The sequence below is a fragment of the Arvicola amphibius genome, chromosome 6 (assembly GCF_903992535.2).
Source record: "Arvicola amphibius chromosome 6, mArvAmp1.2, whole genome shotgun sequence".
In the NCBI taxonomy this organism is placed as follows: domain Eukaryota; kingdom Metazoa; phylum Chordata; class Mammalia; order Rodentia; family Cricetidae; genus Arvicola; species Arvicola amphibius.
This window is the reverse complement of record NC_052052.2, coordinates 22130107-22201311: the sequence shown is the minus strand read 5'-3', so window position 1 is coordinate 22201311 and position 71205 is coordinate 22130107. Positions and strand designations below refer to the sequence as shown.

The window sequence follows — 71205 nt, the reverse complement described above, 5'->3', positions numbered from 1 at the left end:
TGGATGGATGGATGGATGGATAGTAGGTTCAAGCATAGATGAATGGAAGAACAGATGGGTGAATGAGAAGTGGATGGATGGTTGATAATGAGTATATGGATAGTGGATATGGATGCATGGTAGGTAGGTGGATGCATGGATGAGAGAGGGATAAATGATAGATGAATAATGGGTGGATGATGGTTGGCTGACTTGTAGGATGGATGGATAAATGGATGGTAGATGAATGAATAAATATATATGAATATTTATAATTCTAAAGAATTAGACCACAGAACAAGCAGAACACACCAGGTCTTGCATCTAAACACAGTTTTATATTTTCACCAAAGCCAGGTCATATTTATACTTTGAAAAGTAAAAATCAATGTTCCCACTCCCAATTTGCAGAGAGATCCAATGAGTAGCACACTATTCTGAAGGCCGAGCCTTTCCCACTTCCATGGGAGGTGTCTGCAGCCCACACCTTCCATGGGCTGTACGGGGGAGAATTCTCTTCAGTTCAAGGATGCTGGAAGGTTCATTCAGATGATGGAGTTAGGTTGTGACACAACCCTGGCAGGTCGGGAAAGGCTTGGCAGCGACTGTGGGTCCCAGAAATCATCATCAGGTGAAAGTTTGGAAAGCACACAGGAAGTGGTGGCTTTGCCCCTGGGGACATTCCCCTCCCCCCATGCATGCGCACCACAAAAGGTGGTCCCACCAAAGCACTCCTAGGTACCCTTTTGCTGATGTCCTCCCTCAGGAGACACAGTCTTTTTTGAGGTTAAGGTGCCTAGCCCTGAAGGGGATACCCCTGTGCCCACACAAGTCCCACTGTTCCTTTCTCCCTCATTCCCCCACCACACCGTGGGGATATTGTTGTCTAGGGAGATAGAGAGCCAGAAGGGATGCCAAGTCAGCCACCCAGGACATCCAGCTGGTGCTTCAAGCCTACTCAAGGACAACTTTCAATGTGTAATAGGGTCTCACTAGTGCATAAGAGGCCAGGCCTCTGTTTTTCCCCAAGGGCCTACTCCACCACCCTCTAACCTTAAGTTTTCCTCATTGAGCATAGCATACCAGATGTGTCTCTATTCTGGCCATGTCCTGGTCTAAGGTGCTGTCTTCAGTAGGCTCCTGTAGAAAAGTTGCTACAGTTCAAGAGGTTCATAGGACTCCCCCTCCCTCTTCGATGGTGAGTCCTGAGCTGGGTAGAGCAGGGTCCCTGGGGCAGGGGCTCTGACAACGGGGGAGCTATTACAAGCCGCTAGAGCCAGCAGGTTTTGGGCCATGACACCAAGGACTAGATGGGTTCATAGGCTGCTTGATTCTACTCCCACTGAGGCATCCATAAGGTGTCGCTGCCCAGGCAACCTGTGACTTAACCTCAGGAGAGGCTGAGACCCAGTCAACCCCACAGGCTCATGGCAAAGTGAGGTGAGCCCCACTACTAGGGTTATGTGAAGAGCAGAGTGTTTCCTAGGCCCGGGGCTCCTAAGTTCAGCTACCGGCTCACATTGCCAGGCCAAGGGTCTGGAGGAATCACCCCACATCTACTCCCCCCACACCTTTCCCCTTGGTCACCTGAGCTGGGGGCCCATGGCATCATAGACAGTTATGATCGGGAAGCCATTGAAGGTGGAACTCATGGAGGTCTTGTATGCACCCATGTCAGGGAAAATCAGCCAGTCGCCCACATCCAACTCCGGCAGCTGGAACTCCTCCAAGGGGAGCTTGTCAAAGGAATCACATGTGGGGCCATAGAGGGTGCAGGGGAAGAGGCGGGGCTCTGAGGGGAGCTCCTGCAGGGAGAAGGAGATGGGGTCAGAGAAGGAAGGGTCTCACTAGGATGTTAGACGTGGTTCCAGGAGACGTGGTCATCCAGTAAGGACAGCACCATTCAACCACAGTGAACGTGACAGAGTGGCTGTTCTGTGCCAGCCTTTAGGACACACTCAAAGGCCCTTCCTGGAGCTCACATTGCATGAGGGCCATGTCTCGGTTCACCAGCTCACAAACACATCATGTGTACGTGTTAAGGACCCGAAGATGGGGTCTCAGAGTGCACTGCACACTGGAGCCACCTGGAGAGTTTTAATGATGAATGGATGCTGGATCTAACCTGGAGGTTTAAATCTATTTTTATATATGAGATCATGGGCAGGCGGTGGGGACATTGACAGCTTGACAGGGGCCTCTAATGTGAAGGGAGCTTGGGAACCAGTACTCTTCAAGTCTCCTGTTCCTCCAACATTCCAGAGCGCGCGCGCACATACACACACACACACACAGAAGCATCCAGAGCTGATCAGACCCACGCAGCCTCCACAGACACATGTGCCTGTACAGGCATGAATCACCAGGTGTGCACCAGGAAACACATATGGATGTGTACATGCCGTGCCTCACACCCATGCCCAACATGACAACCCGCAGAGCGTGGGTGACCTGAGACCCTGCCTCTGGGGTCAGCAACTGGAGTTGATGGTCTCAGGACACAAAGTCCCCTTACCTTCACCACAATGGGTATCCTGGGGACAGGTTCCCTGTGGAAGATTCGGAAGGCACCATAACAGCCCTCATTGAGATAGTATGCCATCTTCCTGTGGCCTCCTGGGAACAGGGAGTAGACAGGATGGAGTGTGTTTGGTTAGGTCTCCCTGATGAGTCCCAGCCCCCTTGGGAGAAGCAGCTGTCCAGTGAGGCAGAATTCCTAAGGGTCTTCCCCAACCCACCTTCTGTCATGTCTAGGTGCATGGCACCAGGCCCCACTGCCCTCTGCTCCCCGCATAGGAACACTGAACAGCAGTAACTGGCGTGGGATGATCTGTTTTAAACTCCTCATGTGTGGAGTACATGGATGCTCTTGCCTATACTTATTGGGTACCATAACCCCTGCATTACAGTTGGAGAATCTGAGTCTTGACAGAAGTCCACAGGAGTAGGCAATGCCCTCGGATTATCCCCAGACACAGGTTCAAGCACTTGGAGTAGGTCCCCGAGTGCCTACTGTGTGAGGCAGGACAGGAACAGTGGCTGTTTGATGTTCCAAATCAGGGCGTGCCAGTGGGTGCATTTCCTTCCTTTCAGGGATGCCTTTGTTCGCTGCCCTTCCCTCCCTCCCTTCCCGTCCCTCCCTTTCTTCTTCCTTCTCTCTCTCCCTCCCTCCCTCCCTTCCTCCTTCCCTCTCTGCCTCCTTTCCTCCCTCCCTCCTTCCCCTCCTTCCTCTCTTCCTTCCTTCCTTCCTTCCTTCCTTCCTCCCTTCCTCCTTCTTTCCTTCCCTTCTTTCTCTCTTATTTACATGGTGTTGGTGGACTGAACCCAGGGCCTTGCTCTTGCTAGGCAAGTGTTCCACCACTGAACTATATCTGCAGATCTTGGCTTTTGAGATGGGATCTTACCATGTTGCTCAACAAGGCACTGAAGTTGTGATCTTTTTGCCTCGGCCTCCCGAGTGCGGGGATTGCAGGCATATGCCACTGCACCCTGCTTTATCTTAGGCTTGTGTTTGTTTGAGATAAATTCTCCTAGCCCACACTGGCCTGTGTAGTGTAGACTTGTCTTGAACTCATGATCTGCCTCCTCATCCTGAGTGCTGGCATTACAGGTGGGTACCAGCTTGATACTCTGGCATCTGGGCTCTGCAGACACAGAAGAGTCTGACCTTCCCTGACTAGCTAATTCCTAGAGGCAGTAATTATCTCCCAAAATGGGCTCCCTCATGTACAACTACTAGTCCAGAGCCCAAGCAGCCAGCTGCTTCCTTTTTTATTTTTAGATTTATTTCATGTGTATGAATGGTTTGCCTGCGTGTTTGTCAGTACACCACATTCATGCAATACCCATGGAGGCCATTGAAGTTACTGAAGTTACAGATGGTTGTGAGCCACCATATGGGTACCGAGAATTGGACACAGGTCCTCTAAACTGCTGAACTACCTCTCCTGCCCTGCTGATTCATTTCTTGAGCTATCCCTGTTCCAGCCACTTTCTCCTGGTGTTTGCCACGCTAGGCTCAGAGACCAGTGCCATCCTTAGACTTTGGAGCCTGCTAAGATCACCAAAATCAGGCAGAACAAAGTCCATCCTCGTCGTTCCCTCTGTCACAAATCACAATGGAAGCAGAGTGGAGCGACTCCCATCTATAACCCCAGCACTCAGGAAACTGGGGTAGGAGGGCTGCTTTAAGTTCCAGGCCAGCCTGGACTACAAACTGAGACCCTATCTAAAAATAATAAAAGTAATTGTAGGATATAGTTCAGTTGGTAGAGTTGGACTAGTACACACAAAGTCCTGTGTTCGATGCCAGCACCACAGAAAACCGGTCATTGTGTGTAGTTGGCTGTTTTTTATTTGTTTGTTTGTTTACTCCTTTACTCTTTGGGGGCTTGCCACCCAGCTCCCAAATAAATGCTTATTCTTACTTATAAATACCCAGCCTTAGCTTGGCTTATTTCTTGCCAGCTTTTCTTAAATTATCCCATCTACTGTTTGCCTCTGGGCTTTTACCTTTCTCTATTCTATATACTTTTCTTTACTTCTTACACCATGGCTGGCTGTGTAGCTGGGTGGCTGGCCCCTGACGTCCCCCTCTTCTTTTTTTCTTGCTCCTTGACCCTCCCTTCCGAGATTTCTCTTCCTTTTTATTCTCTCTGCCTGCCAGCCCCCACCTATCCCTCTCCTGCCTGGCTATTGGCTGCTCAGTTCTTTATTAGACCAATCAGGTGTTTTAGGCAGGCAAAGTAACACAGCTTCACAGAGTTAAACAAATGCAACATAAAAGAATGAAACACATCTTTGCATCGCTAAACAAATGTTCCACAGCATAAACAAATGTAACACATCTTCAACTACTATTCCACAACAACAGTGAAGTATACCTGCAAACTCAGAACTAGGGAAGTAGAGGCAGGTATCTCAGCTGCATAGATGTTAGGGAAACCAAGAATGTTAATCATTTAGGGGTGTCTCCTCAATGGAGGAAATAAGATACCTGCATTCCATCCAGAAAGCTTGGAGTGGGGATTGTTAATGACCTGGTGACCTTCTGTATCTGTAGAGGCAGACTTTACCCAGGCAGACCTCACCCAAACCCCCAAATGTCTATCCCAGACTGTCCCTCCCTAGACCTTGACTGTTGGCTCTCAGTCAATAGAATCCATCCTGAGGGGAGAGGTCACACGTACTTTGTAGCCTGATGACCTCTATGCTATCGGTCAGAGACTACCCTAGATTCTAGGTCTTTTGGCTATAGAACCCCCATCATGGTCACGTGTGCTCTATACAGGAGTTTCTATGTAGTCACACCCTCAGCTTTATCGTGCACCTGGGATTATGATGATGGCTGCTTGGAAACCTTTCTTCCAAATACATTCTTTTGTGTTTAAATACGCCCATAAACTGCCCACCATTAGACTCCCTGAAGCTCGATCCAGGCTGACGTCATCAATCTGAATGGCGTTTTCATTCTCACCTCTTCAAGGATGGCTTCTCTGCCTGCCTTGACACCTGCAGAGACCCCCTCACATGGCAGGAGCCAGGTCAGCCTAGACTACACAAGACCCTATGTCCACAAACATCACAGTGAATATGCTGGCCTACGCTCCCTTCTCACCTACTCCAATCTGTGTGGATCATTCGTGCAGGGACTCTTGTCTCTGGGAAAGTGTGTGTAAAAATTTATCCGAGACAGCTGTCTCCATGGAAGCATGCCTTGCCATAGTTCCTTAGGACAAATCCTGGCTGTGCTGTAAAACCTTGTAAAACCTTGGCCAACTCTGACAGCACCAACGGCTGCAGATGGCTCCCTCCCTCAGAACACGCCGCCTCTATTGATACGCTATTGATCACTCAAATAAGCAAGTGCCAGCTTTCCTCCTAGCTCCTTCAAACTCTTTTCTATGACTCCCAGATCCTGCAGACACGAGGGCCTACCAAGCCTGTTCTTTACAGCCATCTTAGCCTGTCTTCACATTCTTGCCCCTGAACCTGCACGCAGAATCCCAGTCAGACTCTGTCAACACCTGGGCGATCGGCAGCCATTTGGAAGCTGACTCTGAGTACGGATTTTCTCACCTCTGATTTTTTCACCTCTGATTTCCCTTCTTTCTCTTCCCTATCTCCTTAACCCCAATTCCAGTGATACCCAGATCAATTCTGGATTGAGTTCCTCCAGATGCTAGAGATGAAGGGTACCAGCCCTGGAGGAAGGCATAGGCTGGTTTATCTACGGACTAGTTGTGCTACCTTGGACAGGTCACTGCGCCTCTGAGTCTCCATGCCTACACATGTGCACTGGGGGTGACCCAAAGCTGCCTCGCGAGATCGGTGAGCAGACCTGAGGTAAAATATGTATTTCAGCTGTCACTGACTTCTGCAGATTGTCAGCTCTTGCTTGTGTTTATGTAATGAATAACAAAGCCCCCAAATCCTTGTAATTGGCTGTGGTGAAATGGGTGAGGACAGGTGCGCTCCACCCCTACCTCCTCAGATGAGGAGCTTCATCAAAGGCGGCTAAGGGAGGGCATCAGAGAGACGGTAAATATTTACCCAAGGGTATCACTCAGTCCCGAGGATCAAAGAGGGCTAGTTCAGTGGAGGCCGACCTGGGACTATTCTCAATTTTGCCATGAAAACATCTCTGGGAACATGGCCACCCTAGACCCTCCCACACTCAGAGGCAAAATAGCTGAAGAACTCCCCTGGGAGACACGGTGACGCGTGTCAAAAGGTACTGTCACCGGAGGATGTCAGCCTTAGGGACCTGTCCCATCACAGCAGTCAGCCCCGCTTTATCTGCTGAGGGAACTTGTGCTAAGGTTCTCTGTTACTGATAGAAACTGTCACCTCCTGCACCCAAGGGCTTGCTCGCGGTTGACTAGGTTTAGTAATGGTGTGTAGGGCCCTGGAGACCCAACCTTGCAATTGCTCCCTCAGGGCAGCAGACTTACCCACTACCTAGAAGGGCACCTTGGTCTTTGTCCTTCACCTTCCCCTCTTCTGGGGCACAGTAAACAGTACCCAGACAGGGCCAATCCAGTATGCAACTCTGATCTCAATTGCTATAATTAGGCACCCAGGGTATACCCCAGACCCATGGTCCAACCCCCCCCCCCGAGTCCCGGGACATCTGGACAGTGGCTACACCTGGCACCCACCTGGCTCCAGGGAGGCTTTCTTGGCTATGATGTTCACGGCAGCTGTGCATACAGACTCCGCATAGAAGCGGCCAGGCTCTGCGATGACCTGGACACCAGTCCCCTCCGGGAAGTACTGGGCCCTGGCAGCATTGATCACTCTAGCCATCTGTGGAGACAGATCCAGTGTCTGTTGTATCCTGAGTCTATGCAACTGCCATGACCAGCCCCCTTTCCTCTGTCCCTACAATAGCCTTTCAGATAGCAAGCTCACCTCCTCTTACTCAAGAAGAAACAGGTAGAAGGGGAGCCGAGAGAGGCCAGAGCACACAGCTAGTGTGCAGGCCCTGGCACCCTGAGGATATGACCTTGCAAATAATAGACACGTGGTCCCTGAAGCTAAGGGACCATGAGTGTCTACCAGAGTCAGGGTCAGCTGCTAAAGGACACAGAGGGGCTGTAGGGATTGTTCGGGGGGGTGGGGGGATATAACGCCTACTTCATGAGAGGCCGGGGATGAAAAAGAAAAGGGCAGGAAGAGGGGGAAGAAGAAGCAGGAAGAAGAGGGATGGAAGTGGGAGGGAGACAAGGGGGGAGGAGGAGGAAGAAAGGAGGAGGAAGAAGAGAAGAAGAAAGAGGTGGAAAAGAGCATTGTTGGATGTGACTCCTGATCCTGGACCAGAGCTGTGAGACAACAAAAAAAGCACAGCAAGCAGGTGCACACACTCAGGTGCACACACTCCGACACACTCAGGTGCATACACTCCAACACACTCATGTTCTCACATTCAGAAACACTCAAGTGGACGTGCTCAGACACGCTCAGGTGCACATGCTCAGACACACTCACAGCCACACATGTAATCAGGTGAAGGTATCTGTCAGAATCAAGCCACAGTGTCCGCAAACAGACTCCCAGTTATGGGAGGTTCTATGTACAAACACACAGGCATGCGCACACACTTGTCCCCCCACCCCAAGCTGCTATACTCAGACTGCCACTCATACCTGGATGCCATCCAGCTCACCTCCTCAAAATTAGCTTCAGAGCCCTCAGTTACAGGGAAGCCTCCTCCGAGATCCAGGAGGCTCATGGAGTGACCCACGGTGCGGCCCATCTCAAATACACCATGGCAGTCAGCGATGGCCTGCCTGTAGCTCTGGGGTGTCTGGCAGTCGTTACCCACATGGAAGCTAAACGTGGCCGATGGCGTGGAAGACACAGATTCAAGTCAGTGTGAGGGCAGATGCACTGAAGAACACTCACCCAGGGACTGCAAGACCAGTGCCAGCCTGTGCCAAAATGACACTGGCCCACTTGGCACCCATAGATGTATGTGGTCTTGGTCATACTGGGTGTCCTCCTGGACATACATGTCCCATACTCACCCAGTCAGGGATAACGACAAAGTAACGTTTTCTTCCCCAGCCACCCACTCCCAGTGCCTTTGTTGAAGGGGCTCTCCTTCTCTCACCTAGAACCCCACAACCCACTGCCCCCTACAGGCAAACTGAGAAACCAATTCAGGTTAGAGGGGATGAGGTGAGTGAGAATTTTCTCACCAGATGCAAAGCCTGGCTGGTCAGATGCCAAAACCTACTGAGTTCAATTCCTGATCCCCACATGGTGAGAGAAGAAAACTGACCTTTGACCTCCACGTGTGCACCATGGCATGAGCACACACACACAAATATAAAAAATAATTGCTCAAGGACAGGCTCCGAAGCTACATTAGAAACCCTGTCCCCAAAAAAACAAAAGAAAAAAATAGTATCTCATATAGCACAAGCTAGCCTCCAACTCGTTATATAACCAAGGATGACCTTGAACTTGTGACCCTCCAGCCTCCATCTCTAGAGGGCTTGGATTGCAGGGTGCTTACCACCCTGGTTTTATGCGGTGCATACCAGGCAAGAGGGCTACCATTTGAGCTATGTCCCTAGCCCCGCTCCCCCACCCCCCGTTTTTGAGTCTGGGTTTCCAGTTGTCCAGCCTGCTCTTGATCTTGTCCCTGTCCTGCCTCTGCCTCCTGGAGTGCTGGGATTACAGCTGTGTCCCCACACCCAGGACTCAGAATCCCTTAAAGAGGAAAATGAATGCATGTCTCCTGGAGGGATGAAATGTACAAAATTTCCACCTGAGACTCGATCTCTAAAGTGATTAGACCCCAAGGGAAGAAAGGGAATCAGCGACAGCAATCCTGACTCCATTTAAAATTCCAATTTTTCTCATCATGGAGATTTTTGCATTTGTTTTGATTTTTTTAAATACTGTTTGAAAATGTTATATATCTGGAGTGTTAAGTTTCTGATGTTTACTTCAATTTGTCTCCTAGGCTATTTGTGCCTCACATCCTCTAGGCCTAGAAAACACACAAAGCTGAGGTGTCCCCGAGAGTCCTTGGCTGCCTAGGGACAGCAATAGAATTCAAGACAGAAAAGGCCAGTGCTCACATACGTGGCTCCCACCACAGCCAACCCCAGCTCTCTGGCAGCCTGAAGCAAGTGTGCGCAGGCCTCCAGCTGAGCTCCAAACTTGGCATTCAGTGGGAAGGTGTTTTGACTGTTCCGGGTCTGTATCCGGAGGACCAACCTGGAAGAGGAAGGAGAGGGGGCATGGGTGCACAGGAACCCCGAGGTACTCCAAACTTCCCACCCACCCCGGCCTAGCTGCTCACGACGACCCAGCATGGAGACCAAGGAGTGAACACATGCTTTTTACAGAATTTTTCCAGGCAAGAACAAGTGGGATAGAATCACACAGTTAAGCTTTCTAAAGAATCTGAGGTATAGGCTGGGTGGTGGTGGTTCATGCCTTTAATCCTAGCTCTTGGGAAAAAGAGGTAGGCAGGTCTTTGAGTTTGATACCAGCCTGGTCTACAGATAAGTTCCAGGACAGTCAGGACTACACGGAGAAACCCTGTCTTGAAAACCTAAACAGAGATGTCACATGCTTTCTTAAGATCACACAGCATAGGGGTGATAAGTCTGAAATGTGAGCCTTAGTATGACCCTAATATAAATACTTTTTCTATGACGTCATGGATGCCGGACCTTCTCATGCTGAGCTCGATCCAGTGCCAGAGCAGAGTCAAGGTCTATTTGGAACTAATGTGATCCCAAGAAAGCATTGGGCCTCCGGGCTGAACCCTTGTACCTGTAGTCCCAGAGGTTTCGAAACCCAGATCCATCTGTCGGAGTCCCTTGGCCCACTGTTTCCAGCTGTACGTCTGCCATCTTACCTGGCCCCAGGATGGTGCTGGGCCACCTTAGCCAGCTCCTCCTCACTGTCGAAGGTCAGAAGCTGCACCCCATGGCGGGCTGCATACTGGATGTGGGAGATGGCCTTACAGGGGTTGGCGAAGATGATTCGTGAGGGGTCTATGCCCAAGCCCAGCACTTTCTCCAGCTCTCCCTGGCATGGGTGAAGGTCAGAGTTGAGGCTGCCCTGCAGTCCCTGCCTTCCCTGACTCTCTGGGGAGAAAGCCTTAGCGTGAACTAGTGGGGATACCTTCCAGTGAACTCCTTCTGGGACCAGGTCCTTCACTGGGAGAGTGTCAGGTCCCAAAGAAACCTGGGACAAGTTTCACTCCATACCTGTGGCTCATCCCAGCTCATCTCTCCCTGCCCCCTACCCTGAACCTCCTCCCACCCAGGGTCTGGACTTTGCTTCCCTTCCCCCAACTTCTGATTCCTATGTGACTCAGGCATTTTGTCTATTTGCTCTCTTGATTCCCATATGCCCTCCTCTCCTCCCCTCTCCTCTCCTCTCCTCTTGTCCTCTCCCCTCCCTTGCCCTCTCATTCCCTCTCATTCCCTCTCCTCTCCTCTCTCCCCTCCCCTCTCCTCTCCTCTTCTCCCCTTTCCTCCCTTCCCCTCTCCTGTCCTCTCATTTTCTCTTCTTTTCCTCTCTACTTCCCCTCCCCTTCCCCTCATGCACAGGTTTATTCTGGGGTCATGTTCAGACTGAACTCCTCCAGACCCTCTGACTGTTCTCTTCCTCGTGTCTACAATAAAACCTCCTCAACCATACCTAGGAGGCATCATGTCCTCATTATCATTCAGTGTTGGCCCCATTTGAAAGGGGGGAGAAACTGAGGCTCAGAAGGGCGACTGGCTATGCTAGGAAGGGACCCGGTTCCCTAGTTCAGGCTATGTGGTCTTGTCACATAGCCCCGTGCAAGGCTGACCACAGCATCCAAGGGACCGGGGCTACTGCTCGGTTGGTAGAGAGCTTGCCTGCCAGGCACAGAGCCCTCCGTCCAACCAGCACCAGGTAAACCGGGTGGTCTGTGCCTGTAACCTCAGCACTGGGAAGGTAGAGATGGAAGACCAGAGGTTCAAATAAAACCCACCAATGCAACAGCAAAGTCTTGAGCCTTCCACATGCCACTCACCATCTTGGAGGCCAGAGTCCCCATTCCTGATCCCCTGACCATCAGGCAGTATGTCTCTGGAAAGTGACAGCCCCGTGGGGAAGTGATTGGCAAGCAGGTACAGGCTTACCTGACTGGCACAACTAAAGCCAGTGCCCAGGGCAGCCAGGATGGACAGCACCCAGGGGCTGCTGTTGCACTTCGCTGCATAGAAGGGCTGGACTTGGGGCAGGGCCTGGAGGAAGGTCTGGTGGCGGGCGGCCAGCACATCCAAGTCAGCCACCATGAAGGGGTCTTGGCGGCCCTGTTAGGGCAAGAACAAGAGAGCGAGGAGGGGAGAAGGTTATGTCCTGGAGTCCTCCCCACTCTATGACAGAACCATTACTGATCCTCTACTTTTCTTCCCCTTTCCTTCCATTTCACTGTGTGGGGGAGAGTTTGTTTGTTTATTTTTTTGAGACAGGGTTTCTCTATGTAGCCTTGGGTCTCCTGGAACTTGGTCTTTAGACCAGGCTGGCTTTGAACTCACCACTGCCTGGTGTTGTTTCTCCCTTCTTAAGGGCCAAGGAAAACAAAGGCTCAGTTAGAAAATCAATGGCTTGAGGTTACACAGCAAGAATATGACAAAGAGAGGATTTGATTTTTTGGTTTGGTTTGGTTTGGTTTGATTTTGGCTTTTCGAGACCAGGTTTCTCTGTAGCTTTGGAGTCTGTCCTGGAACTAGCTCTTGTAAACTAGGCTGGCCCTGAACAATTTGATTTTTTTAATTAATATTTTTTGAGACAGGGTCCCTCTATGTAGCCCTGGCTGTCCCGGAACCTGTTGTGTTGACCAGGCTGGCCTCGAACTTAGAGATCCACCTTCTGAGTTCTGGGATTTAAGAAGTACACACCATGTCTGGCAAAGAAAGGATTTGAACTCTGGTCCTTATATCTCTTTTAAAAAGGTGCAGGGAGGGGCTGGAGAGATGGCTCAGCCATTAAGAGCACTGGCTCTTCTTCCAAAAGACCCAGGTTCAAATCCCAGCATCCACATGGCAGCTCACAACTGTCTGTAACTCCAGTTCCAGGGGATCTGACACCTTTACACCAATGCACATAAAATAAAGTGAAATAAATTTTTTTTTTTAAAAAAAAGGTGAGGGAGGCAGCTATCTGTAGAGCAAAGCCAGAGATAGAATAGAATGGCTTCAGCCCCAAACAATGGTGTGGTTGAGGGTAAACCCAAGTGCCGAAGGAACAGAAAGAACAGCAGAGCTTGCTCAGGCCCCCAGCATAGGCCCTGGGAAAGCCTAGTCTGATGGCCTCCAAGCTGTAAGAACATTCTTGAGTACCATCATGGAAGGGGTGGGACTCACCCTCCCTCCTTACCGCAGTGGTGAGTTCCTGGATCTTCCTTAGGACCAGCTGCCGGGCAGATTCTCCTGGCCCCAGAATAATGGGCTCTGATGGCCACAGGCATCCTGTGGCTCCCAGCTGCTTCCTCGGGCCCCCAGGGCTGGTGCTCATTCCTGAGACAACAGCTGAGGTGTTCTCTGGGCACAGTTCTGACATCCTAGAAAGGACAGCTGTGTGGACCCAGCCTTTTCCTTCCTCAACTCCTGCTGTCCCTTCCCCAGCCTCAATGGCCAAATCCTTTAAACTTGGGTCCCATTCGGCCCCACGAACTCCACCAAACCCTGTGATGGTTTACTGATGGCATGTGACCTGAGGCACAGATGCAGGTGACAAGCAAGGCACAGAGACCATTCCCTTGGAAGGGAAACATAGGTCTCTCCTCCAGGCTCCTTCCCACATGCACCCCATTCAAGATGAGAAACTGAGACCAGTCAAGCAGTCCAACTGTGTATCATAGAATATCAGAAGTGAAGCCTGTGACCACTCCCACGGGGAGAAGGGAACTCGCCTCAGGTTGAGTGGTCCCCTGGGTCCCCTGAAACAACCAGAGAGCCTTCAGACTAAAGTGGAGTCACTGGCATCCCGAGAGCATCCGGTCCATAAAAGGGACTGTGTCCATGACCCTTCCATGCAGGACTCACCTTGCAGCCATTATGACCTGCTTCCTCAAGTACAGCGCAGATCCCTGGGGTAACGCCAAAGTACCTGTGGGGAAATCTGGTCCCAACAAGATCCCAGGGTGCAGGAAGCTTACCTTCAGGCCAAACCTCTAAAGAGAGATCACACCTTCCAAGGTGTTCGGGGATGGGGACACCTGTCGAAAGCAAGCACTGGCCACCTCTAGAAGCTGGAGAGCCAGCCAGGCAGTGGTGGCACAAGCCTTTAATCCCCGCACTCGGGAGGCAGAGGCAAGTGGATCGAGACCAGCCTGGCCTAGAAGAGCTAGTTCCAGGACAGGCTCCAAAGCTACAGAGAAACCCTGTCTTGAAAAACAAAACAAAAAGAAGAAGCTGGAGACCCCCGCTCTTCTCTAGAAGTGTCCAGATCACTCCATAGAGGGGGTGCGTCTGGGAGTAGAATCAAGTCTCCAAAACTTATCAGGGGACCCTAGCGCTGCGCTTCGCTCCCAAGGCACGTCTTCTCTCTGTCGCCAATTTAACTGGGCAGCGAGCCTGTCTGTGTTACTTTATCTTGCCCCACCCCACCTTACCCTCCCTTTCTGAGAAAATGTCTAAGGCCTCACTTTCTGAGAAAATGTCACAGGTCTCCCTGTGACCTGATGACCCTCCCAAGATGGAACTACCATCTTGGGGTAGGGCCAACTCTAGGGTGTCAGCTGTCACTTTCTGAAGGCTGTCACCCCAACCTTCAAGCTACAACCCAAGTAAGTCAAACATCATTTCAGTAAATAATGACTAGGATCCTATTTATTCTACCCTCCCTTTCTGGGTAGAGTGGGTACACCAGGGGCTAGTTACAGTAGAGATGAGATCAGTCTTCACCCGGAAATAAGCCTACTCAGTAGTCCCTTCCTACAGCTCACTTCTTGCATGCAGCCCCTTTGTGGTCCTCCCTCCCTAAGGAAGCAGATGGCAAAGCTGCCTTCTCACTCTAAAAATGTGGCCATGGGTACATCAGTTAATTGTTCTGAGCTTCAGTTGCTTCGTCTGGAAAATTAATCTTAGACTCTAAGAAGCATTGGATGGTGACAGGTTCCTAACAGCAGCTGGCCGGCAGGATCCGTCGACCACTAGACAGGGTCAGGGTGCTCCTGTGGGCTGAGGAGAGGGACCTGGTGATCCTCCAGTTGAGAGCCTCCAATCCTTTACTCTCCCATCAGGGGCCAAAGCTCCCAGGCTCCTAGGGACTCAGCAGTACAAGCAAGGGCAGCAAGAGGAGCCTGGAGGAGGGTAGTGGATCAACAGAAGATCCCTTAGCTACCAGGGCCTCCTGATTCCACTGTCAAACCATGGAGGAGCTGAATAGGACCTCCCACTTGTGGTTCCAAACAGGAAGGTGAAAAGGCACTCGTTTTCATAGCAATAATATCCTCTCCTACCAGACGACTCTGGAAAAGCCTATCTCTAGCTCTGCACCTCCCCAGCTAGACCCTGGGGAGCTGCCTTTGTCCCCAAAGAATCAGTTTCATCCTCTAAACCACAAGAAGGTGCTGAGAATGGGTTGGGAGGGCATGGGGTGGGATGGGATGAAATGGGATGGGAAGGGGTGGGACGGGGTGGAGTGGAATGGGATGGGATGGGGTGGGGTGGGATGGGGTGGGATGGGGTGGGATGGGGTGGGAAGGGGTGGGATAGGATGAGATGGGATGGGAAGGGGGGGACAGGGTGGAGTGGAATGGGATGGGATGGGGTGGGGAGGGGTGGGATGGGGTGGGAAGGGGTGGGAAGGGGTGGGAAGGGTGGGATGGGTGGAAGGGTGGGATGGGGTGGGAAGGGGTGGGATGGGGTGGGAAGGGGTGAGATGGGGTGAGATGGGGTAGGAAGGGGTGGGATGGGTGAGATGGGGTGGGATGGGGTGAAATGAGGTGGGATAGGATGGGGGTGGTATGATAGCTAATGTTAATTTCTGGGGTCTAGGATCACTGAAGAGACAAGTATTGGGGCCATCCGTGAGTTACTTTCTAGATTAGATTAATCGAGGTGCGTAGATGCCACCTGACTGTGGGTGGCCCCATCCCAAGGGCTGGCACCCTAGACTGAATAAAAAGGAGAAAGTGAGCTGAGCACCAGGGTCCCCCCTCCCTGCTTCCTGACGGTGGGTGCAATGTGACCAGTTGCCTCACACTCCTGCAGCCATGATGAACTGCACCCCCAGACTGTGCACCAAAGCAGACCTCCTTTCCTTATGCTGTCTTTGCCCGGTATTCTGTCATAGCAATGGGAAAAGTAGCCAATACAGACAGGATGGGACAGGATGACATTGAATGACATGAGATGACAGGATGTGACAGGTGGCAGAAGGTCTCCCGTGAGAGTGAGACCTGGTCCTACTGACAACCAGACAACGATGTTGACGGCAGCAGTGACAATGGCTTTTAAGAATGACCAGCACATGTTTTCTTTGTTGGAGCTTTTAATTTTTTAGGTTTTATTTTACTTTGTTGGGGTGGCTCCTGGAATCCAGGGTCTTCCACCTGCTAAGCAAACACTTGAGCTACACTTTCAGCCCCAAACTTTGATTTTTGATTAACATATAAACAATTATTTATGCAATGTCATTTTGTTTTTGTTTTGTTCATTTGTTTCCGATTTATCGAGACAGGGTTTCTCTGTAGCTTTGGAGCCTGTCCTGGAACTCACTCTATAGATCAGGCTGGCCACGAACTCACAGAGATCCTCCTGCCTCTGCCTCCCAAGTGCTGGAATTAAAGGCGTGCGCCACCAGCACCTGACCTGCCTGACTTTAGATGGGTTCTGAAGATCTGAACTCTTATCCCCATGCTTGTGCGGTGAGTGCTTTACCTAATGAGCTGTCTCCCCAGCCGCTTAAAACACATTTAAAGCAGCTCATCAATCTAAGAAGACAGAAGAAATAGTCACAATGATAATCAATGGAGGAGAGAAATGAAAGATAAAGGCACAGCTTACCAACTGCTCTGTCTGGGCGACCCACAGAGTCTCCATAGGAACACAGCGAGGCGGGGGCTACCTGGAGCCAGCTACATAGCAGACTGGACTGAGAGCATCAGCAAAGAGCCATATGTCCAAGATCCTTAGCACCACACTAGCTCAGTGCCAGGATGGAGAGTCAGCAAGAGGCTCCTCGTAGGTTCCCTGCACAACACTCCGTGACACTGCCAGCAGGAGGACAGCCATTGCCCGGCTCTGCCTGGAGAATCTGTGGAGTCCTCAGAGAGACAGGAATGGATGGAGCTGAGCTAATCCAGATCCTTGGATTGTCTCTCTTTGGCCTGGAATTTGTCGATTAAGCTAGGCTGACTGACCACTGAGCGCCATGGGTCTCCTTTCTCCATATTCCCAGCACTGAGATTACAAACACGAACCACTCTCCCCGACCCCATGGAACTGTCATTCTTTAGAGTAAGACTGGAAATCATAGGAGCACTTCGAGAACCGAGCTGATGATACCTGCAAGCTAAATGCACAGGTTCCCTGCTGTTTAAGACCTCTCCTTCCGCCTTTAATCCCAGCCCTGGGAGCAGAGGTGGGCAGATCTCTGTGAGTTCAAGGCCAGCCTGGTCTATAGAACAGGACAGCCAAGGCTACACAGAGAAAACCTGTCTCCGAAAAAAGGAAACAAAAATTTTTTAAAAAAGGAACTCTACTTTGGACCAGATGTCTGTTAGAAATAAGTGTATGTGTCTATCAAAAACATGCACCAAATGTTCATTCATAGGAGGGACATTTATAATATCCTCAAAGAAATGCCAGCCAAAAATCCATGAGCAGGAGAATTTAAAAGCAAATTATAGTGTACTCTATAGACTACTACACAGGAATGAAGGAACAGGCTAGTGTTAAATGTAAATTCATGAATGAATCTTGAAAATAATTTTGAGCCAAAGAAGCCAGACTCACTACTGCTACTACAACTAGTAATAATAATATCTGCTATACATATACACTTGCTATAATACTTTATGATTCTTTCTCCTTTTTACGTGCTAGGTAAGCACTCAACCATCGGCTGACATTACCAGTCCTTCATTTAAAATTGTTTTATTTTGAGTCAGGCATAGTGACTCACACCTTTAATCCCAGCAATTAGGAAGCAGAGGAAGGTGGATTTCTCTAAAGTGAGGCCAGCCTGGTCTACACCAGGAATTCCAGGGCTATACAGAGACAAGGTCTTACTACATTGGCTGACTGTCCTTGAATGCTCAGTCCTGCCTTAGCTTCTAGAAGAGCTACAGTTTCTCATTCCACCATGGCCAGAATGTGTGGTATTTTTTAATATGAAGTTCAAAACCAAGCCAGCTCTGTTCTATGCTGAGGAGTCGTTACTGTTGGGCAAGACCCTATTGACAAAGAGGGGACACCTGGGAGCCTTTTGGGGTACTACAATATTCTGTGGCTTATATCTTGTTCTGGGTGGTGATATACAGGTTATATCTTCTTTGAGTTGAATGGTCAAAATTAAAAAAAAAACTGTTTAGAGACTAGGAAGACAGCTGTCAATGAAGTGCTGTCCCACGAGTATGGAGACCCAGGTTTTGATCTTCATATCCACATAAAGAACAGGGCAGCCCAGCACATGCATCTAATTCCAGCTCATGGAAGGCAGGAAGAGAAGGTCCCTGAGACTCATGGCAAGCTAGCTTTGCTGAGTTGCTGAGTTCCAGGCTCAGTGAGAGACCCTGGTTCACCAACGACAGTGGAGAGCTCTTGGGGAGGGCATCTGATGTGGGACACGGGTACGTGCACCCACAAGTAAGCACACATATGTACCTGCAAGCACACACAGACATGCAAAAAAGTGAACAAAACTTTTCCCCATAGATTATCATATTAGACTCTTGGACTCTTATATGAAATTAGAATTGACCTGGTTGGCGGCATCTCAAGATGTATAATGTGGCCATTCGGGAAGATTTACAGGCCTTAAACCTCAGATCTCAACACGCCTCTCTTGTCAGCACAATTAATCTTCTTCCTGGGTGGATGAGCTGCTTCTGACTCTCTAGAGCCCTGCTGTGACCCTGTAAAGAGCTCTAAGTGACAGTGGTTCCCTCCCTGCTCCACCCCACCCCTCCTCTTCTAGGAATCTATGAAGGCTGTCCCCCAGGGGCAATGGCCACATCAATGCCAGCAGGGAAAGCTATAAACCCTATAATTGCAAATTTCATATAATTTATATTAGTAAATTCCTGCAGGATCCGAGGCAGTAAACACTAAAGGGAGCCAGACCCAGGGGCACAGTTAGAGCAGACCCCTTCCTTCACAGAAGCTTGGTCACCCACAATTCTGTCTTTTTAAATGCTGACTCAGCTGAGACAGGATCTGTCTGGGGTGTCCAAGCAAGGATCTGGGGGTCACATGAGGATAAGGAGACCTTGAATGTAGGCCAACACAAAACTATAAATTCAAGGAGACATTATGGGTTAGTTTTGGTGTGGTGTGAGTGTGTGTACTCAACTTCATGTTTCTCTACAATGACATTTATGAGTGACAGCAACCTGTGGCAATGTCAAAGAGGTCGGGCATGCCTGCTTGAACCACTTGCTCAGCTGACGAGCTACACCATGACTGAGCAGTGACCTGGAGCAAATGAAGTTGAATGGCTTCAATTGCCCAGCACAAAGGAATGCAGAAATATAGGGAAACTATATTATAGCTATATAATTATATATAATTTTATAGATATATTATAGCTATATAATTATATAATTTTATATATAATTATATAGATATATTATGGCTATATAATTATATAATTTTATATAAAATTATATAGCTATATTATAGCTATACAACTATATAGAAATATAGGGAAACTATATAGCTGCCACTGTGTCACTACACAGACTCTGAGGTGACACTTCTCTCGGTGTTAACTTGACACAAACCTAGACATCTGTGAAGATGGGACCTATTGACCTGTGAGCACATCTCTGGGACATTTTCTTGGTTAATGGTTGCTATGGAAGGCCCCAGTTTACTGTGGCTGGTGCCACCCTTGGAGAGGTGGTCCTGAGAGGCATAAGAAAGGAAGCTGATCACCCCATGGGGAACACACCATGGGTCCCTTGAAGACCTGACCATTCTGATTTCAGCTATGTCTGGCTGGCCAGCATGGCAGCAGCCACCTTGCCTCTGGGGCCATGTGCCTCTCCTGTTCAATGGGACCTCGCCTTTCCTATGAAGTTAAAAGTCCATCTGTTTTGGGTATGGACTCTCTCCCCTCTGCCTCCTACATAAAGGTTGTCAAAGATGTGAGGTTTCCCCACATAGATGCGAGCCAGGTACATCTCTCTACTCTTAGGGTCCTGCTTCGACTTCTTTTGCGCTTATCAATACCACGTTGTGTACCGGCATGCTTAGGAATAATAAATAAAATTCTCCCTATTTACGTTGTGTTTGATGTTCTGATTTACATATACAATGAAAAATGATTTTTCTCTCTCAAGCTACTCATTTCCTACAGTAGGTCATCACCTCTCATACTTGCCGTGTGTGTGTGTGTGTGTGTGTGTGTGTGTGTGTGTGTGTATGTGTGTGTGTGTATGTGTGTGTGTTCCATGACTTTTCTTGGATAGATGTGAACATATTCTATACATTCCAGATAGGCAACTGATGACATACCAAACTGGTCTTCCCTGGTCCAGCTTCATGTATCAATGAGTCTATTGGAGTCCTTCACAGGCACGTGGATGAGGGTTACTTACGGGAGCATCAGTGACCCGGACAGCTGCATCACTGAGAAACCCACTAGGGTGCGGTTACCAAAGCGCATCCCTGGAGCTCTCTGCCCAACTTGCAGGCAACTCCGTGGAGGACCCTACTGTCTCCAACAGTTATTTACTGATTATACAAACCCAGGAAGAGGCCTTGAGCCTTGTAAGTTTCTTGTGAGGCTTGTGAATTTCTCAGCTTGTCCCACAGAGGAATGTTGAAACCTGGAGGAAATAGCGGCAGGAAGATTGATGAGAATATTTAAATTATTCTCAGCAAACTTCAAACACACCATCAGCACTGTTGCCATCATCCCATGCAGTATGCCAGGTCTCCAGGGCTTGCTCACCCTACAGAAATGGAAGTCTGTGCCCCCTCCCCACCTCTGCACTCCCCCACAACCCGGTTCCTGCCTCTCAGCCCAGTCATGTGACCTTGTGTCTCTGACTTGAGTTTCTGAATTCTACATATAAATGATGCCCTGAAGCATTTTGATGTCATATTTCACTTGGCATGACATCCTCCAGGTTCATCCATGCAGCACATGATGGGGCTGCCCTCTTTTCTGGGGACGAGTGACATTCCAATGCATGCACACACCACTCATTCATTTGTAGACACCCAGGCTCATGCCCATGTCTTGGCTGTTGTGAAGAACGTTGTGATGAGCACGGGAGAGTAGACGCACCCCAGCGTGCCAGCGTGCCAGCGTCATTTCCGTTGAACACACACGCTGACATGGGATTGTGGGGTCACTCTGCAGTTCTGTTGTTAATGTTTTGAGAGCTTCCACGTTGCTTGTCATACTGACTGCACCATTTACATCCACAGGGACCCCCTCGTGCAAGAGGCCCCTTCCCTCACACCCTCAGCTGCACTTGTCATCTTTTGACTTTGATAATGGCCATGCTAATGGGTGTGAGGTGACATCTCACTGTGGCTTTAACTCACATTCCTGGTGATCTGTAGCCATGAAGATTTTTTTTTTTTTTTTTTTTTTTTTTTTTTTTTTTTTTTTTTTTTTAGTTTTTCGAGACAGAGTTTCTCTGTGGCTTTGGAGCCTGTCCTGGAACTAGCTCTTGTAGACCAGGCTGGTCTCGAACTCACAGAGATCCGCCTGCCTCTGCCTCCCAAGTGCTGGGATTAAAGGCGTGCGCCACCACCGCCCGGCATGAAGATTTTTTTAGGTAAAATATTTCTTTGAGATTTTCTTTATCTTTTATGTGTGTGAGTGTTTTGCATGCATGTGTGCCTTGCACTACATTCGTGCATTGGCTTTGGAAGCCAGAAGAAGGCGTCAAATCCCCTAGGACTGGAGTTACAGATGGGGGATGGGAACTGAACCCCAGTCCTGTGGGAGAGCAGCCAGTGCTCTTAACCGCTGGGCCTTCTCTCCAGCCCCTTGGATAGTTCTGCGTGTACTTGATTACCTGTTTATTTTCTTTTGAGAAACATGTATTCTGGTTATTTCCCTCATTCTTTTTAAACCTTTTTTGAAACCAATTGTTACTTTAACTGAAACTATGATCAAACACGTGGAGCAGAGAATTAAAGCCCAGACGGCAGGGTTTAAAGCAGAGTCGTGCAGTGACGGCACAGGTGTGGGCACAAACACAGAAATGCAAAACACGAAGCTGGAGCTGAATTAGCAAAACCTGGGTTCAATCCCCAGCATCGCATAGACTGGCCCTGGTAGCTTAACGCAGGAGAAAGAAGGGTCAGGAGTTCAAGGTCATCCTGGATTACATAGCTTTATACATGAAACCCCATCAAAGAAAGAATGAGAAAAGAGGCAGGGGAGAGGAGGGGAATGCTATATGCTATTAAAAAAAAAGGCCATGGATTAGGGAGACTGCTTGGCTGAGAGGTCCAGAGTTTGGCTCCTTAGAGCCCACATAAAATCTGAGTGTGGCAGGTACACAGCCACTCCCTTGGGAGGGAGCAGGTGGCCCCTGGTGGATTCCTACAGCTCACTGGCCTGCCCAAACAGTCAAATCAGTATTCCCAGGCTAGCAAAAGACCATTTCTCAAAAATAAAGGTGGATGGGGGCTGGAGAGATGGCTCAGTAGTTAAGAGCACTGGCTGCTTTCCCAGAGGACCTGGGTTCAATTCCAGCACCCACAGTGTCTCACAACTGTCTGTAACTCTAGCCCCAGGAAATCAGACGCTGGCATGCTCTCTGGCCTCTGAGAACAGCAGGTATTCAGGTAGCATGTAGACACATATGCAGGCAAAATACCCATACACATAAAATAAATAATAAAAATAAATTAAAAGCAAATAGAGGTGGTGAGTAATCAAAGGGAGACACCTGATGTGGACCTCTGCCTTACACACTCACACACACACACACACACACACACACACACACATACACATGCGCGCTTGTGCACAGGTATGTGCACCAATATGCACTTATGCACACTACAACAGTAACAAGTACATAAAACACACACACAGTGACAGCCTTGTAGAGCTGTGTTCTCCTTACACATCCCCTCCACACACAGCCTATAGCCATCTGCAGATTGGCCTTTCTCCCTCCAAGTCAACCACGCTTTGGCCTAATGTCCTCAGTTCCCACAGGCCTGTCCTCTTCCCTCTCACATGGAGCGAACTCACCTAAGGTCACACAGAGTGGCTGCTGTAGTTCAGGAACTGTCATGACTCAGGGCTCTTTGACAGCAGAACAGGGGCCTTCTCAGGTCCAGTCTGGTCCAGTCTGTTCCCGTTGAGACTGGTCTGGTCTGGTCTGGACTGGTCGAGATCAGTCTGGACTGGATGATACTGGTCTACACCGGTCTGGTCTGGTCTGAGCCAGTCTGTTCCGGTCTGGACCAGCCGAGACAGGTCTAAACCGGCCTGGTCCAGTCTGGACCGGTCAAGACTGGTCTAAACTGGTCTGGGCTGGTCTGAAGCGGTCTAAACCAGTCTGGACCGTTGGAGACCAGTCTAAACCTGACCAGACCAGACGGGACCTGACCAGTTTAAATTGGTCTCAACCAGTTCGGACTGAACCAGACTGGTCTCGACTGGTTCAGACCAGTCTCAGCCTGTTCAGACCAGACCAGACCGGTTTAGACCAGTTCAGACTGGACACAACAAGTTAAGAATGGTCTCGAACGGTTCAGACCGGACCAGACAGGTTTAGAATGGTCCAGACCAGTTCAGACTGACCCAGACCAGTTTAGACAGGTCTTGCCCGGTCCTGACCAGGCCAGTCTCAATCGGACAAGACTGGACCAGACTGGACCAGACAAGAATATACTGGTCCAGATTGGAGCAGACTGCTCCTAACCAGATTCTACCAGACCAGACCAGTCTTGACCAGGCCAGGCCATTATTGACCCGAACAGACAGGACCAGACTTGCTTTGACTGGTCCAGATAAGACCAGACTGGACCAGACCAGACCGGACCAATCCAGACCAGACCAAACCAGTCTCAACAAAACCAGACTGGTCCAGACCGGACTAGACCAGGGTAGTGAAGGCAGGGGGATCAGAAGGCCATTGCCTACTACATAGTGAGTTTGAGTCCAGCCTGGGCAACATGAAACCCTGTCTCAAATAACATTCCCTATGTGCACATGGGCGCACACACCCACACAAGGTACAAAAGACAAAGCTGGGCTCTCTGCCCAGTCCCTGGAACTCCCTCCAGGGGTAACGACAGACACAGACCCTGTGAAGGTTCACAGATCCTGACAAGCTGCTGCCGGAAACAATGTTACAATGTCATTGGAGGCCGGTTTCTAGAAAGTCGTTTCCTCCTGGTCAGTAAGAGGTATTGCAGGTGGGCCAGGGATTACCCCTTAAGAAGGCAGATTTTCCCAAAACCATACAAGATGAATAATTAACCCTTTAATCAGTTAATGTGTTTTCCTTCCCAGAAACCCAACCCTCTGTCCAGTCAGCCAGAGCTATTCTCAGGCTCTGATAGGTCCGCCCACCGCTCTGAGCCCTCGCTCACTCAGAAAGGTGAAACTTCCTTTTACTTCTTTTTTCCATCTTTTCTGTCCTGAGCCTGGCTGTGCCCTCTCTAGCAGGCTCCCTTCTTTCTCTGGAGCGCTGCCCCTTTTGCCATGAAGCTCCTTGCTCGCTGTGGGGCTGACCTCCATTGCTGGAACACACAGGCTTAACTCAAACTTCATGGTTTTCTAGCTTCCTGGTCTCCGTCTCCTTCCTCTGGGATACTGCCAAGGTTTACAGCTTGTTTACCCTGCGGTTTTTCTTTTAAACACATACTTAAGTGGCCCCGATTGATGGAAACTGTTAACTGGAGATCCCCAGGCCCAGAGTCTGAATTGGGGCAGACGGCAGGTGGCGTGGCTTCCTTACCGGTGGCCCTCAACCTTCCCTTTAATACAGTTCCTCATGCTGTGGTGACCCCAATCATAAAATTATTTTTGTTACTACTTCATAACTGTAACATTGCTGCTGTTATGAATTATAATGGGAATATCTGCCATGTGACCCCGGCAGGGTAGCGGCCCACAGGTGGTCCACTGCCTTACATAGACAAGGTCAGAACAGACCAGAGAGCCAGAATTTAAAGCTGAGTTTGTCTAACTTACCCTGGTCAGAGGCAGAAGTCATAAGAAACGGGTTTGGCCTAGAATTCAGTGCTGGACACTGGGCCGGTCCCCTGGCCCTTCAGTCGTGTGAATGGGGATAAATGGAAATAAATGGAAGAGCTTTGGGACTGAAGAGGTGGCTCAGCCGTCAAGAGCACATAACTCCAGCTCCAGGAAATTCTGGCACCTCCCCCTGGCCTACAATGGCACCTACAGACACATAAAAAATAAGATGAATCTTTGAAAAATGAACAAACAAAAAAACCTTTAAAAAGGACCTGTGTTGGCTGGTTTTATGTCAACTTGACCCAAGCTAGCATCATCTAAGAGAAGGAAACCTCAATGGAGAAAATGCTTCTGTAAGATTGGGCTAGTAATCATGGGTGCCATAAGAAAGCAGGCTGAGAAAGCCACGAGGAACTGATTCATTGTAATTCATTCTCCACTAAGGAGGAGGAACATTAATTTAACTGTACCCATTTCTCTCTGGAGAGGCTTTCAATTTGTTTCCAGTTTTGTGATGAACAATGCTGACCAACAGCCTCTTTGATATTTCCATCCTGTGATGCTTGTGTGTGTTGTTTACTGACATTTTAACTACCATCTGTGCCTTCCAGTCCTGCCAGCACCAGTTTAGCTGTGGCTGGAGCCATGCAGCCCAAAATGTTGTTTTTATCTAAGTTGTTTTGTTTTCCAATAAAGATTCTGGAGTCAGATGTTGGAATCAAAACCTACTAGATCAGAGAAGCCCCAAAGCAACCAACTATCTTTTTTTTCTTTTTGGCTGGAGACCCAGAAGAGAGAGAGTCTCTCCATACCGTCCTAAACCAAAGAGACCAAGAAATCTCTAAATCCCTCCATATTCCTTCCTGTGTCTCTCTATCCATATAGCTGGGTCTTCCATACTCTCTATGGCTAATTCTAGTCAATTAGTCACTGGCTCCACCCCTTAATCCAAGGCTAATTTTATTAACACAATCTGGGAGATTCACAGTGTGATCAAATAATCTGCAAAAAGTGTGTGGTACCTGCAGCCTGCCATGCTTGTGTGTACCTGCATCCTGCCATGCTTGTGTGTACCTGCATCCTTCCATGCTTGTGTGTGTACCTGCATCCTTCCATGTTTGTGTGTGGCACCTGTATCATTCCACACTTGTGCTTTGTACATCCACCCTTCCATATTTTTGCTTTGTTCTATTATGAATATTACAAATTAATTATGAAAGTACAGGGCAACTTTCATTTAATCAGTATTGTAAGATTGCTATGGTGGTATACAATAAGTTCAAGGCCAGTCTGTGCAACTTGGTAAGATCCTGTCTCAAATCAAAAAAATAAAAGCAAAACGGATATATGTATATATATATAAGATATATATATATGATATGTATCATATGTATATAGTAGAACACTTGCTTGGCCTTCCAGAGTTTCTAGCTTCATTCTCTGATACTGAAAAAAATTGCTTTGACCAAACTGAAAAAAAAAAAACAAACAAAAACACCTTGATAATTGTAAGGACCTAGTGCCACCAGCAATGGGCATCGGTTCTTCTTCTGCTCATCCTGTCTAAGCCCAAGGCTCTCCCTATCACCATATATTGGCAGAGGTTTCTTTTGCTTCATCTGGATAAAAATTGTGGATAGATACAAAGTCTACAAAAGCAGCTCCAGGGAGACTTCCCATCCCTTTTGCGGTTGGCTGCTACAGAGAGCCATAGCAGCAGACAGGCATGAGCAGCGGAAAGGAGCGCCCTCTAGTGTTACACTTGCTGTGCAGACTTCGGAATCAGGCCTGGGTCGTTGGATCAGTGGGTGGTGACCCGCAGCCTCTACCAGCACAGGTGGGGCAGATTCAGATCTGGGGGTGCAGCTGGTGGGTGATTCTGAGCCCTTCACAGCTGCTTCTTCAGCTGTCCTTCCGCTACTTTGGCAGTTGTACAGCAATTTCGAACACTGTGCCGAGAAGCCAGGGCCTTGGGCTCAGCAACCAGGTGCCAGTCCCAAGAAGGGTTCTTTGGAAGCCCAAACTGCAGAGAATTGAATCTAGGGAAGAGGTGCCAGGACTACTTCCAAGGCCACCAGGACCGCTGAGTGTGTCAAGCAGCTGCCCTGGCTCTCCAAACTGTCAAACAGCCACGGCTTCAGCTATCAAGCCGCTGGGGCGCCGCTGCTGTAACGATGGTGTCAGCTGCCTCCACTGCTGCGGCCACCTTCCCGTGGTACAAGCGGGACCTGCGGTACTGAGAGCAGGCAGCTCCAGAGATGTCGCTACTGCCCCAGCATTGCAACCTCAGGAAAGCAGCTCCCTGCCAGATAAGTCAGCGAGCCATTCATTCTAGGTCAATCACAGCACTGGTTTGGGCTAGTCACAGCTGTGCCTCTGGGGCACCAATCAGTCTTAAAGCTTGTGTTTTGGTGTTTGGTGACCTTGTGTCTTACACAGTTAAGGGCTTCCCCTCTGGCCACGGAAATGATTGCAGGGCTGTTTGGAACCCAACTTCCCTCCTTCTCCTCCCCTGTCACTCCTGGTTCTCCTACTTAATGCAGAATTGGACTCAAGCTTGTTAACCAGCTAAGGGTGACCATGTGTTTCCCATCCTCCTGTCAAGTGCTGGGATTAAAAATATGCACACCATGCCCAATTTTATTCAGTGCTGGGGATGAAACCCAGGGCTCCAGCCGGGCCTTTAATCCCAGCACTTGGGAGACAGAGGCAGGCAGATCTTTGTGAGTTCGAGGCCAGCCTGGTCTACAAGAGCTATTTTTATTGTATGAGTGTTAGTATACATGTATGTCTGTATACCACATATGAGTCTGGTGCCCTCAGAAATCAGCAGAGGGTGTTGGATCCCCTGAGACTGGAGTCACAGATGTTTGTGAGCTGCCCTGCGGGTGCTGGGAATTGAACTGGATCTTCTACAAGAACAAATGCTCTTAAGCCTGGTGGTGGTGGGGCACACCTTCAATCCCAGCACTTGGTAGGCAGAGGCAGGCGGATCTCTGTGAGTTTGAGGCCAGCCTGATCTACAAGAGCTAGTTCCAGGATAGGCACCAAAAGATACACAGAGAAACCCCTGTCTTGAAAAACAAAAACAAACAAAAAGAACAAGTGCTCTTAATCACTAAGCCATCGCTCCAGCCCCAAAGCAAAGTTTCTTGAACTGTGGGTAGTGACCTCATATGGAATCGCTTAACTGAGTAGGGAGACCACAATATTTGGCAACAGTAAAAGGTTTCTGACGGGAAAGCAACCAAAATTTAATTCAAAATCAGATGCATAATGAATTTGAGGTGTTTCTGGTGTATGTGTGTAGCTCACCTGTGTTGTATTGTGAGCCTCTGTGGTAGCCTGCCCAGGGTGTGCCATTAGGACACACAGCTCCAGCGCTGCCTGACAACCTCAGCTCAGATCCCAAACTGTTGTATGTTATGAGCTGCAGCACTTTCGTTGCACACACAAAAATCTGTTCGCTGGGAGGTGGCGGTGAACACCTTTAATCCCAGCACTCTGGACACAGAGGGAGGAGGATCTTTTTGAGTCTGAGAACAGCCAGGACAGCCAAGAAACCCTACATAGAAAAACAAACAACTAACAAAATCTCCTGCTCATAGAGAAGCAGCCCAGGCCATCCTTCCTATACTTAGTCCTTCTTATGGTTACACCATTTTATACTGTATACTTATGTGACGATGTGTTCTCAACATTGACAATTATAAAAGCAAAATGTGAATTGACCCTGAAAAATGTTGAAAATGCTCTGTGTCCTATAGTCTCAAAAATTTATCCAAGATTTAATTCTTTGTATAAAAATAAACACCTGTTACATTGGTATGCAAATATCTCTTCGTTTTAATAATTGGAAGAAGTATATATGTGCAAAGAACTGTTTTGAAATAATTGTTAGATAAATGTTTGACTGCAAATATGTGTGTATGTGTATATGTGTGTGGTGTGTGTGTGTGTGTGTGTGTGTGTGTGTGTAGTCAAGTAAAATTTCTTGGATAAAAAGGATGGTGAGTGGAAAACCATAGGAAGACTTAATCTAGACTCAAACATCAAGCCTTGTTAGAGCGAAAAGTCTGGTAGGAATTGTGCGAGCAGCCCTGGCCAGGACTGTGTCCTCAGGAGCCAAGGCAATCAGCTGCCGTCTTTTGTACAGTTGTTCGAGGCATCTGTGGAGAGTTCCAGAAGGCTGGTGCTGGCATAAGGGCAGCCAGGCTGGCTGTTTGCTCAAGGCAGCTGGGACAACAGGCGAGTTCAATAGCCGCTAATTAGGAAATCAAGTTGCCCATTGCCAGTGTCTTGGCTGATTTAAAGAGGAATGAATATCAGAAGGGGTGGCCCCAACAAAACTTGCCACTAACACTAATCATGATTTTTTAAAACTTAATGTTTTTATTTTAGCTGGATGTGATGGCACATGCCTTTAATCCCAGCACTGGAGAGGCAGAGGAAGGAGAATATTTGTGTGTCTGAGGCCAGTCTGGTCTACATAGTGAGTTCCAGGACAGCCAGAACTAAGAGAAATTCTGTCTCAAAAAAAGGTTTTTTTTTTTTTTTTTGAGGCAGGGTTTCTCTGTGTAGCCCTGGCTATCCTGGAACTTGCTCTGTAGACCTCAAACTCAGAGATCCCCCTGCCTCTGCTTCTGCCTCTGCCTCCTGAGTGCTGGGATCAAAAGCATATGCTACCACTGCCCAGCTTAATATTCTATTTTTAAAGATTTGTTTTTATTTTTATGTGTACAGTTATTTTGCCGGCATGCATGACTGTGCCCACAGAGGCCAGAAGAGGGCATTGTATTCCCCAGAATTAGAGTTGCAGGCAGTTGTGGGTGCAGGAAACCAAACTCAGATCCTCTGCAAGAGCAGCAAGTGCTGTTAACCACCCATCTAGCTCACAGCCTGGTCTTTAAGATTTAAGGAACAAAACGCAAAGCAGTCCACACAACACTGCACCATCTCCGGGTCTCTCGAGAGGCTGGAGAGCAGAAGGAGTTTTATGGGTCTGCACTTCATTTGCTTTGTGGCCTCAGGCATGGGAACAAGAAATCACCTTGAGGCTTGGCTGGGCATCTGTAAAAACCATGGGCATCTTTCTGTGTGCTGCTGCCCAATGGGGGCCACAGTGCCCAGTGCTGAGTGTTAAGTATTTTTTGACCGACAAACCTCTCCACCGACGTGATAATCTGAATCAAACCAGATCAGACCGAATTAAAAGATGCTCAGGTTTAATGAATGGCAGCACTCCCTGGTGCCCCCCCCCCCCCGCAAACATGGAGAGGGGGGAAAGGAGAACTGAAAGGACCACGGAAAACCAGGAGACCACGTGTTCATTCTTGAGGGGGGCAGTTTAAATAGCCTGTGGGAGTGGTTTTGATTCTCCCTGGGAAGGGCTCACCATTTGGCAGGCTTTCTCAGAGGTGGAATTTGGACTGAGGCAGCTCCCAGGGGAGGGAGGGAGCTTATGCCAGGAGCTGGGTGAAGCCCCCAGCTAAACACTGAGGTCTGATGGAGTCTGGGCCTCCAGGAGAATAAGAGGCATCAAGAGTCCATTCCTTCCCAAGTCACCTGTTCTGGGACTGCAGTGGGTCACCACTGGGCATCGGCAACATTCTGGGTTTGCTTGCCCTTCACGACAACATCCTGGCTCTTTTGTCTAGCTGTGTGATGGCTGCGAAAACTAATGGTGATTCCTAGCCAGGCTCTGTCCCCTCTGCACACACTGGATCCCCCCCCCCAGCCTGAAACTCTTCTAGTGGAGCAGAGAGTCGGGTGCAATTGCAGAAAGAGCAGGAGTTCCAGACCTAGGAAAAGCCATCTTCATCTGGGCTTGTTGGCTTTTTCCTATCTCTCTGTTCTGGCTAGTTTTTACCATCAACAGTCAAGAATCACCTGGACAGTGGGGGGGTTCCCAACTTAGGGATTGCCCAGATCTGACTAGCCTGTTTTTATCACAACAGAAGAAAAGCGAATTGCAATATCACACACACACACACACACACACACAGATACACAGATACACACACTGCTGTCTTTCTTCAGTTGCTCTTTCTCAAACGAGTTGAAGATCAAGTCTCTAAGAAAAATAAATTAATAGCAAATACGTTTCTAAATGTGTTAAATCCTTGAGTAGTTATGAAAATTCCATGGTAGTTAAAACATTTTGCTTTAAATTGAAGTAAAATTCACATAACATAAAATCAACCATTTTATTTTTATTACATTTATGTTTTATTTATTTGGGGAAGGGGGACATATGAGCCTTGGCAGGCTCATGAGGGTCAAAGGGCAACTACATGAACCTGACCACCTTTCACCAAGTGGGTTCCAGGGATTGAACGCAGAACTCAGGCTCAACAGCAGGCACCTTTACTCACTGAGCCATCTTGTGACCCCAAATAAACTATTTTAAAATGTACAGCTCCATAGTGTATATTTTTGCAGTTTTATCCCATTATCACCTCCATCTGGCTCCACATAATTTTCATCACCCCAAATGGAAACCTCCTGCCTGCTAAGCAATCACTCCACACCCTCTTCCCAGGCCCTGGCAACCACTAATTGGCTTCCCCTCCCTAAGGATCTGTCATTCCAGGTGCCTCAGAGCAATGAAATCAGACAGCAAGAGACCATTTATTTATTCATTCATCATCCATTCAAATCTGTTTCTACTTTTAAAAATGTCTTTGTGTGGAGGCCGGAGAGATGGTTCTGTGGTTCAGAGCACTGATTGCTCTTGCAGAGGACCCAGATCCAGTTCCCAGCATCCTCACGGCAGCTCACAACTCCAGTTCCAGGAAAAACCTTGTGCCCTCTTCTGGCCTTTGTGGGTACTGCATGCATGTGGTGCCCACACATGCAGGCAAAACATCGCGCACAGAACAAAAATAAATCACACACACACACACACACACACACACACACAAAGCAACCAGGCAGTGGTGGCACACAAATTTAACCCCATGAATTTGAAGGCAGAGATAGGTGGGTCTTTGTGAGCCTGAGGCCAGCCTGGTCGACAGTGAGTTCCAGGATATCCAGGGCTACACAGAGAAACATTGCTATGTCTGTCTGTATGCAGAGCTCCACCGAGTGCATGTGGAGGTCAGAGGTCATCTTTGTATGCCAGATGCCAGTCTGCACCTTCCACCTTGCTTTAGACAGGATCCTCGTCATTCATTCACCGAGGTCTAGTCCAGGCTGCCTGCCCACGGAACATTCAAGGATCATCTGCCTCCACTTCCCATGCTCAAAACATGCCCAGCTCAATTCCTAAGGACCTGAACTCAGAACCTCACAGTTGCATGTGAAACAGTTTTATCTACATGGTCATCCACCCACTTCTACTTTTAAAAAGTTATTCTCTCTCTCTCTCTCTCTCTCTCTCTCTCTCTCTCTCTCTCTCTCTCTCTGTGTGTGTGTGTGTGTGTGTGTGTGTGTATGTGTGTGTGTGTGTGAGCTCGCATGTGCTCACACTCACTCATAGGTTCATACATAGGTACATGTGGGTGCCTGAGGCCAAAAGAGGTTGTTGGTCCCCTGGAGCTGGGGTTATGGCACCCAACATGGGGTGCTAGGCATCAAATACTAACTCTGGTGTAGCACAAATTAAAAAAAAATAGATATTGGTTCAAGCTGAAGATCAGAAAAGCAAAACAGCCAAGTCACTAGAGAAGTCTTATCTCTACCAGACTGAGCCCAGAGCCTCTGTCGCCTCCTGTTTTATATTCCCTTTAGTGTTGGGAGTAAAGGCATGTGACTCCCTAGTACTGGCATTAAAAGTGTGAGCCACCACTACCTGGATCTGTTTCTGCATTGATTTTGTGGAGCCCAGAGTGGCCTTAAACTCACAGAGATTCATCTGCCTGTCTCCAAAATCCTGGGATTAAAGGTGTGTGACACCACTGTCTGGCCTTCAGTGGCTTAGTTTTTACCCTCCAATCTTCAGGCAAACTTTATTTATTAAAACATAAATAAAATATCACTATACTCTGGTCCTCTGCAAGAACAGCACACACTTTTGTTTGTTTGTTTGTTTTTGTTTTGTTTTTCAAGACAGGGTTTCTCTGTGTAGCTTTGGAGCCTGTCCTGGAACTCACTCTGCAGACCAGGCTAGCCTTAGACTCATATAGATCCTCCTGCCTCTGCCTCCTGAGTGCTGGGATTAAAAGCATGCACCACCATCACCCAGCCAGCACACACTTTTAACCACGGAACAATCGTGCCTTGTTGGTACACTTTGAGGCAAGATTTGCAGTATATTCTAAACTAGCCATTCCTCCCACCCTAGCCTCAAGTGTAAAGCTTACACCACCAGGCATGCACCACCTGTAGCAGGCTTCTCCATGTTCATTGTCACAGTGAACTTCCACACACTCTGCCAGCCTCAGCGTCAAAGTCAATTCTTAGGAAAGTTCTCTGACCTCTCAATAGCAGAACTTGGGCTTCCTGGCCCGATGGAGCCCTCCACGCCTGCTCCTTCCACCACAGCCTTCCTGTGGCTGTTCCAGAATCAAACGGTGTTCATTCATCTAACCTGACTTGTTCTGAGTGCTTCTCAACATCAGGGGTTCTGGTCTAGGTCTGTGGGGAGCCACAAACAACCAGTGAGCATAGGTTCTCATTTGTCCTGGCCTTGGGGAGAGTTGGGCCATATAGTGAGTCACACAAGGAGCTTCAATGGTCATACAAGAAATAAACAGAGCGCTAGAAGAAATGTGTGCTAATTAGACTCAGGGTCAGGGTCCTGTTTGCTATTCTTGTTATCCCTAAAATCAATGGCCAGTAAATTCTATCAGTGCGGGGATTTGAATGAGAGTGGCCCTCACAGGTTCATATGCTTGGTTTCTTGGTTCCCAGTTAGTGAACTGCTTGGGAAGGATTAGGAGGTGTGGCCTTACAGGAGTAGATGTGACACTGGGAGTGGGCTCTGAGGTTTCAAAAGTTCATGCCAACAGCATCCTCTCTCCCTCACTGCTGCCTGGGGATCAGGATGTAAAGCTCTCAGCTATTGCTCTAGTGCGATGTCTGCCTGCTTCCTGCCAAGATGATCCTGAACTAAGCCTCTAAACCTGTAAACAAACTCTCAGTTAATTAGAGTCGTCTTCGTCATGGTGTCTCTTCATAGCAGAGGACAGTAATTCAGACAGTTAGCCATGCATCCAGTCGCACGGAGCTGATGCCTAACGGGACTTGGACATACAGAGGTTGGTTTTCCTCGTGTAGGTGAAGTTGGAGCCAAGCACAGCAGAGCTCCAGCGGACATCAAGGATCCACTCCTCCCATTCTCCCTCCTAAGGCAGATTTCCCATCCACAGGTTTGTCATCTCATTGTCCCAAGAAAGTTGTTGTAGCTCCAGGCATTGCTTTGAGTTAAAAGACAGACACAGCAATACCTTGTAACAGGAAGGCAAACGGTTCAGCATTTCCTCTTATATCTGATGAGCTCAGAGCAGCTGCAGCATGACCACGTAGGAAAGGGAGAAGGGACTATGGATTCTACTGTGTACCTACTGTGTGCTAGGACAGGGAGAAGGGGCTGAGGATGTCTACTGTGTACCTACTGTGTGCTAGGACAGGGAGAAGGAGCTGTAGATGTCCACTGTGTACCTACTGTGTGCTAGGACAAGTAGAACGGGCTATGAATCTCCATTGTGTACCTACTGTGTGCTAGGACAGGAAGAAGGGGCTGAGGATGTCTACTGTGTACCTGCTGTGTGCTAGGACAGGGAGAAGAAGCTATAGATGTTCACTGTGTACCTACTGTGTGCTAGGGCAGGGAGAAGGGGCTATGAATCTCCATTGTGTGCCTACTATGTGCTAGGACAGGAAGGAGCAGCTGATGATGTACACTGTGTACCTACTGTGTGCTAGGACATGGAGAAGGGGCTGAGGATGTCTACTGTGCACCTACTGTGTGCACAGTAGACCAAGAACATCCTCCAGTGATGTAAGAGAGCCTTCCTTAGCTTCACCTAGTTTGGCTTTCCACCCACCCTACCTCACCCAGAAAAATCTGTCTAAAACATCATCTGGGAGATCCCAGTATCAACTCACCCCTCTATGGATGCCCCTGCCTCAGCACCCTAGCAGCTCCCCTCTGTCTTTAGGGTACCTAGTCTCCCCACAACCCCTGAGGGTCTGTGCCAGGCCACCCATCTTCTCACGCTCCTCCGACCCCACATGCCCTCTGCATCCCAGCAAGTTTGTATTTGCTCTTGAGCCCCAGCAAACCTCCAGCAGTTATTTCCTGTGCTTTGAGCGCTAGGCCCAAGTGAGTTTCCAGGGAGTCTATTAGACTCACCCGTTTCCAGGATGCCTGCTCCATTCCTGCACTCCCTAAAACCTTGGGGTACCTGGGAGGTGGTTGGGTCTCAGGCAAGCCTGTGGAACTTTGTATTTATTATGTATACAGTGTTCTGTCTGCAGGCCAGAAGAGATAAATTACAGATGGCTGTGAGTCACCATGTGGTTGCTGGAATTGAACTCAGAACTCTGGAAGAGCAGCCACTGCTCTTAACCTCTGAGCCATCTCTTCATCCAGGAAGGGCTGTAAAGGGTACCTAACCGGACTATTGAAAAACTACCTACAGTCCACACCCACGAGCACCACCACACCACGAGGGATGAACGGCCTGCACTGGAGTAACAGGAGCCCATCTCTGACCCTCATACCAGCACCTCTGGCTGAGTCTGCTGCACAGGCCACTTCTTGGGCCATTGCAGAAACCACTTACCAACCAGGCAGCATGGCTCCCCTTGAATCACTGAGGAGAGCGACCCAGCCTCCTCAGAGTGGCAGAGCCAGGCAGGCTTGGTGGCTTCAGAGCATGAGCCCTTCCTTAGGTGTTCCAAGGCCTGGGAATGTTCTGGGTCTTCTCTGGATTCCCAGGGCATCAAGCCCAAGGACCATTGCAGCTAGAAGAGGAGTGAGTGTAGCAACAAGGCCCAGACTATGAATAGAGGTCAGAGGGGAGCAGAGCAGAGAGCAGATGCTAGAAAGCAGGGTCCTGAACCTAGCTGAGCGGTGGCTCAGCAGCTAAGCACAACACTTGTGAGTCCCAAGGTCCCGATTCCCGTCACAGAGCGGCGTGGGCTGTCTTTTGCTGTCACAGAGCGGCTGTGGGCCGTCTCTCTCCCGAGTGCCCGCCTGCGCCCTCTTGTGGCGTGGGGAAAAAAAAGAAAGCAGGGTAAAGAAAGCAGGGTCCTGGGCCCAGCCTTTTTGGCTCCCTGACAGAACCTCTGCTCTCCAGACTGCCCACCATACTCTCCAAGACCCTTATTCCCAGGCATGGCATTCTACGCCCCCAAGGGTGAGGAGCACAGGACATGGAAGTCACATACATGTACAGGTGTGTTTATTGGATGGAGTCTCAGAGACTCAGTAAGGCACGTGGTCTAGGAAAGAGGGTTAGCGCTGGAGGCCTGGAGCACAGGCCTTGGTGTGGGCACCCCAGTGGGGTGGGTACCCCCTGCCAGCTGAGCGGCTCTGGGCCACTCTCCTTCCATACCCTCTTCTGGGGACCCCGAGGACAGGGGCTACTTCTGCCCCAAGGGTGAGTGTGCATGGCCACAGGCAGCAGAAAGCGGGGCTTGATCAGAGCCTAATGTTCCACAGACCCGGGAGGCACTGAAAACGGAGGGTCCCCTGACTCGGGCAGGTCCTGGAAGAGGGTGGGTGGGTGCGACCAAGGGTGGGCCGGCCCTTGTTGAGCCCCAAGGCACCAGGTGAGTGGGCTGCAGGGCCTTCTCAGCTGAAGTCTCTGTTGGGCAGGAGCAGGGGGGCCACCAGGGTCCACAGGTAGAGGAACAGCCCTGCCCAGCTGGCGCAGATCTTCACCCACACAGAGGTCCACGTGCTGATCATCTTCCGGGTCTCACCAGGGCTGGAACACACCATCCGGCTCATGAGCTTGGCCCCCCAATCCTGTGACCTCAGTCCTGTTCCCTGACTTGATGAGCCAGCTGAGACAACTAAATCCAACCCTGGCTCTTACCCTGTACCTCCAATTCCTGTGTCTCACACTGGAGACACCCTGGCCTTGGGACCCTGGAGCACAGAAGCAACTTTGACCTCAATTCCCATCTTGACCATACGTCTAGGTTTTGACTTGACCTGCCTCTTGGTCCCTCACTCTGCCATCCTGAGCCAAGCATAGTGATGCTAATAATCCAAGCACTTGGAAGGCGCGGCAAGAAGAACAGGAGTTAAGGACCATCCTTGGCTACATAATAAATCTGAGACCAGCCTGGGCTACATGAGACCTTGTATCAAAAGCAAAACAAAAAAGTCCAAGGGCCAGTGGCCCAGGCCTGTAATCCCAGCCTATCAGGAAAGTGAGGCAGGAGGATCTCAAGTTCAAGCACACCTGGGCAACACAGAGAAACCCCATTTTCAGTACTTTGTCAACCAGTTCTCTGGCCTCACCCCTCACCCCTGATGAACTCTGACTTTAAGTGTTCCTGGCCTTTATTTTGGTCCTTAATCTGATGACTGAGCCTTGGCCCCTGATTTCAGCTCCTTGCCCCCTACTGGTTTGATTGCCTCTGAACCCCAATTTTAATGAGCTAGCCCCAGTGTATACTGATACACGATTGCTCCCCAATAGTCCTGACAAGATGCAGCTCTCCATTATCTCAATCCCAACTCTAGACCTTTTGATTCCAACGCTTAATTCCATGACTTCCATTCTGATTGCCATACCCTAATCTTGCCTCTCCCTGCACCCCACACTGGGCTCCCCCACAACCCAGCTCTGATTTGCACACATGGTCACCCTGCTGAAGCCCAGCCCCACCTCCTGTTTGTCCATTCTGGTCTCTTAGCTAAAGTGTAAGAAGCTGGGCTGATGAAGGCACAACAGGGAAATTAAGGCAGAAGGGTCGGTTTTGTGAGGGCCTAAGACAGGCTCTGCCACCTAAGTACCCAAGCCTGAGCAGAGGCCGGAAGACCCAGAAGGGGCTGGAGAAAATACTCAGGGGGTCCACCCGGGGCTGGCTGGGTCCTCCCGCCCACCAGGCTGCCACAGCGCACCTGTACCAGTTGGTAAGTGTCATCATGACATGCAGGGAGGCCAAGACCAGGCAGAAGTGGAAGAAGGAATAGCTGTAGGTGACACAATCCTGCTCGTTGTCATAGGCGCGGCCCCCACTGACGACCACCTGCTGCTGCTGTATCGTCTCCACGGGACACTCCTCTGTCTGCATTAGGCTGTTCACCTGCCGGTGGTCAGAGGATCGCAGACTGTGGGAGAGGAAGGCAGGCTGTTAGGGCCACTAACAGAGATGGGTAGACACAGCAGGGTGTGACTTGTGAGCCAGGGTCACAACACTAGGCTTAGGTGGCCCAGGCTCCTTGGACGCCCATGAGCCAACACAGTTCAGGCTCTCAACTCTACTCTGATCCTTATGACCCTTAGTAAAATACAGCTCTGTGAGCCCTTGATTCCCTCAAGTACCTCCCAAATGTCTGGTCCAGGATATAAACTGAATAGTCACTTCACCACTTCCAGAACAGGTACTGAATACTGAGTACTGAGTACCAAGTACTGAAAGCACCAAACCAGGCGTTTCATTCATCAAAGTTCTGCTGGCTCAGTTTTGGTCACGAACTAGGGAACCTCAACCGAGGAATTCCTTCCACCAGATCAGCTTGTAGGCAAGTCTTTGGGACATTATCTTGGTTAATTATTGATATAGGAGGACCCAGCTCACTGTGGGCAGTGCCACCCTGGACAGGCATAAGAAAGCCAGCTGAGCAAGCCATGCAGTAAGCCAGGAAGCAGTGGTGTTCTGTGGCTTCTGTCTCAGTTCCTAATTCCAGGTTTCTGCCTTGAGTTCTTGTTCAGACATGTTTCCGTGATGAACTGTTTCCTGTCTGGAAGCATAAGCCGAAATAAATCCTTGTCTCACAAGTTGCTTTTGATCCATGGTGTTTATCACAGCGACAGAAAGAAGATTAATACAGGCTGTTTTTATTGGGTGGAGGGTGTATGTATCTGTGTGCGTGTAGTATATGCTGGGGTACAGCAGTGTCCTGTAGTATATACTGGGGTACAGCAGTGTCCTGTAGTATATACTGGGGTACAGCAGTGTGCTGTAGTATATGCTGGGGTAGAGCAGTGTCCTGTAGTATACGCTGGGGATGTAAGCTCAGGTCCTCATGTCTGCACAGCCTGTACTTTCCCCCTGGCCCATCAGCGCAGCACTCTGGTTGTTTTGTGTGACAGTCTCACATAGTCCAGGCTGGCCTGAACTATGTCACTATGTCACTCTGGATGTTCTGAAACTCACAGCAGTCCTCCTGCTTCTGCTTCCCAGGGGTGGGAATTAAAGGCATGCACCATGTCTGGAAACTCTGAGCTTTGTTAGTCCTGGGCATTTGGTGTTAGCCACTGCCTGCCTTCATGTTTATGAAAAGAAAACAGAGGGGGGGAGTCAGTGCAGAGCATTGGCCTAGCACGTGCAAGGTCCTGGCCGGATCCCAGCACTGAAAAGAAAGACCAAAAAAATGCCATGGGTCCCCAAGGTGACTCAATGAGGTAAACGTGCTTGCTGCTCAAACCTGGTGACCCCGAGTTTCACCCTCACAACCCGTGTAAAGGTGGAGGCAGAGAACTGACTTCACAGCCTTATCCTCTGACCTCTACATATGTGCCATGGTACATACACATCATGCACATATATACACATACATGGTACATACTCATACATATACATCATGCTCATATATGCAAGAGTAATTTTTAAACATCTGTATTTTATTATCTGGGTGCTGGCCTTTCTTGAGCTCTTGGTTAGCTAATGAATAACTTAGTACATCAGACATTTTGGAATTTTACTTGGGATTTTTTTTTTTACAGCTTGCACCTTAATACTTTGATTCTTTGCTGTTTCTATTGGCCCATAACATTGTTCTAAAAAATTCCATGAGAAAGTTTTCACGAAAATAATAAACAGGACCAGGGACATGGCTCAGAAGGTCAAGTCACCTGCTGCCAAGCCTAATGGCATAAATTCAATCCCGAAGGAGAGAACCAACCAAAAGGGGCATTTTCTTTTTTTTTTTTTTTTTTTTTGGTTTTTCGAGACAGGGTTTCCCTGTAGTTTCTAGAGCCTGTCCTGGAACTAGCTCTTGTAGACCAGGCTGGCCTCGAACTCAGAGATCCGCCTGCCTCTGCCTCCCGAGTGCTGGGATTAAAGGCGTGCGCCACCACCGCCCGGCAAGGGGCATTTTCTTGATTAAAGATTGATTAATAAATCATTAAAGGGGAGAGGAGGAGAGAGGGGGAAAGGAGAAAGCCCACCCTATTGTGGGTGACACCATTGTTGGGCAGATGAGCCTGGATTGTAGAAGAAAGAGAACTGAATAAGCCACCGAAAGCAAACCAATAGGCAGTGTTCCCTCCGTGACAGACCGTGACCGAGACACACAATCGTAATCCAAATAAGCCTTTTCTTCACCGTGTTGGCTTTGGTTTTGGCACTTATCACAGCAATAGGAAGCTCCCCAGTCCTCTCTCACTCCCCCACTCAGCACCCGTCCCAGAGCCCAGGTCCATGGTACCTAATGAAGAAGGTGCACAGGACGAAGATGATGAGGCCCACGATGCTTGGAGCATCCCACCACACGGTGCTGTAGTCCTCCAAGTTCATCTGGCCTGTTCCATTTCTCATGGGCAGGTGAGGGTTGCATTTTTGGTCTGGGTAAGGAACACAGATTTAACCTTAGCTGACTGGATATAGGAGCCAGGGAACTCTGAGGAGAGGCAGAGAGCTGACCCAAGAGGACAGACAGACAGACAGACACACTCACAGGGTGGCAGACACAATAAAGACAGCTAAACAACTCCAGAAGCAGATGGGGCCCTCCTGCCCACCCCCAGTACTGAGCCTCTAGGTGTCCCACACCCCTATGACGTCCCTAACACTTCAGCAGGCCACTGCTGGACCAGTGCCTGCCTCCCACTCACCAGGGACGTTGGAAAGGGCCGACCAGGGTGACAACATGGTATACAACGTGATGACAGAGGCCTGCAGCAGGCCTGAGTTAGGCTGGGCATCCTGGCAATAACAGTTTATAGGTAAGAGCTCAGCCTGCTCACCCCACTAGAGCACCCGCCACTCCTCCCTACCCAAAACTGGAGCCCCAATTCTTTCTCTTGACACCCCAGATTACCAGCACCCTTTCTTCTGCAAATGCTCGGGTCAGCCCCTCTCCAGATTGCTCAGCTTCACCTGCGCCCTACACCCCACTGTCACACTCCAGACTCTGCAGCCCCTTCCTCTCCCACCTCACCTGGCCCCTCTGCCCAGGGGCGGTTGGGGGTGCTGGAGAAGGGAAATAAGCCCCTGAGCGCCCCCCTACGGAAGCTCCTGCCCCACCAGATCCCTGCCTTTGCTCCACAAAACTCACAAACAAACAAACTGTTTGGCCTCGACTCCTTGCTGAATTTCCCCAACTGCCTGCACAGGCTCTTGGTTCAAATCCCCACTCTGCTGTTTACTAGCCTTGGCTAAGAATCTGCATTTTATAGAAGTGGGGGGGGTGTGCGCACGCATGCATGTGTGTGTATATTGTGTATGTGTGTGTGTGTGTGTGTATGTGTGCACATGACCATGGAGGCCAAAAACAACTTCAGCTGTCATCCCTCAGGAACCATCCTTTTGCTTTTTTTTTTTTTTTTTTTTTTTTTTTTTTTTTTTTTTGGTTTTTCGAGACAGGGTTTCTCTGCAGCTTTTTTGGAGCCTGTCCTGGAACTAGCTCTTGTAGACCAGGCTGGCCTCGAACTCACAGAGATCCGCCTGCCTCTGCCTCCCGAGTGCTGGGATTAAAGGCGTGCGCCACCACCGCCCGGCTCATCCTTTTGCTTTTTGAGAAACAAGGATTCTCAGTGGGACCTGGTACTTGCCAGTTTGGCTAGGCTGGCTGTCCCCACCTCCGTAGCTCTTGGATAATAAGCACACCTGACCTTTTTGACATGGACATTGTAAGAATCAAAGCCAACCCGCAAGCCCCACCTGCCCAAGAACCAAGTGACTTCCTGGAATTCCGGGAGTTGTAGTTCTTGGAAAATAATGGTCAAATCGGAAATACAGTGGCCATACAGTTTTGTCACAAAAAAAAAAAAAAAAAACCTACAAGGGGCTGGAGAGCTGATTTGGAGGTTAAGAGCACTGGCTGCTCTTCCAGAGGTCCTGAGTTCAATTCCCAGCAACTGCATGGTGGCTTGCCACCATCTATAATAGGATCTGATGCCCTCTTCTGGCCTGCAGGTGTACATGCAGAGCACTCATAAAGCATACATTTTTTAAAAAGCACTTTCCCAAAGATGCCTAGCTTGTAGATATGACAGCCAAATCAGGAGACCAGGAGCTTAGATGCTATCAACACAGGCCAGGTCTCTTCGACCTGTCAGTGCCTATCCTGGGACCCAGCTTCATCCATGAAGTCCCACCTGCAAAGGGACTGGACCAGCGGGCAGGCTCACCTGGACCTTGGGCAGGACAGCAACGATGGAGACGCAGACGCAGAAGGTGAGATTGAGGCTGATGAAGACCTTGCCCTCGTGGCAGGTGCCAGACTCGGTGTAGTAGACGAACATCAGCGCCACAGCAGCAATGGACAGCAGGTAGAAGAGGAAGGTAAAGAAGAAAAGGCCTGGATGAGTGGAGATGAACAACAGCTGAGACAGGAGCGCCAGCTACCCCAGCGGGCTGCAGCTGCCCTCCGCGTGAGGCGTGGCTCCCCGCGGCACCTTTGTGAGTTCCTGCCCAACCCAATCCATAATGACTCATACACTGTAAGGAGGTGACTGCCACTCTAAGGACAATAAAGACCAAACAGGGTTGTACCGGATGTCATTGCACCGCTATCATCTGAAAGAATTTGCTGGTAGGGCTGGAGACAGCTCGGCAGTTAGGAGCACTTGCTGCTCTTACAAAGGACTGGGGTCAGCTCCCAGGACCCACATGGTGACTCACAACCATCCACGACTCCAGTTCCAGGTGATGTGTCTCTTCTGACCTCCAGAGACACCAAGCACACACACATGCGAACAAACACCCTTACACATAAAATAAATAAAGCCAAAATGATTTGCTGGTAAAGCCCACAAGACGATATAAGATATGAGAAATTCAACTTTTACACTCCATTATGTGTTTAACCCCCGCCTAAAGTTCTAGTTTGGGTTAGCCAACTTCAGCAGCCATGGATCTTGAATATGATAAAATTTTGTAATCTAGAAAAATGACTAATGATGAATGATCCAGCAATAAAGCCAGGCTCCAATCGGAACTCAAAACATCCCATTTTCTAAAACAGTCTCATCAATTCTACTCTTCTTGTTGTTTCGAAACAGGGTTTCTTTATGTAGCCCTGGCTGTCCTGGAACTTGCTCTGTAGACCAGGTTGGCCTCCAACTCACAGGGATCCTCCTGAGCACTGTATTAAAGTGTGCACCACCACACCAGGACCCTTGTGGGTTGGCACTGACACGCACACATGCACATTAGTGAATATTAAAAGAAATTGTTTTTAAAAAGTTTGAAGAGAGTTCCCCGCCTGTGTGCATAATAGTGATCCCAGAAGCCATGGGTTATTCAATGAGAAAAGGGGTGCCAATCTCCAGTCACAGTCAACCATGGCCTCATGAGCTAGCCTGGGCAACCTAGTGCCTAAAATAACAAGAAAGAAGTAGGCTGGGGTGTGTAGCTCAGTGGTATAGTGCTTGCTTGACTAGCATGCTCAGGATCCTGGGTTTACTACCCCAGTGATATTTTAGAAAAGGTTGCGGGCGGGTGGTGGTGGCACACATCTTTAATCCCAGCACTTGGGAGGCAGAGGCAGATCTCTGTGAGTTCAAGGCCAGCCCGCTCTACAAAGAAAGTTCCAGGACAGCTAGGGCTGTTACATAAAAAAAACCTTGTCTTGAAAAAAAGAAAGAAAAGGTTATACTAGCAAGCTGTCATTAGTACGTGGCAAGATTTTCATCAGTTGTTCACAAAACAAGGGTCTTGTCAATAGCTCATGAGGTCTGATGGTTGGACAGAGACCAGCAGGCTCAGAAAGATGAGAAGGGGGGCTGGAGAGATGGCTCAGAGGTAAAGAGCACTGGCTGCTCTTGCCAGAGGTCCTGAGTTCAATTCCCAGCAACCACATGGTGGCTCACAGCCATCTATGATGAGATCTAGTGTCCTCTTCTGGCATGCAAGCAAGCATACTTGGAAGAAATGTTTGTGTACACATAACTAAATACAATCAATAAATAAATAAATAAATACATAAATCAAATAAAAATCAAAGAAAGAAAGAAAGAAGAAAGAAGAAGAAAGACAGAAAGAAAAGAAAAGAAAGAAAGAAAGAAAGAAAGAAAGGGTGAGAGAGGGGCAATGAATGCTGGCCTGGGCTTTCTTGCAGACTTAGGAGAAGTGGAGGGGGATTCAGCAGGGATTCCAATAACCAGACTTCACTTAAAAGTATGGTTGAGCCACCACCAAAAGGCCTGGCACATTCCTGCTCTGTGTAGTCTGTCTCGTTAGAAGCTATGGATAACAACCCCTCAGGGCCCCTCCGGCAGCTTCCCAGGGCCCGTTCCCTCCTCCAAACTTCAACTCCAAACCCCGACTCATCAGGCACCCAGCCCCTCAGTGTGGAGGCCAGCCGGCACTGACCTGCATACCAGGCTGGGGAGTCACACTCTTCGGCCTTGCACAGCCACCGCTGATTCCAGGAGTGCGCGAAGTCAATGAAAAGGATCAGCTGGATGAGGATGAAGAGGAAGGAGCCCACGACGCCAAAGTAGAACCAGACTGTGGGGGAGAGACCAGGGTTCCTAGCATGCCTTCACTCAGCTGTCCTCTCTCAAGCACACAGACTCATGCAATAGTCACTCATGTTTGCATGCGGGACATGAACAGAAGCAGAGTCCTGCTCTCTTGGCGTGGCTAGGTGGTCCCCCAACCCGACTCACCCCAAGGCACTAGGATGCTATCTAGTGAAGAGAACGCGGAGGACTGCCAGCCGCTTGGAGTCAGTGTGATGCCAAGGCAAAGAGCCACCCCCACGCTCCCCACTCACACCCCCCACCCTCCTTGCTGCCCCCTCACGTGCCCTCAGAGCCACCTACTCTTGGGGAAGGAGCCATCAGGGGATTGTAGAAGGCACCCCGGTGGATACCCACGAGGATCAGGAACTTAAAAAACCAAAACCTACAAGAGAAATGAAGGGGGAAGCTGAGTGGGGGACTTGACAGAACCGGAGCGGAGGCAGCCCAGAACCTCCACCCCAAGGGACAGGTCCTAGGAGAGGGGAAGGGGCATGCTGGTGACCTGACAGGCAGGGTCTTCCCCACTCCTAGAAAAAACCTCAGGGCAGGGGGAAGAACCAAGCGGCAAAACTATAACCGAACTGTTGTGTGTGGTAGCAACCACTACCATCTCTGAACTTTATCCTCCATTCAAAACAATTGAGTAGGGGTAGCTCAACAGGTTGAAGTAATTTGTCACACAAGCACGAAGACAGACATGTAATCTTCAGCGCTTCCCATGAAACCCAGACATGCTTGTCACTGGGGGCCCTGGCAGCCAGACTGGTGTAATCAAGCCCCCAGGTGAGAGACCCTGTTCCTGTTTCAACAAAGAAGAAAAGGTGGTGGGATGGTTCCCGGGAACAGCTGAGGCTGACCTCTGGCTTCTACCTGAGGGCAGGGTCTAGAGTCCCCTGGGAAAAGGTAGTAGAGGGAGAAAAAGTCTTCCAGGGGAGTGTGCAGGTTTATGTGGTTGTCCCCTCACCCATTCTGGATGGCTGCTCGCGGGTCCCGGCTGCTGCGGACGCAGATCATCAGCAGCATAAAGAAGAAGAAAAAGGCCGCTGTGGCAAAGCACATGCGGTAGACTGCGCGGAAACCCAGCAGGGAGCCACAGTCCACGGGGCCCTGCAGGACTATGGGTTGCTGGGTCCTGTCCTCACACACCCAGGGTAGCTGTGGAGACAACAGGGCAGCTTGAGAGCCCCAACCACCAGAACCCTGCAGCCTCCATTCAGGCTTGTTTCCTTAAGAGGGGTTGCCCAGACCTCTATCCCATAACAACTCCTCACAACCATCGCCCACAACCCACACCCCCAACTCATGGCGGTCTCCACCTTCTGACCTTTAGCAGAACCACTAAGGGGTTTGCGGAACCCCCGAGAGAGTTGGCCTCTCTACGTACTTGCAGGGATCCGCACCTAAGCACTGGTCAAGATGTTAAAAGTCTTGGGCCCTCAAAGCCCCCAGTAGGTGGCTACACTAAGGTTAAGTCAGGATTCCCACCCCAGGCTTCAACATTCAAGGGGAGACGCACTCCCAGAAACCTGCCCCTAGAGGGCAGTAGTGATGATAGGCTTTTCCGTGGAGAACCCGCTCCCGAGAAACAGATCCACCCTGTAGGAAGTTCAGGTGTCCTCCCATGCCTGAACACCAGCACCTGGAACTTCAATCACTTTCCTTGACTGTGAAGGGCGGGGGCGGGGCGGGGGCGGGGCGGGGGCGATCCGGTGCCATCCCAACACCCTCGCAGACACTTACCTTGTAAAGCTGACTCTCCACTCCGGGGCTCAGCATGATGATGGACACCAGCACCCCCAAGAAGAGAAAGCTGGTGAAGAGGAGGCGGCTCACCGTGGAGTTCCGGGTTGAGGGGCAACAGCCGCATAGTATACAGGGTGCAGAGCCGCAGAGGCAGGATGCCTAGGGGAGGCAGGAATGGCAGCCCCGTCAGTTCCGTTCCCTACATGGGCACTCAACACCCTCCACCGGCCCCATCTCAGACTTCAAGTCTGTGCTGAGCTAGGGAGAGGACCTCCATTTAACTTTCTAGCCCAAGACTGAAACTGAATTCATATAGGACCACAAAGCCTGTAGCTGCAAAAGTGAGGGCTAGTGTCACACTATCGCTTCGGCAGAGGGGGTGATTAAAAGGATAACCAGAAGGCCAGCCGCCACTGATGAATGACCTGCGTGACCTGTCACTCAACCTCTGAGCCCGTTTCCCCATCTATAAAATAGGGATCATGAAGGTAGTCACTCTTCACAGGGCAGTTGTGAGAATGAAGTTGAGTGTTCAAATTGCTTTGTTTTTTAGATTTATTTAGTCTATGTATACTGATGTTTGCAGCCTGCAGACCAGAAGGCATTGGCTCCCATAGATGGCTGTGGGCCATCATGTGGGTGCTGAGACATGTGGGTGCTGAGAATTGAACTCTGAACCTCTGGAAGGGCAGACAGTGCTCTTAACCACTGGGCCCTCTCTCCAGTCCTGGGTGTTTAAATTGTAAGCCCCAGTCAGGTGTGGTAGCATCTGCCTATAATCCCTGGGGCAAAAGGATCAAGAGTTCAGGCCAACCTCAGCTTCACAGCAAGTTGGAGACCTGCTGAGCTACGTGAGCCCTTGTCACAGACAGACAGACAAAATGCAAGCTCTTTGGGACCCCCTTTCTCTTTTCCAGCTCATGATTTCTCCATAGTTCTCTACTACTCTTTGTATCTTACTTGTCTGTCTGCATCTTCCGTGTAACAAGAATGGATTTTTGTCTGCTTTGTTCACTGGGTCAGACCCAGAACCTAATAGGGGCTTATGAACTATGTGTTCAATGAACATAAAGTGTTTGGAGTAGAACCAGATACATGTTAAGCCCTGAGAAACCAGGATGTTCAAAACATCTGAAATTGAGATTCCCCGGAGGCTGTTTTGTATGGGACAGAACCCATGTTGGACAGCTGGTGGTGGCTTAGAGCCTCTCACCATCCACTACGTAGCTGCTGCCTTCGTAGGCTGAAACTACTGAGGGATTAGGGAGGCAACAACCACAGCTGAGTCGTAGAGAAAAGACTCAGTCCTTCTGGGAAACCAATCCCAAGCACAAGTCTTGAGGAAACAGCCCGGTTCTCACCCAGGTTTTTAAGAACCCAAGGGGAACAGTCTTCAGTGGACCAAAAAGACCTTAAGCCAAAAGTGTTACTTGGCATTTAATAAGCTATTCAGATACTGAGAGATTCCTCGTCGGTGAGTAGAGGCAAACCAGACTGGTTTTGACTGGGTTACGGCAAGTCCTAGAAGGCACTCCTTGAGGAGTGAACTGAGGGCTGAAGGATCAGGAGCTAATACCAGACCCAGAGGGAAAACGTTTCTGCCCTGCAGCAGCAGAGACTGTTGCATTTGAGGAAGGAAGGTGAGAAGGCATGGTGAGCTGGCAGTGTGATGCTGATGGACAGATGGGAGGCAGACAGGGACCCACCCTGACCATGGCTTCCATCCACAGGACAGAGGACACCCTCTGTGGGCACACAGCCCCAACTGCAGAAAACGACCTCAACCCACTGGGTCCGCTTGGCTGACCGAAGCTTCAGAGGCCTGGCTTCTCTGAGAACTTTCTGAACCCATGGGGGACACAACTCTCTCCATGTGGCTGCTTTCCTATCTGCCCCTTCTCCCAAAAAATGAAAGATCCCTGGAAACACTGTCACCCACAAAGTCAAGAGCAACAAGGATGCTAACCAGCAACTTCTGGTCCATATTTCCAGTTGTTCCTGAAGCCCAGCTTCCTGGGCTTTGGGGGAAGCCAGAGAGATGTCTCAGTTTACACATGCAGATGAGGAAGGTTAAACATTACAGGTTTAGCAGAGGTCACAGGGCAACATGGTCACATAGCACTGAGGCCGGGAGACGGAAGTGACAGGAAGAACTAACTCTAGGGTGAGTGGAAAGCATGCCACCCACCCATGGGATGCTTCCCATCTAAAATATGAAGAAAGCGAGACCCAAAAAGGTGACAGGAGATAGAGCATGGCCCACACATTAGAATCCCGGCACTCCAGAGGCGGAGGGCTGAGGGAAGAGGATCATGACCTTAGGACCAACCTGAGCTAAACAATGCATTTGAAGCCGGCCTGTCCATCCCCGCCACCACCCCAAAAAAGTTTCTTATGACCAAGATCTATACATCAGCCTTGGAGCTGGGATTGAAACTCAGGTCTCCGCGGACAGTGCCAAGCTTTGCCCAAAGACACACCACGTTCCAGCCCAAAGGGAGTACTGGCTTGGCACAAGATCTGAGCTTACTCTCCAGCATTGCAAAAATAACTTAGCTGTTCTTGTTGAGACTGTCTGCTTGACCAGGCTGGTCTCACACTTGCTACATAGCTGAGGATGGCTTTGAACTCCTGATCTTCTATTTTCCAGCCTCCACAAAACCCATCCTTTTCTCTTCTTCCTTCCTCTTCCTTCCTTCCTCCTCCTTCCTTCCTCCTTCTTCCTTTCTTTCTTTCTTCGTTTTTTGTTTTTGTTTTTCAAGACAGGGTTTCTCTGTAGCTCTAGTTGTCCTGGAACTTGGAACTTGCTCTGTAGACCAGGCTGCCCAGAACTCAGAGCTCACCTGCCTCTGCCTCCTAAGTGCTGGAATTAAGGGTGTGCATACCACCAACCAACTCTTTTCTTTTTTAGATAAAGCTCACTATGTAGCTCTAGCTTGACTTGGATCTTGATATATAGATCACGCTGGATCTATTCACAGAGGTCTGCGTGCCTCGCATCCTGAGGGCTGAGATAAAGGCATACACCACCAGGCTACAGGTTTCTTAGTATCTGACCAACCCTGGGGGAGTCTCTGCAGTGAACCCCAGAAAATGCATGCTGACAACAGTGTAAGAGTTACTCCCTCCCCCAGCGAGTCACACAGCTTTGGAGCCAGGTGGATAGAGGTATTCCTAAGACATTCATCTGCCCTCCTGGTTGTTCCTAGAAACATTTGTAGGGCACTAGGCAGGCATAAGAGGAAGTTCGGGGGCCACAATTTTGAGATGTGTTTAAAATAAAGGCTTTCACTCCTAGATGTGCATCCAAAAAAAAAAAAAACTGAACACTCCTGAACAAGATAAAGTTTTGGTCTAGATGCACACTGGAGTGTTAATGTAACTCTTACAAAGGAAACGCTGGCTGTGATGAGCAAACCTGTATCCCCAGCAATTGGAAGACAGAGACAGTGCAAGGCCAGTCTGGGCCCACACAGGGAGATGTGCCACAAATAATAAATAAACAGATTCCAGTCCAACACATGCCACAACCCTGCACGACATGATTCAGAATGACATAATCCCAAGCACACAAAGGGACACAACTGTATAAGGAACCCAGAATAGCTGAATTCATTGAGAGGAAGTTTCGGTGAGCTGGCGTGGTGACAAAGGACTACACCGGGGTTTCGGTCTGGGGAGATGGAAAAGGTGCTGTAGGCGGTGCTGGAGATGCTGGCAAATCAGTATGAAGCTGATGCTTGAACTGTAATGAAATCGGCTAAACTAAGGCCAAGGGCGCCTGATGAGGGAGAATCCATTGCACTCTGGTGCCCGAGGTTGGTCAGGGTCACATATCAAGCCCTCACTCAAAAGAAACACTGACTACAGAGGCAGAACATGTGTGAGAACATGTGTGTATTACAGCACAGACACGGGGGTGGGGCGGAGGGCGACTGTGATGGAGCTCAGCTGGTGACTGGTAGCTCAAGGCTTTGGTGTTGGTACTGGGAGAGGGGTACAGGTGTCTGTACTCAGAGGCAAGGCAGGAAGGTCAGGTGTTAGTCTGAGACCCTGAAGGGGTGAGAAGAAGAGATGAAAAGTGAGTGGGGGGAGCAAGGGGGGACGGGAGAGGAGAAAAGAGAAGTGGGAAAAAAAAAGAAAAGAAGGGAAAGGGGGCAAATCACTTCGCCTCCCTGAACCCGGTGCCCCAGCTGGGAAGTAAGACTGTAGCTCAGAGACCACATTGGGCCTAGTGCACAAGGGCCTTGAGTTCAATCCCAGCAACACAGACAGACAAAGCTGGGGGTGGCAGCCCACGTGAGTACTCCTAGCAACTGGGAAACAGAAGCAGCAGGATCACCAGTTCAAGGTCATCCTCGCTATGTAACGAGTTCAAGACCAACCTGAGCTACATGAGATCTGTTCTCAAAAAATAAAAACAATACCAAGGAGGAGGGAGGGGAAGGGGAGGACAAGACAGTAGAAGCAGCAGCCAAAACGCCACTGTATTTTCCGGACTTCTAGAGTGACCAGAGCAGTACTGGGAGGTAGTCACTGTCCTCCAAGTTTATGCCAGAGAGTCTGGATTTCCTCCCTCCCCAAAGGGCAACTGGACTCACTGTCAAAGTAGAGTGACAGCAGAGTTTATACTTAGTGACAGAACTATGGTCCCAAAATGAGGAGGCAGATGGTGGAGCAGGGGTGTGGGGAGAGAGTCACTGGCTGCTCTGAGTCACCCAGAAGAGAGAACTGACATTATCACTGCAGTTATCACTGAGAGCCTGGACTGACGATATTCATTCTGAACAAACGCCACCTTGCCTGGGCTGGGTCATTTAACTAGGACTGTCTGGAAAGATAAATGACTAAAACAAAGATCAAAGATCCAAACGGTAGGCCATTATATTATATAATATGGTAGGATAGGACATGCATTTAATCACTATAATAATACGGTAGGATAGGATAGGATGGTAGGAATATGCATCTCGTAACTATTTAAAAGTCAAAACTTGGCACAGGGATGCACCCTTAAGCCTCCACAAACCAGCAGTGTGTAAGCACAAGGGAAAGACAGCTGAAGGCTCCACACTTCTCCCTGAAGGCTCCTGGAGCCGGCTTGGCGCCAACTCTTTCAGCGTTTTCCCTTCCAGGACTCTCAGCATCCTTATCTGTGAATGGGCTCTTGGGCAGCACACTAACTTGGCCAAGTTCAGGCTCTACATATGGACAGCCCTGAGTTTTGTGGTGTTCCCTGAAAGTGAGGTGTCCCCCTTCCTCACTGGCAGTCCTCAGTAATTCACCACTGTGTTGTTGTTTGTGGCTTGGCTGCTGCAACGCCAGCTTGATGCAAAATGTATCCATGCACCCCTCTCGGTACTGTTTAATGCCTACACAGGTGAGGGGTGGGTCCCGCTCTTCCTCCAACTCTATGGACACAGAGAGGGTTATGTGCTGCCCACGGTGGGCAGATAAGAAGATGCCAAGTCAGGGCCTGAACCCATGTCTTGGACAGTCCCTCAAACACACAACCCTCCCTAAAAATCTGCTGGCCACCCAGGCTGTGTGGCTTGTCTAGTTACTCCCCACCCTGTGAACCCAGCCTATCTTCCCACCTAAGGCAGGACTCACCGGTCCGGTGCAAATGCCAAGCAGAAGTGGACAACTGAGTCATAGCTAGGAGAACACAGAAGTCTCCCACCAACCCAGGAACCCAGAAACACTTGGGGCCTTCCCATCAGGACTTCTGTGTGAGGCCAGCCTGGTCTACAAAGCGAGTTCCAGGAGAGCCAGAGCTGTTACACAGAAAAAACCCTGGCTCAAAAAAGCAAAACAAACAGTAACAACAAAGGACTTCTCCTGGGGACTGGAGAAATGGCTCCGTGGGGAAGAGAGCCTGCTGCACAATCATGAAGACCAGAGTTCGGATCTCAGGACCCAAGCTCCTGGGCAGAGTGGAGGCAGGAGGATAGCTGGGGCTTGCTGGCTTCCAATCTAGCCAAGAAAACATGAGCTCCAGGTTCAGGGAAAGACCCCACCCCAAAGGAACGACAGAGAACATCTGACACTCCCTTCTGGCAACTGCAGGAGCACACATGTGCACGTGCACATGGACCTGCACATACACTCACACGTATGGATAAGTAAATCTTTAAAAACTTCACTCCTACCGGCTGGTGGTGGTGCACGCCTTTAATCCCAGCACTTGGGAGACAGAGGCAGGTGTATCTCAGTGAGTTCGAGGCTAGCCTCGTCTGTAAGAGCTAGTTCCAGGACAGCCAGAGCTGTTACAAGAGAGGTAGCCTGTCTGGAAAAACAACAAACAAGAACAACAACACACAAAACCAAAAAGCTTCACTCCCATGGGGCAACGTTCCCCTGGAAGAAGGGTACTGAGCATCAGGAGTGCCCCCTCTCTACCACCTATTACTGTTTTGCTGTGAGGAAAATCACTGAATCCCCTCTGCGCCAGCTTCTTCATCAGAAAAATGGAATCAATTTTCTGAGACAATTCTGAAGCCTAAGACTCAAGCTAAGGAGAACCTTTGAACTTCAGATCCTTCTTCTTACCTTTTTTTTTTTTTTTTTTTTTTTAATTTAGTGGGTATGGAGTGTTTGGTTGGTTGGTTTTGGGTTTTTGGAGACAACGATTTCCTCTGTTTAACAGTCCTGGTTGTCCTGGAACTTACTCTGTAGACCAGGCTGGCTTTGACCTCAGGAATCCTCCTGCCTCTGCCTCCCAAGTGCTGGGATTAAAAGTGTGTGCTACCCGGCCTGACAGGATCCTTCTGCCTCCACCTCCCAAGTGCTGAGGTCATCAAGCTCGGTTTATGCCTTACTGAGGACGGAACCCAGGGCTTCATCATTCTAGGCAAGAACAACCAAGCTACAGCCCCAGCCTGAGATGAGAATGACACCAGGTGCCTCGCTGGGGTCTTTGCGAAGATTAAACACAAGGGCACATATACAGGATGACAGTTCTACAACTTGATAGGGCACATATACAGGATGACAGTTCCTGTCGACTGTCAACTTGATAGGATCTAGAATCATCTCAGAGACAAACACGTAGGCCTGTGTGTAAAGGGGCATCTAGATTAGTTCACTGAGGAGGGGAGACCCATGTAAATGCGGATAACAACATCCTGTGGGCTTGGGTCCCCGACTGAAGGAGAAAGAAAGCTGAACATCCACATCTTTCCACTTCCTGACTGTCAGGGCAATGTGACCAGTGGTCACAAGTTCCTGCCACCAAGCCTGCCCCGCAGTAACAGACAATTGCCTCAAACTGAGAGCCAAGATGGACCCTTCCTCCTAAGCAGCTTTGCTGGGTATTTTGTTGCAGCGAGGAAAGTAAATACTCATAAATACATAAATATTTTTCTTGCAATGCTGGGCCTGTGCCACAAGATAGCTCCGTTCCTGGGTGCTGTCCTACAATAAGGACAAAGTGAATGATGGCCATTGTTGGCATGGTCACCCGTAAAATGGAGTAACCGTGCCATAGTGATTCTGAGAGAACCAGTGAGAAAGCATGGCCAAGAGCTTTGGTACAGGACATGACCTGACATACTAAAAGTCAGAGGGCACCAAAGACAGGGGCAGGTCCCTTACAGATCCTGGATAGTAGCTATCTTCCAATTCTCCCCTAGACCAGGTCTGTCTCTAAGCAACCAGAAAGCACTTCTGTGTGTGTGGGGGGGGGGTGTGTGTAAGAGAACAAGCCTGAACCAAAATCAGATTTTAAAAAAAATTGTATCCCAGGCTTGCTTGACACTCACTATGTAGTAGAAGCTGACTTGAACTTCTGGTTCTTCTGCCTCTACATTCTGAATACTGAATCTGGCTTCAGATTTTTAAAAATTATCTTAGATTTATTTTTTATTTTTATCTTATGTGTATGAGTGTTTTACCTGCATACATGTCTGTGCACTGTGTGAGCAGTGCCTGAGGGAACCAGAAGAGGATGCTAGCTACCTTGGAACTGGAGTTACAGGCCATTGTGAGCTGCCCTGTAGGCACTGGAAATCCAACTCAGGTCCTCCGGACCAACAGCCAATGCTCTAAAGTGCTGAGCCAGCTCTCCAGCTCTCTGGCTTCAGGTTTGAAACCTGACTGTAATTCCCTTCTATTTCCACTGCCCAACCTGAGACAAGAGAGCTAACCCCTGGAACCAGGGTCTGAGCAAGCCTGGCTGGCCTCAGCTCTGTCAACTGCAGACTGGGTGACTCAGAGCAGTTCTTGGCTCTGTTCTCCAGATGGAATTCTCCACCTACATTTCCTCCAGGATAACAGCAGCTCCCATGATGCCTGCTCGCTATACACAGGAGCTGGGTGGCAGTTTCCACCTCTCGTCTGTTATCTCCCCAATAATGTACCAAGGAAAGCACTGCAGAGGCCCTCAGCTCACAGATGGGGAGAGCAAGGCATAGGGAACTGGCAGGTCTGCCCTCAGAACCCTCCCGCAGCAAGGCATGGGTAACCAGGCAAGACCAGATGGGAATCTTGTGGGCTGTGAGTGGGACGGTCTCCCTCCCTAACCAGGAAGCAGTGCCTGGAAAAGGGCAGGGGCATCAGCAAGCAAATATTCTTACTCCTGATCACCAGATCAGACTAGGGAGCAAGAGAACACCACACACACACACACACACACACACACACACACACACACACACACCTTTCAATGGAAACAGGCCCAACAGAGGACAAGAGCTGTGTCCAGGGACCCACTCCATTTCCTCCCTAGGCGGAGCGCACTCTCAGAAAATGGCTACAAAGAAAACCTCTAGATGCTCAGTTCTGGCCTGGGCACCCGCTCCTAACACGCACACAAATCAGGGACAAAGGAAGCAAGTCCTGAGCGTTCATTTTGCAGCCAGCCGCTGGAACCCCTCTCCGCCCCTCTTTGTGTGGGGCCAGAAGGGGAGGGAGCAGTCTGAATGAACCTCAGATTTAATGTGAAGGGAGGAAGGGAAGGGGGCTGGGAAAGGGAAAGTATGGGCCTCCCAGCCGGGTATGGCTGCATCCCCTCCCCTCTGTTCGTTGCTGCCCCAAAACAGAGCTGGCCACCCGTCTGGTCTCCAACACAGGCGACCAGGTGGACACACACAACCTCCTTCTATTTCTGGGTCTTCCCGAATCCAAAGTTTGGTCCGGGTGGTCGGTGACAATCGATACCAACCTCGTTCAAGAGGAGGGAGGCTTTCATACCCAACCCCCAACTCCCATCCCCTTCCCGGCTCGGGCTGGAGGGGAAGGGTCCAGAGCTTTCAGGGGGAGTGCCTAAGAGTGAGCCGGCCAGACTGCGCGCAGAGAGGATGCAGACGGCTCTGCCGCTCAGACAGACTGAGCCCGAACCCTAGAGACGCGGACGGGACAAACACAAAAGAGCAGACTGAACCAGGCAACAGGGACAGACAGAAAGACAGCTCTGACAGAGAGAAGCACAGGCAGAGGGGAGCCAAGACCCTGCTAGTCACACAAAGAGTCCCGCGCCCCGGAGAGAGACGCGCCACGCTCCCGGGGGCCGCTCTGAGATGGGGCACGCGCGGTGGCGGCGGGGCTCCCCGCACTCGCTGCGGGCCTCAGTGTCCCGGTTCCCGGAGCGGTGGCGCCTAGGGCACCCAGCCGCGCCCCACCCCTCCCCCGCGGTCACCCGAGCGGCGACACCAGCTGTCCAGAGCCCGGCTACCGAAGCCGAGTGACTGCGGAATGAGGATAAGAAGGGCGCCTGTGGGGTCCCAGAAAGACAAGTTTGGAGAAAACAAAAAAGAAGAAAGTACTTGGAGAAGGTAGAGAAAAAGTGAGCGGGGGCGCATCAGGGATGGAGTGGACACTCACGCAGCTGAGCAGGGAACAGGCCCCCAGACAAGCCCCCATGGCTGAGCGTGGCCCGGGGCGCGGGGCGCTAGCCTCGGATCCCGGATCCGGTGAGACTCCAGGCGCTTGGCTGGCCCCACCCCGAGCCCAGCCCCGCCCAGGCCCCGCCCCCACCTGACGAAGTCGCTCGACACTTTCCGTCGACGCTCGGCGGCCTCCTAAGACTCACCTGGGACAGGTGCTCGGGGCTAGACTTTACCGAAAGAGGCTGAGGTTGGGAAAACTCCTGTAATTACGCGGGCGGGCGCAGCCCCACCCAACTCTGACCTAGGCTTGTATCCTGAACTACGCGAGGGTATGGAAATCCATCTGGATTTGAACTTCACCAGGGCCATTGTGTGACTGACCCCATGAATGATCTAAGAGGTGGTCCTCCGTGACTCCTTTAGACCTTGGTGCAAAACCTTTGCTCGATCTATGGGTGCTGAATAATAAATTACTGGAATGAAAAGGAGGGGTGGTAACGTAGCTGAGTTGGCAGAGGGCTTACAGAGCATGCATGAGGTCCTGGGTTTGAGCCACATAAAACGACATGGTGGCTCATGCCCGTAATTCGAGCACTCGGGAGTCTGTGGAGTCAGGAATCAGAAATTCAAGATCATTCTTGGCTGCATAGCCAGTTTCTAGGTCAGCCTGGGCTACATGAGATTCTGCGGAAGGAAAGGAGTGGAGGGAGGAAGGGAAGGAGAGAGAGAGAAAGAGAGAGAGAGGGAGGTTGGAGGAGGCTACTTTACTTCTCTGAGCCTCAGTTTCCCATACTGAAGTAAAGGTGCTTGCCCCGTGGCACTGTCACAACACGCAGCAAGTGCTCAAGGAATAGAAGTCCCTCGTCATCCAGTCCCCACCAAGGCCCCCAACCTCGTATCTGTCCAGACCACCTCCTCTCCATCCACCTCTTCTTCAAACCACTGGCCCTGGCTCCGGCCACACAGACACACAGATGCAGGCAGGCTGTTCGGCACTTCTCGCTCCCTATCCATGAGCAGCCAGACCTCCCAGCTAAGGAGGTCACTGGAGGGAGGGCATCCTGGCAGGTCATCCCCAGGATCAGGTGGAGCAGAGGTCGGTAATTATGGTAGCTCACTCCAAACCTTCTCCCCATCGACTCTAGACTAGATAATGTTAGGGAAGGAAGTGTATAAGCTTTGGTTGGCCCCAGGGACCAAAGATCTTGCCCAACTGCTTCCCCGGGTGATTCATACAGCACCTGGCTGAGCCGGTAATTGTGCCAGGGCTGTTCCGCAAATACCCTACACTTTCCCTCCTCCACACATCAGCCCACACGGTGCCTTCCTCCTGAAAGTCCTTCTCTTTATCCCACCAGTGGTGCCTTCAACGCTCTCCTCACACCCCACATCTTTGGGATGCAGAGATCCATGTCCACCAGCCTACGGCCTAGCCCGACGGGGAATAAATGAAGCTCTGCCCACTTCCCTGATGTTCCTAGCACAATAGACCCTCACACATCATTCACCTTACCAGAGCTCAAGCAAAAGCCATGCTCTTTCGTGGTGCCATCTGAGTCCGTGTCTGTCCTGAGAAGTAGATTCGTTCCCTGCCCTAATTCACAGATGAGGAAACTGAGGCTCAAGGTAAACTTAGCCCTGGCCAGACACTAGTAGTGGTCCCAGAAACTGCTGTTCTTGCTACTGAGGCCCGCACAGCTCAGAAGGGGTAGCGCTAGGAAGCCACCAAGTGTGGCCTTGACCTCAGATCCTCAAGGCCTGTCCTTGGCCAGCTGCACCTCTCTTGGAGGCTGGAAGTGATTGAAAGCATCACCCTGCCCCATTCACCTCTGGCTGTGCTCTCTCTTTCTGTGAGCTCTGCACAAGGAGGAGACACGGCAAGGCAGGACGCTTGCTGCATGGCTAAGTGAGCTCTCAGCGAACTGCTTCCTCATTCTACTGTGACAACATCCTGACTCCACAACCCCACACAGTCACCTTCCACATGCCTGCTCTCTAATCCTGAAATGCCACCCACCCTCCAATTGTGCCCATCCCAGGATCTGCTCCCTCAGACACCCCTGTCCTGAACTCTACCTTCAGCACCCCCTCTCCATGACCCAGGACGGTAGGATGCCCAAGACCAGAGGGATGACACCTGGGGTTCCTATGCTGCCCCAGCCTCCCAGAGCCTATGCCATCCTGGGGACACTTCACCTCCTCTGCTTCGGTACCCTTCCCTAGGAGCATCCAGGAGCACAGTCTAAAAGTAGTTGGTTTTTGTTTTTTTTTTTTTTTTTGAGTGGTGAGGTGGTTGAGGCAGGATCTCACTGTCTAGCCTTTGCTAGTCTAGAACTTTCTTTGTAGACCAGGCTGGCCTCAAACGCACAGAGATCCACCTCCATCTGCCTCCTGAGTGCTGGGATTAAAGGCGTGTGCCACCATGACCACCCGGCTGAGCAGTTGCTTTCTGAAAAGAGAGGACATTAATATGGCTGCAGTGCAGAAAGAGCTCCTAAGTTTTAGGCTAGAAATTTCCACGACAAGATGCTGTGCTGTCACGGTGCTGGCCTTACCCACACCTGAGACCACGGCCAGCTAGGCTCCGGGATCCCCAGCATCACCCTGTGAGGAAGGACCAACTCTGTGCCGACTACTCACTGTGTAGTCCCCAGCATCACCCTGTGAGGAAGGACCAACCCTGTGCGGACTACACATGGCATCCCCAGCATCACTCTATGAGGAAGGACCAACCCTCTGCCAACTACACACGGCATCCCCAGCATCACCCTGTGAGGAAGGACCAACCCTGTGCCGACTACTCACTGTATAGTCTTGTCGGGGCACCTCCTCCTCCTTTAGCCTCACACTTCTCATCTGTAAAATGGAAACAATCAATTTGCGCGGGTTATCTCAGGGGCTGGTGAGGATATGCTATAAAGAAGGGGGATTGAAAGATTTGATTGCTTGGCAACCTCATCCCGTCAGCTTTTCTCTCAGCCTTCAGCCTCCGGTATGGACTAAAATAACCGTCTCTCACACCTCCAAAGACAAGATCACAACTGTGTGGCCGTGACAAGTCACCCAGCCTCACCGAGCCTCACGGGAGTGCTAGGGTGCAGATTTAGCTCCTCCACTTAATAACATGGAAACTGAATTCATTGAGAAAAATCGGTCCATTCCCCTGTGCCTGTCACCCACTCAACTCTTTAATCCCCACAGGAAGAAAATCCTGGCTTCCACAAGCCAGGGGTCTCTGATATACTGCCATTACTTTATTTAACAAATCTGAAAATATAAGACCTAAGCCCTCCCAAGCCCTCAATGGCACCTAACTTCCCACAGTCCAGTGGTACCCAGTCCGCTCACCAGCCTCCCGTCCATGAGGACTCAGACGCGCTCCTGCTTTGAGCCTCCTGTCCCCTGGGCCTCAGATCTCTGCACTGGCCTCTACTTCCTGCTTATGACCCATTTACAGAGTAGGGATGAGCCCATCCTTTATGAATATGCATGTAGGGTAATGAGGGCTTGGAGTTGGGGGAGCACCTGGGAAGAGGCATAATCACTATGTACCTTGGTCTCGCCATACAAACTCCCAACCAGGAATGTCCTTCCCTTCAAAGGTGCATGGGAGCTGAAGCAGCGAACTCAACATGGGCAGTAACTGCTCACAGGTGCCTATGGCTGCTGTCACTTGGCAAAGAGAATCTTTGGTAAGACGTACCCAGTGGCTGTGAGCAGAGCCAGTATGGAACCCAGGTCCTTCCAGAGCATCATGAGCTGGTGTGTTTAAACCCTGCTGCCAGGTGTTCGGCTTGAGAACACTGCACATGGTCTTTAGAGCCACATCTGGACATCACATGTGTTTGAAGAAGATTCATGAACAAGAAGTCTCATGCTTGTAATCCCAGTACTTGGCAGGAGGGTTGCCATGATTAAAGGTTAGCCTGGACTACAGAGTGAGATTGTGTCTCAAAAAAATCAAAAAGCATGCTCATATACTAAAACTGGAACGATACAGAGAAGATTAGCATGGCCCCTGCGCAAGGATGGCACGCATCCTTGAAGCATTCTTGAAGCATTAAATCTTGAAGCATTCTATATTTAGAAAAAAGGTCAAAAAGAAAGAAAAAGAAAGAAAAGGAGAAAGGGAGGGTGGGAAGGAGGAGAAAAGAAAGAAAAAAGAAAGATTAGGGCAAGAGAGAAGGGGGAAAGAGGAGAGAGGGAGGGAGAGAAGACAAAAGGAAAGGAGATGGAGGAAGGAGGAAGGAAGGAAGGAAGGAAGGAAGGAAGGAAGGAAGGAAGGAAGGAAGGAAGGACAGATTCCAACCTGGAAATGACAACGTGGCAATACATCTGGAAGTGAAGAGATAGCCAGGTGTGTATTCACAGTGCATGCTCAACACATGTGTGGGAATACACGTATGGTGTCGTTCATGCAGATACAAGTGCAGATGTCCGGCCTATACACCTCTGGACCTCTTGGGACCTTTTCTCAACCATCGGTCACAGAGGGCAGAGTGTGGCCTGGATGCTGAGGATAAAGCAGCAACTATGCTAATAGTCATTGTTGGTAGAGAGAGTGCCTAGTGGACTTTGTTCCCCACTCTAGACAGCTCCGGCTTCCCGAGTGGAAAGTGTCTGGGGTGAGAGACTGCTAAGGTGGAAAGATAGGCAAACAGGGATTCTATCAGAGGTGAAGATAGCCAGCCAGGGCCTGCAGATGTTTCCCTTGAAGACATCAGGAGTCTGCTCTGAATGCAGTTGAGCAAAGGTGTGTTGCACAGGGCCAGGCGATGCTTGCTATGAGGATACATGTGGCTATATGCATGGAGAGTGCATGTGTGAATTTAGGGTGTTAACAAATCATATGCAGTATGTATACATGTGAGTTTAACATGTGGGTGTGTGGGTGTTGGTATGTGCATGTGTGGAACAGGATATATTAGTGCGGGGGTGAAAGAAAGAAAGTAGATATTACTAGGCTCAGCCTCCACATTCATTTCATGGAGATGGACCGGATAGGGAGATCGATGGAGGAAGGCGTGGGTTGCATGGATAGAGAGTTGGATGGAAGGACAGACATATGATACAGGAAAAATACTCAGTGGTACTCATCGTGGGCTCCACGTCGTAAGCGTGTAGATACTTTTCTTTCTTCTTTTTGTTGTTTGTTGTAGCTGTTTTTTTTGGGGGGGGGGGGTGTTTGTTTGTTTGTTTGAGATGGAGTCCTGGAACTTGCTATGGAGCCCAAGCTAGCCTTGAACTCGTGGTCTTCCTGCCTCTGCCTCCCAAGCGCTAAATGTATACCATCATGCCCAGACAGACTGCATAATTATTTTAAACTTTCTGGAGGCCTGAAAGATTTGCTGTTATTGTTGTTTCGAGACAGGGTTTCTCTATAGCTTTGGAGCCTATCTTGGCACTCACTCTGTAGACCAGGCTGGCCTCAAACTCACAGAGATCTACCTGCCTCTGCCTCCTGAGTGCTGGGATTAAAGGCGTGTGCCGCCACCACTCAGTCGAAAGATTTTTTTTTATAATAAAATGTATATTCGGGGGGCTAATAAGATGGCTCAGCAAATAAAGGCACCTACTGCCAAGTTCCATGACCGAGGCTTGATTCCCCAGACCCCACATGCTGTAAGGAGAGCACTGACTCCTGGAACTTGTCCTCTGACCCCCACACCGACCCTGTGGCTCGCTCCCCACCCCAAATAAACAAACACGCCTTTCTCAGAAACATACACACACCGTGAGTTAAGTGTCTGCTCCAAGAGAACCATGGACAAGGAAAGAATTGAACCCAACAGAGGCAATTTTAAACTCAGCTCCTATTTTCAGACATTGGAACACAGCTATAAACCCAGTTTTTAAAAAATGTTTTCTATAATAATCTTGCGAGTCTCTCCATTTCACTGCTTGCTGCCCCCCTCTCTCTCTGTATGTGCGTGTGCGAGAGAGAGAGAGAGAGAGAGAGAGAGAGAGAGAGAGAGAGAGAGAGAGAGAGAATACATTTGAAATGCTAACTTATCAAGCAAAACATTCCATAACCTACTGGAAGACTGGGCTACATTGTCATGTTAAATTAAGTTAAAAATCCAGGCTTGGTGGGGCACAGCTACATTCCCCAGCACTGGGGCAGTAGGTGTACAATCACAGGAAGTCAGGCCGATGCGCAGGGACTACCTGTGCCCTTGGCGTAGCCTGCTCCTATGTCCATAAAGTCTTCTAGTCTCTATGAAGTCAGTACCATTCCTTGGATAAAGGGGCTGTACTGGGGATGAGGAAAGGCAGCTACCAGCCCCAGGGCAGCCATGGAGACCAGGAACTTTGTCATCTACAGCTTGGACACGCTCTGACCAAGCGGCGTCTCCTGGTGAGCAGCAGGAATGTGGGTGTCTGAAACCCCAGTATTTCCTGGAGGAAGTCAGACCAAAAGCAGGTGTCCAGAGCCCCGTGGAGCGGTGGCTTCTGCCTCCTTCCCACACATTCATTATCTCCTGCCCTGTCCATCACTTTTCTTTGTTCTGTGACTTAGGTCCAAGCTTTCAGCAGGACCTCACTGTGTGCAGAAAACGAGGCCTGGGAGAATGGGGTTGCTGAGGCTGCCCAGCTAGTCAGGAGCAGCACCAGCCTGGGGGCACAGCAGGAGGACCAGGTACCACAGACCTAGGGAGGAGGTACGGAATACCTTCCTGCCCATAGGTCATACACAGGACCTAAGCCAGGAAGAAAGCAGAAGCAGCAAATGGCTTGGATTCTCATTCTAGAATCCTCAGGCATCCCTACCCTACCCCTGCCTGAACTGGAGTGTCCATTGGTAAAAAGAACAGTTTGTGGGCCAGCAAAATGGCTCGTCAGGTAAGGTGCTTGTCACCAACTTAACAGCCTGTGCTTGATCTCTGGAACCCACACTGTGCAAGGAGAGAACTGGCTGCCAAGTTCTCAGAGCTACACACATGCAAATAATATGTTTTTAAAAAGAAGGGAAGAACAGTTTGAGATGAGATGAGATGGGTAGATGCACCTGTAATCCCAGCTCTTAAGATAGAAGCTGAGGCAGAGGACTGCTGTGAGTTCAAAGCCAGCCTGGGATACAGGAGGGAGCTTGGACTGCAGCATGAGATCTTATCAATAGATGGATAAATGAATGTTTGAGCAAGAATGGCTGTTAGTACTAGCCCCTCACCACCACCACCACAATAATGCTGTGAACTTGCGGGCTTCACCACAAGTCAGATCCACCACGGTCCCAGATCCCCACGACCAATGCATCTGGGCAGCTGCTTCCCAGATTTCTTAGGTCCAACTGTCACTGCAGCTGCTCCAGAACAGCTGGATATCAAGGGTTGCCGGGAGGCTCCTGAGCCTGGGGATGGAAAGCCCCAGCTCCCTGTAATCAAGACAGCCTCAGAACCCACCCATCTCCTCAGGACAACCCGGCTCACGGCAAGCCATCATTAGCCCTCTCAACCTGCTCAGCCCCAGGCCGTGACCCAGCCGCTCAAGACCCAGAGAAGGAGGCAGGTAGTTAGCCAAAGTCTTTCATGCCAGGGAGCCCCGCTCAGAGTTCGTGGAAGGACAGTCTATCTGAAGACAAGCCCTCCACCCCAAACCCAGGCAGCAGTTAGCCCAAGGGAACAGGGCTCTATCTCCAAGGAGCTTATAATCCCCACACAATGGGCTCTCATTCTACCTCAAAGAGAAAGGGGCTGTTGAGGTGGCTCAGCAGTGTCATCTGCTATGCAAGGACCAGAGTTTGGACCCTAGAACCCAAGTAAAGTCAGATGTGGTCGTGCACATCTGTAATCCCAGGGAGTTCAAGAGGCAACCCAGTTTATACCTTATACCGGGGTGACAGGGATCTTGTCTCAGAGTGGAAAGCAAGGACAGGCACCCAAGGTTGTCCTCGACCTCCACACATGCATGCCCTGATTTGGACACACGTGAACTCACAAACACATACAATCTACACTCACATTTTTTAAAAAAGGATAGCCGGGCGGTGGTGGCGCACGCCTTTAATCCCAGCACTCGGGAGGCAGAAGCAGGAGGATCTCTGAGTTCGAGGCCAGCCTGGTCTACAAGAGCTAGATCCAGGACAGGCTCTAGAAACTACAGGGAAACCCTGTCTCGAAAAACCAAAAAAAAAAAAAAAGAAGGATGCCAGACATGGTAGCACACACCTTTAATCCCTGCACTGGAGAAAAGAGGCAGGCAGATCTCTGTGACTTCAAGGCCAGCCGGTATATGTAGTGAATTCCCAGACAACCAGGGCTGCACAGAACCAGGGCTGTCTCAGGAAAAAAAAATTAAAAAGAAGAAGGAAAACTGGGGTGGTGAGCCACAAGATAACAAGCATAAAAAGGATGTAGAGAAAGGGGAACCCCATCTGAATTAGAGCAGACATTAGGGAAGATAATGTAGAAGTTCCTCAAAACGTTAAAAATAGAACTATCAGATGGTTGGAGGGGTATTCAAAATATGGGGAGATAAAAGGAATGTAGTGTTGTAAAGGGGGAAAGAGGAAAAATGGAGCAGGAAGAATTAAATGGGGTAGGGGATGGGAGGGCAGGGTAGAAGAGGAAGTATGGGGAGAGCTAGCACTAAAGACCTTTGAAAATCCCATATGGGAGCCTGCTAGTGTAGATAATTCCGTGTGTGTGTGTGTGTGTGTGTGTGTGTGTGTGTGTGTGTGTGTAAATATATATATGTGTATATATATATATATATATACACATATATATGTAATAAGTTTAAATGGAGTTACCCTATAACAGGGGACAAAACCCCAAGTTGACACCTCATACTAGTAAAGAAAAGCCCTAGTAACCAGAAATGGGTCACCTTTTTTTGAGTTGTTGGCCATTGAGGTCCCATAAACCCCAAACTCTATAGGCTGTTGCCATTACTCTTGGTTAGCCCCCAGAACTCAGTAATAAGATACTTGAGTCATTACCATGGAGAAATCAAGTAGATATCGAGCCGGAAACTGCACTTCCTGGCTAAGCCTTCCCAGTGCTGGCAAGTGAAGGGCTAGCCATGTTCCTAGAAGAGAAACGCAAACACCAGAGAGCTACCACAATGACTGACCTGACGAGATACGCCCACGGGTGCAAAAAAGTGGCATGAATTTTATAGGAGTAGCCAAGCATTTTCCAATTTTTTTTGGGGGGGGGGTTGAGACAGGGTTTCTCTGTGGCTTTGGAGCCTGTCCTGGAACTAGCTCTGTAGACCAGGCTGGTCTCGAACTCACAGAGATCCGCCTGCCTCTGCCTCCCAAGTGCTGGGATTAAAGGCGTGTGCCACCACCACCCGGCGCCAAGCATTTTCTAATTGGATTTAAACCCTGCTCCATCAATGGAATCCTTAGCAGGCATTGTTACTGTGGTCAAGAACCTGTGGCAAAGCCAGGCATGGTGGCACACACCTTTAGCCCCCAGCACTGGGGAGGCAGAAGTAGGTGGATCTATGTGAGTCCCAGGCCAGCTGGGTCTACAGAGGGAGTTCCAGGACAGCCAGGGCTACACAGAGAAATGCTGTTTCTAAAAAATCAACCAAACAAGACAAAACAAGAACAAAAAGCAGAACTATTATGAAGCTGGACATAGTAGCTCACGTCTTTAATCTCAGCACTTAGGAGCCAGAGGCAGGTGGATCTCTGTAGGTTTGAGGCCAGCCTGGTCTACAAAGTGAGCGCTAGGACAGCAAAGGCTACAGAGAAAATAAACTCAACAAGAAAGGACAGCAATGCCTCTCAGCTGCTTGCAAAGCAGGTGTGTTGTGTTAAGGCTTTATTTTTTTTAATTTTTTATTTTATTATTTATTTATTTATTTTATTATTTTTTTTTTTTTTTTTGGTTTTTCGAGACAGGGTTTCTCTGTGGCTTTGGAGCCTGTCCTGGAACTAGCTCTTGTAGACCAGGCTGGTCTTTTATTATTTATTTTTGTTTTTGAGACAGGATCCTCTCTGTTGACTTGACTGTCCTGGAACTTGCTATGTAGACCAGGCTGGCCTCGAACTCACAGCAATCCACCTACCTCTGCCTGGAATTGAAGGTGTTTGCCACCACACCAGACTTGTGCTAAGTTTTGATCAGAGATGACGTAAGGTACCTGTGAGGAATGCACAGACCTTATGCAACTACCCTCAGATCGGGCATTCATGGGGGTCTTAAACCAATTCCCCATGGATACTGAGGGGCAACTGTATACCTAAAGCAAATAAAGTCAGTGTTCCACTGGGTTGGCTGTGAATGCCGCTAATGCTGGGATTAGGAGTCTGAGAGAGAGAGAGAGATGCTAAATTAGAGGCAAGTCTGGAGGGTATAAGGAGCTCCAGGCCAGTTGGGGCTACATATCAAGACCCAGAGAAGAGGTAGGAAGAGGAGGAGGGGGGAGGAAGATTACTCAGTATGCTGAAGCAGTGAGTGAGCATTCTTGGGTTCACTTCATGGTCTCATCACATGTAAGAGCTAAAAGTGATAAACTTTGGACAGAGAGATGGCTCAGTGATCCAGGTGCAGGCCACCAAGCCTGAGGATCTGCGTTTGGCCCAGGCCCCACATGGTGAAAGGAGAGAACAGGTTCCTATAGCTTGTCCTCTGACCTGTACACACAGCTGCTGTGGCATGTCCCCACACCCCCACCACACACACATACAAAATAAATAGAAACATTTAAACATTGTTGAAGTTATTAACTCATGGAAGCAGAGAAGCGACCAGTGGTTAGCAGACAGAGGCAATTAGGACACGTGGATCCACGGGTATTCTTCATTTCTCATTGTACAGTGTGGTGATCATGAGCCCGATGTGACTGTGCGCACCTATAATCCCTGCACTTGGAAGGTGGGAGAAAGAGATTCAGAAGTTCAAGGGTCAGCTACAGAGTTACTTAGGCCAACCTGGATACATGATACTCTGTTTCCAAACACCAAAACCAGGGCTTGGGCGATGGCTCAGAAGTTAAGAGCACTCGCTGCTCTTGCAAAGGACCCAGGATTGATTCCCAGGACCCTCATGGTGGCTCACAACTGCTTGTAATTCCTGCTCCAGGGATCTGACACCATTTGACTTCCTCAGGCACCCCACACACATGTGTGGCACACACACATAGAGACACATAAGTATACATAAATAAAATAAAGTAAAAATTTGGCATTGCGCTCACATGGTACACAAATATACACACAGGCAAAAACACTCATACACACAAAGTAAAAAAAAATCTCAAAAGAGATGCACAGAGCAACGGTTTTTAGTCCATCAGAGAGGTTGTGCATTCACCACCACTAGGGAGTTCCAGAACTTTCCATTACTCCAGACAGAAACCCTATAACTCAACCAGTAAGCAGACACACACACACACACACACACACACACACCATCCACATATACTCTACTCCCTGAGTTTTTCTATTCTAGATATTTAATCTAAATGGAATCAAACATGTGATCTTTTTTTTCTTTCCCCAATTACTTATTTATCTGTGTGGGAGGCAGGGCACATGTGCCATAGAACTGTTGTGGCATAATCTTTTTGTACGCTGTAAAGAGGCTTCTTTGCCAAGGCACCTTCTGATTGGTTTAATAAAGAACTGAATGGCCAATAGCTAGGCAGGAAGAGGTTAGGCTTAGATGGAACTTCCGGACAGAGAGAAAAGGAGATGAATCTAGGCTGAGGTGGGGAAGATGCCAGAGGACACAGAAAGGAAACAGGAGGTACAAGATGGAAGAGAGGTAAAAAGCCTCGAGGCAAAATCTAAATTAATATAAATGGGCTAATTTAAGTCATAAGAGTCAGTGGTCAAGCCTAAGCTGTAGGCCAAACTTTCATAATTAATAATAAATCTCTGTGTCTTTTTTTTTGTGTGTGTGTGCTGGCGGCCCAAAGAAAAATCGAACTACATATCACGCGTCTAGAGGTTAGAGGACAACTTGAGCAAACCAGTTTTCTCCTTCTGCATGTGGGTCCTAAGGAAACTCATGCCGTCTGACTTAGCGGGAATTGTCTATCCACTGAGCCATCCCACCACCCCATTTTGTAACTGCCTTTTTTCACTCAAAAAAAAATTGTTCTGCTTGTTTGGCTTTGGAGATAGAATCTCTCTGCATAGCCCTGGGCTCCCAAGTGCTTGGATCAGGCATTTGACACCACGCCTAGCTTCTCATTTTCACTTAAGATGTTTTTTAAATTAACAGTGTTGACAAAGCTTATCCACATCGGTGCTTCTATCAGTACAACATTCTTTTATTGCCAAACAATACTCCATTGTGTGGAGATGCCCTTTTTTTTTTAATCTGTGGTTTTTGTTTGTTTTTGTTTTGTTTTGTTTTGTTTTTCCAAGACAGGGTTTCTCTGTGTAGCCCTGGCTGCCCTGGAACTTGCTCTGTAGACCAAGCGGACCCTGAAACTCAGAAGTCCTGCCTCTGCCTCCCAAGTGCTGGGATGAAAGGCGTGCGCCATCACCACCCTCATCCCTCCCCGCTCTGTCCTGCATGTTTTCACCAGTCGACCCGCAGGGTGCATCCCCTTGGCCTGCTGTGTGAGTTTAAACACAAGTGTTCTGTGAACACAGTGGTCGGTTCTCTAGGGGACACCTGGGAGGGAAATTGCTGGGTCATCTGGAACCCTCTGCCAGACTTTTCCAAAGCTGCCTCCCCATGCACTTGCAGCAGCTGGGATGTCACAGGGAGAAACTTTCCCGCCCTGGGACTTCTCCCCAGAAGCCAGGACACGCATCTGTTTCTTAAGCAAGCTTCCCAAGCAGCTTACGATTCTCACCTTTTTAATAATTAAAAGTAAAAGACTAAAAGTCTGGGTCTCTCTGTGTAGCTCTAGATGACCTTGAACTCCCTGAAATCCTCCTGCCTCTGCTCCTGAGTACTGGAATTAAAAGTCTGCTCCACCACACTGGTGTCATGCTCACTTTTGAGCTTTGACGGCGTCATGGCTGGCAGAGAACTATGTCGTGGAAGGACCCACTGCTGTTGGGAAAGTTTCCCTCGTCCTTGCAGCAAACCCTGTTCCTGATTTTGCTTTAAGGGCTGGGTTTTGGATCCCTAGCATCCACATGAAAACCAGGAAGGCATTAAGCAGCCTGGAAATCCAGCACCTGGGAAGATCCCCAGAGCAAGCTGGTTAGCTAGACTAGCCACAACCTGTGACGTTCAGTGGGCAACTTTGCCTCAACAGTAAAGTGGGAAGAAAGGAGGAAGCCCGGCATCAACTTCTTCACACACACACACACACACACACACACACACACACACACGGCATGATGGCATGCCTGCAAGCCCAGAACTCAGGCTGAGCAGGACTGTAGAGTGAGTTCAAAGTCACACTGAGCTCCTGAGAAAGACTGTCTCAAACAAGCAAATAAACCTCATCACGTGATCAGACCCGTTGAGCATTTGGGGCTGTGCTTCCATTCCAATTAAAGACCTGCCTGCCCCTGGACACAGTCATGCAAACCTGCAGTCCCAACATATGAGGCTGAGCAAGAGAACCGCTTGGAGTTCAACCTGGACTGCATAGCAAGACCCCCATCTCACACACACACAAACACACACACACACACACACACACACACACACACACACACGCACGCACAAAGTCGTCCCCGACTGGCCCAGGTCTGCAGCTGTTCGTGGCCCTTCTCTCTCTCCGTGCTTCTTCTGGGAACTTTCAGTTTCCAAAAATAGGTGTGCAACCTCTCTCCTGGCTCTGGCAGTGTGGATATGACCTCTGCTCCAGAGAACTCCCCGTCACTTCCACCCCCACCTCTGCGGAGTCCCTGCCAGCAAGGCCAGCTTCCCCCTCCACAGAGGAATCTCTGGTCCGGAAGAGCTCTTGTTGCCTTAACTCTACTGTCACCCTTGAGAGGCATCGTAGTGGTTAAACAAGGGTCAGCAAGTTGTCATTCTGTGATGGAACCTGCCAATTAGGGGGCAGGCCACGCTTTGCCCTCTGCCTCTCACACCCACCGCGTGGTGTGCTCTTTGACCTCAGGGGTGTCCTGGTCCCCTTCAGACCACAGGGCCTGATGGAAAGAGAATGGGTGAATGAATGAATGAATGAATGCTCAAAATGCATGGCTCAAAGGAAGCTTGCGGCAGCAGAATGGAAGGGTAGGAGGGAGAAAAGAAAGGATGGATGGGGAGGGGAGGGAGGGAAGAAGGAGCCTATTAGAACGAGGATAGCTGGGTAGTTGGAATCTCAGTGTAAACGGAAGTTTGAAGGGCATCATGAGGTACAAGGCACAGGCAAAGCAATCTTTAAAAAAAAAAAAATCCTGAGCCGGGCGGCGGTGGCTCACGCCTTTAATCCCAGCACTCGGGAGGCAGAGGCAGGCGGATCTCTGTGAGTTCAAGACCAGCCTGGTCTACAAGAGCTAGTTCCAGGACAGGCTCCAAAGCTACAGAGAAACCCTGTCTCAAAAAACCAAAAAAAAAAAAAAAAAAAAATCCTGAGAGAGAACCTTCTGGGCAGAGCCCCAATGATTCACTGGCTTCAGCTAAACCCCAAATGTGATGAGGTAGGAGAGGTAGGGCAACTGTTTCCCTGGTTAGGGTCGAGAGAAAGGCCCAGATGCTGAAGACAAAGCACTAATTAGTACCCTTAGAGGCCCAGCAGTAGGTCAGGCTGGGAAGTCAAGGGGGCTGATGGGATAGCTTGGCCCCAGTCAAACCTCCAGGGCATGGTCATCTGAATGACCTATCAAAGCTGGGTCAGCAGCTCTGCCCTGAATCCCCATCAACTGCGAGGGTCTCCCTGGGCCCGGACCATCATCTCGTTCAGATCTTGGCCTCCTGACTCCCCATCCCAGAACCTGGATGGTCCTCAGGGCCCGGGACTGGAAGAACCAGTGAGGGATTGGCGTGGCTCCTGCAGAGGGTGTCCCAGTGGCCTGTGGGGATGGGATGGTGATGACCTCTTAGGGTTTATGAACTGAGACTTCAGTGGGGCCTAGCAGGTGT

General features: G+C 49.7%; 2 protein-coding genes and 1 pseudogene across 2 annotated transcripts; 1 reads left to right on the top strand and 2 right to left on the bottom strand.

The window, feature by feature from the left end:
* Positions 1-295: 295 nt before the first annotated feature.
* Positions 296-14770, bottom strand: LOC119817930 (antizyme inhibitor 2-like). The gene is made up of 11 exons (XM_038335404.1): positions 13533-14770; positions 12865-13048; positions 11625-11798; positions 10361-10533; positions 9577-9711; positions 8147-8312; positions 7140-7287; positions 2495-2595; positions 1567-1784; positions 1063-1119; positions 296-584 (listed from the first exon to the last, which is right to left on the bottom strand). Exons 1-10 carry the CDS (start codon positions 13541-13543, stop codon positions 1095-1097), a joined length of 1335 nt encoding a protein of 444 aa, XP_038191332.1. The 5' UTR covers positions 13544-14770; the 3' UTR covers positions 296-584; positions 1063-1094.
* Positions 14771-36183: 21413 nt separating this feature from the next.
* On the bottom strand, positions 36184-56361 carry Serinc2 (serine incorporator 2). Its single transcript, XM_038333601.2, is given in 11 exon segments — positions 36184-36728; positions 37877-38086; positions 40409-40544; positions 40815-40905; positions 42333-42502; positions 44518-44655; positions 44973-44997; positions 45000-45054; positions 45637-45827; positions 46413-46574; positions 56238-56361. Coding segments are annotated over 11 exon segments (1353 nt in total). The 5' UTR covers positions 56277-56361; the 3' UTR covers positions 36184-36592.
* A 3846-nt stretch (positions 56362-60207) lies between these two features.
* Positions 60208-60305, top strand: LOC119818070 (annotated as a pseudogene).
* Positions 60306-71205: the final 10900 nt, after the last annotated feature.

Excerpts from the sequence above, each read along its gene's own strand:
- LOC119817930 (XM_038335404.1), bottom strand. Across the intron at positions 11,799-12,864 it reads TCCAGGAACTCACCACTGCG|GGCCGCCAAGACCCCTTCAT; the intron begins GTAAGGAGGGAG and ends TTGCCCTAACAG. Across the intron at positions 1,120-1,566 it reads GCCATGGGCCCCCAGCTCAG|GAGCCTACTGAAGACAGCAC; the intron begins GTGACCAAGGGG and ends ACTTTTCTACAG.